Source organism: Solanum verrucosum, unplaced genomic scaffold (genome assembly GCF_900185275.1).
Source record: "Solanum verrucosum unplaced genomic scaffold, falcon-dt-bn FXZP01000150.1, whole genome shotgun sequence".
NCBI classification, from domain to species: domain Eukaryota; kingdom Viridiplantae; phylum Streptophyta; class Magnoliopsida; order Solanales; family Solanaceae; genus Solanum; species Solanum verrucosum.
Window position 1 is genome coordinate 2,148,401 of NW_026020371.1, and position 72,089 is coordinate 2,220,489.

Below are 72,089 nucleotides of genomic sequence, written 5' to 3' on the forward strand. Positions count from 1 at the left end.
CACCAGAAATAATGTGGACCAAGAATGCCACTGACTCAAGCCAAAACTCACACTTAGAGAATTTAGCATTCAACTCTCTATCCTTGAGAGTTTGGAGAACTACTCTGAGATGATTAGCATGATCCTCTTCATTCCTCGAATAAATCAGAATGTCATCGATAAACACGATAACAAACATGTCAATATAAGGCTTAAATACTCTGTTCATAAGGTCCATGAACACTGCAGGAGCATTAGTCAAACCAAAAGACATGACTAGAAACTCATAATGACCATAGCGGGTCCTGAATGATGTCTTAGGGATATCACTTTCTCTTACTCTCAACTGATGATAGCCTGATCTAAGGTTTATCTTAGAAAAACAAGTGGCACCCTGAAGTTGATCGAAGAGATCATCAATTCTCGGAAGGGGATACTTATTCTTTATGGTAAACTTGTTCAACTGGTGGTAATCAATACACATCCTAAGAAAACAATCTTTCTTCCTCACAAATAAGACCAGAGCGCCCCAAGTTGAGACACTTGGTCGAATAAAGCCCTTATCAATGAGATCTTTCAACAACTTTTTTAACTCTTTCAACTCAGCTGGAGCTATTTTATATAGAGGAATAGAGATAGGATGAGTATCAGGAAGAATATCTATATCAAAGTCTATTTCTCGAGGGACTCCGGGAAGATCATCTAGAAAGACCTCTGGAAACTCACTCACAACTAGAACTAACTGAATAGGTGGTGTCTCAACACTAGAGTCATTAACTCGGACAAAGTGACAGACATACCCCTTGGAAACTAAATTTCTCGCCTTAAGGTACGAAATAAAACGACCCTTAGGCATTGCTAAACTACTCCTCCACTCAATAACTAGCTCATTAGGAAATTGGGACTAACTACTCGAGTTCTAAAATCAATTGAGGCATAACAAACATGAACACAGTCCATACCTAGAATAACACCAAAATCTACCATGTCTAACTCGACTAAGTCAGCCATGGTGTCCTTTTGATTGACGGAAATGGTAAAATCATGATAAATTCACTCAGCTAGAATAGACTCACCAAGGGGTGTGGAAACACTAAAGGGCTCAAAAAGTTGTTCAGGAAGAATATCAAAATTCATAGCAATATAAGGAGTCACAAAAGATAGACTCACTCCTGGATCTAGCAAAGCATATACATCAAAAGTAAAGACTTTGATCATACCTGTGACAACATCTGATGAAATCTCTTGCTCTTGGCGACTGGTGATAGCATATAAACGGTTTGCTCCTCCGACTGCCCCTGAAGTAGCTCTTCTAGGTGCAGTTCTATCTGGTGGAGCTATTGAAGAAGATTGGAATCTATTACCCCCATTACCACCACCTTGCATGTTCTTAGGGCACTCTCTCATGAAGTGACCATTCTGACCACACTTGAAGCAACCAGTGGAGCCATCACGACACGTTCCTGACTGGTTCCTTCCACACTTAGCATATGCAAGAGTCCCATTACCTCCTTATGCCACACTACCTTGAGACTGTGCAGGTCTAGCTCTAAATTTCTGCGAGCTCTGATTCTTGAAGTCACCCTTGTTCCTTGGTGTAGGTGCACTAGAAGATGATGGAGCAGGTCTATTTTGCTTGTGTTGAAATGATGACCAATTTACATTACTCTTATGCTGCCAGAATCATTTCCTGTTGTCTTAGTCTTCTTGTTTCTGAACTCCTCCCTATCTCGCAATTTATCTTCCTCAACCTATTGCACATGGATTATCAACCTTGCTATGTCAATAACCCCTGTCAACATCGCAGTATTACCATCTTTGCTCGATAAACAAAGCAACCCAGATACAAATAAGCTCATCCTACTATTCATATAAGCAACCATCTCCGGAGCATAGCGGAACAGTTGGGTGAACTTGAGGCAGTACTCATGCACACTCATGGATTTCTGCTTAAGACTGACGAATTCTCTTACCTTTTCCTCTCTTAGTTCACAAGGATATAAACACCCCATGAAGGCACATTCGAACACAGCCCAGCTTACAATTGGTGCTCCTACAGCTTTACTCTTCTTCCATTGGTCAAACCAGATTCTAGCGACACCCTTCAATTGGTATGCAACTAGTTCCACTCGCTCAGCATCAGCAACATGCATCACCTCAAAAACTTTATGTAGCTCTTCCACAAAGTTTTCTAGATTCTCAGTGACACTTGAACCAGTGAAGTCTGGAGGATTCATCCTTAAGAAATCACGGATTTTGGATATATCAGCCACATCATGTATATCCCCTCTCTGCTAACCAGCTTGGTTGTCCACCACTTGACTCAACATCTGGATAGCATCCCAGAACTCAGTATTAGTGACCTCTCCTTAGGGTTGCACTTCTGGTGCATTAGGTACCCCTTGATCCTGAGGTTCAACATTCCTCCTAGCGGGATGACCTCGAACAACTCTTCGTAGAGGCATGATCTGAAAGATACGCGCAAGCATGAATTAGAAAGAAACTTCTATAGAGTTAACCTCTGTCGTACGAAAAGAGTATGAAAGGAGTGAGATAGTTCATAAATGTTGCAGCCTCCTAATTATAGATGTGGCTCTCTTCACATCGATAACTAGGACTCTACGGACACAGCTTCATAAACACCCAAAGACTCTTGAACTCTGTGCTCTGATACCAATTTTGTCACCCCCCGAGCCTACACTCTGGACGCGACTAGCACTCGAGAACCATTGTTTGCCCCAAGCGAACCCTTGGCCTGACTTAACTCTTAGCGGAAGACTTACTCGACAAGTCTTTAAAACAAATAACTCAAAAGCAAACTTTACTCAAGTTTTTAAAACAAATAACTCATAATGTTTAAAAACATTCACTGGCCAAAAGAGGCAACTCAAGACTAGAACATTAACATTTGAAATGAAAGAGATTCATGAACTACTACTGTCTATCTATCTATGATGCCTCTAATACTATGAGGGATGTCGGGACAAGACCCCGATCATCCTAACAAAATTAAAATAACATGACATAATAGAAATACTAAGGGATCCTCTGAAAGCAAGAAGGCTCACCAAACAACTTTGGAACTACAAATGGTATCAACGAATCACCTGTTGATGACCCTGATCTCTTGTATCTGTATCATGAAATGATGCAGGCAAAATGGCATCAGTACATTAAATATACAACCATGAAAGGGGAAAATTGAACATAACATCAAAGCTTGAACTTTGGAAAGAAGGAAACATACTTACCTCGACTCTACTCAACTCAACCTCGAATCATGGATACTTAACTCAAAGCAGTATAAAAACAACAATAAAGATGCAATTTATATAAAACATTTAAATAGTAGATAACAACTCAATGTATTCAAAAATGCAATAATAACTCAGTTTGTATGTAAAAATACAAAATAACTCTATCTGTATGTAAAAAAAATACAAAATAACTTTGTTTGAGAGATTCTCTAACCGACAACCATCACTATGAGCTATGTGATGATACATTGTCTTGCCCACGCTGCCAGAACTGTCCTATACTTTTTCGGGGTATAGGACTACTCACTCAGTGGATCCACTAAGCTATACTTAAAAAGCAATAAGGAATCATCTAAAAAGTATGACCCTTTCTACACATGTTGGCTACATATGGGGGCTGTGAGTTGTTTGAACTCTCCCCCATATCGATGCTCAATACTACTCCCAAAATATAACTTAGCTCATATGTGTTTTTTTTTAAAAAAACATTTCCTCATCCTCAACTTTGAGATTATTACTCAAAAGATTTCTCTAAAAAGAGATAGTATTCAATATTTCTCATGAACTCTTTTGGAAATCGGTGTTTTCTCTTATCTTAAATGTAAAAATATTTACTCTTGGGAATATTTAGTTCTCATATATCATTTTGAAAAAAAAATGAACTCAACTCTCCTCATCCTCAAACTCAAGTACTCAAGTTTTAAAAACAAGTTTTAAAAGATTGTAAACGACTTCTTAAAATGACTCAAAAAAACTTTCAAGACTTGACCCTTAACTCTACCTTGAATTTGAATTATGAATTCAAGGTTATGAATAATTTCTCGATGTTTAGATGTAGTTTAGAGTAGTTAGAATCAATAGGGAGTAAATGTACACTTTAAAAGATCTTATACGGAGCAAACGATGGAAAACGGTAGGGGTAGGCGATCCTGGCGCACTGCGCCATCCCCTGAACTTTAGAGACACTAATCTGGCGCACTGGTCGCCGCCCCAGAACTTTCCAACGAATTTTCTTCTCGTTTTCAGACTCTAACTAGTCTAGAATTGATTTCTTTTCTCAAATTTTCCTTAGATTCAATTACCTAATGCAAGTACACGAGAATCCACTCAAAAACAACTCTTAAACTCAATACAATTACCTCAAGAACTCATCAAACCCAACCTAATTCAAGAACGAAAGCAACATTTCTATTACACTATCAAGAACTTAAATCCTTTAACATTTATGGATAAATTCAAATATGTAAATCATGATTGCCGTATGGGTGAAGGAACCCAACACTATGAAAACTTACATACCTCGATTTGGCGAACAAATTCTTGAATCGCTAGAAACCTCGATCGTTCTTTCTTTTCTCCTCTTTTCTCTTCTTGAACTCCCTTCTAAAACCCCAAGCGTATTTGGGATTATGAAAACTGGCCCAAATCAGATTTGACCTAAAAAATATCACTAAATTCGTTTTAAGTTGATGGGGTAAGGAAAAGACCAAAATACCCCTCACTAATTTGGGTAACTTTCCTTAACCGGACAAGCTAACTTCAAACGAGCATATCTCTCTCATCCGAAATCAAAACTTAGCAAACTCGGTGACGTTGGAAATAGGATTCCAAGACCTTTCATTTGATATCTTATAGGCTACCTAACTAATCATGTACTGAAATTCATGGTCGTTTGAAGTTGACCCAAAACTCATAACTTAGCATAACTTGCAAAAATTTTCAATATGGCTCTTTCCAAAATGTTTCTTTTTAGATCTACTTCTTTCTAAGACGGGATGTTACATATTCCACGTTAAACTTTGGTGTCTCGTGTGTTGAAATATTTTGCTTACTTGGTTGATTTGTTTGCTGCCCAAATAGTTTTGTTCTTGCATTATTATGTCTTCTCGTGGTTAAAATAAAAGGGAAAGTTTTGACTTGGGTTTTCTTCCGCTATTGCCATGTCGTGCACATTTATTTGAGCTTGCATTTCCCAACACAATTATCACTTTTGTTTCATTTAGGACATAATTATCACTCAATTATCACCATTTTCCTCAAGAAATACTAAACACTTCAAAAAGCCTCCACAAATGGACACGTGGAAAATACATATATTCCAAGTCTTGGCATCCAAAGGTATTTTGACATGAATTGATATATCTTTTTTTAAAATAAAAAAAAATTTAAGATGAGTTTGAAAATATTTTTTTATAAGTTGAAATTATGTTTTAGATGTGTAAACACAGTTAAAATTTTGTGAGTGAAAATGTGATACTATTATAACTTATTCGAGATAATCTTCAAATAGAAACATTTCATCTTTAACAATAAAATTCCCTAAGATGATCACAATTAAGTGTGGCAAACGAGTGGATTAAATCGAATATGAGTCGATCCAAAATGAGTCCATCGAAAAATGAGTTCAAGAAAAATGGATAAAGTACCCGACTCAACTCATGTTTTAAATGAGTAAAAACGAGTTACCCAATGGATAAATATGGCGGTACCCATATTATAGTAGGGATCTTATTAAAAACTTTAAAATTTTAAAAAGAAATTAATTACCCCACCCCCTTGCCCCTCTATCCCAAAAAAAATGTAAAAAAATTAATTAATTTGTTTTTTTTTTATACAAAAAAACTTATTTTTAAAAAATATTTTTTTATCACCACACCCCCTTACCAAGCCCCCTTCCCCCCTCTTAAAAAAACGTAAAATTATTTAAATATTTTTTCTTAAAAATGAAAAAAGGGTCAAAAATTCCCTTAACCTATGTGAAAGGAGCAAAAATGCACTATGTTTGTAGTTTGGTCCAAAAATGCCCTTATTGTTATTTAATGGGTCAAAAATGCTTATTTTCCAAATTAAATATATTATTTATTTTCTTTTTTAATACATTCTTGTTCTAATGATATTTTTTAAATTAGCAAATATTTATCTTACTTCAATTCAGAAAAAAATAAAAATAAAAATATTTCTTATTTTATTATAATTATTTTTTATGATGGTTATACTATGATTTCTTATATATATGACATATATTATATGTCGAAGGGTACATGAAGTTATTCTATTTTAATTGATAAAATGAGATTGAGAATAAAAAAAATCTCCTACATTTTTATTTGTTAAAGTGATTTTAAAAGAAAGAAAACAAGAACAATGTTCTTTAATAATATGTTACTTAGGAAGAAGATATGTTTAAAAAAATATACATATATATTTATTTGGAAAAGGGCATTTTGACCCATTTAGTAACTATAGGGGCATTTCTGGATCAAAGTATTGACTGCAAGGGCATTTTTGAACCAAATATTGACGGCAAGGACAATTTTGAGCCAAACTATAAACGGATGACATTTTTGTTCCTTTCACATACTTTAAGGACATTTTTGACCTTTTTCCCTAAAAAAAATTAATATATTTTTTAAAGTTCTTTTTCCACTCAACCCCATACCACTTTTTTTTTCTTTTTTTTATGAATGAACATGCTTTACCCATTTTATCTATTTAACTATTCACTTATAAATAAATAATATGGGTATTATTCGGTTTTTATCCAATTATAATGAGTTGAATATTCAACTCATTCAAAATAAATAAATATGAATGGATAGCCATATAAATTACTCATTTTGGTACTCCTAATCACAATTCAAACCTAAGCAAAATCATTGGACAAAGGGAATAAGGAGTTGAAATAATTAATTTAGAAAGAGAGTGGGGCCCTTTTGGCTATAATTAGTGGGTGGTCACAACTCTCAAAATTTGATGTCAAACTCAAGTAGTAGTGGAAGAGTACCACTAGCTCTTTGTTTGCTTCACAGAGTGGGCACCATGTATATACTGAAGTTTGCATTTCAATTCAACACTATGCAGTGTACTTACTAGTTTCATTTCTTCTCTATTGCTTGAGAATAAGTCCAAATGCCAGTCTTCAAATATTCTTGATGTCTTCTCACATAACTTACTATATTTTTCTTTCTTTCTGAAAGAGTTTGACTAGGTACAAAATTTATAGAATATTAAGTAAGATATTAGAGAGGTGATAGGACACAACTCTTTGGTCAAAAATGCTAGTATCTCGATTCTTGAGTAGTAACTAGTAAGTTACAAGATATTCCAATGATCTTGACTCTTGAGTAATACGCTACAAGTTATTAGATGTTTTTCTTCTCTTATAATTTAAATTTCTCTTGTTGGATACTTAATTTAATAGACTCTCATACTCAATTCTTGAGTTTCATCTCAATTGATTTGTTCCTTCTAAATCAGTTTTTTTTTTTTCGGTCTTTGCTTAATATTATTTTATACTATCATAAAATAATGGGATAAATCTCTCTCTTTTTAATATATTTTCATGTCTAGAGAATTTTTGTTAAAGTCATACAAATACCGAAGAGAAATTGAGATGATGGACAATTATAAAACGTCTAGTTTTTGGTAAGTAGAGGAGTGTATTACTAACATATGTATATTCATGGTATTAATAATGCAAGAGAATTTAACGCGTGCACTAGCATGGTTAAAGATACAATTGGCCCTAAAAATCTTTTTTACATCTTTCCTACCATATTTGTGGAGGGTATCATTATAAATAAATTATGCAATGCACATTCTATTTTTAGTACACCATACCAAAAAAATACATTAGAAAAAATCTTTACATAATTATCGCAAGCATAACTAATACAAGCATTAGTAATAAATTCTATTTTAAATTATTCTTATACAACCTACTAATCAACCACTTAATAAATACTTCCTCCATTTAAAAAAGAATGGCATACTTTTCTTTTTTTGCATGATACATAAATGTGCCATTTAACTTGGCCTCATTTTCCATATATGCCCTCCAACTTTGGGTGTGTGCAAGTAGACACTTAAACATGTATAAAATTGATCAAGTAGACACATGAACCCTACGTGACATAATACACGTAGGACACCACATAGGACACAAATTGCCATGTAGGATGCCACATAGGACGTGTGTGTCTATTTATTCAACTTTATACAAGTTTAAATGACTACTTGTGCACATCAAAAGTTAGAGAGCATAAATGTGAGCTGAAGTCAAATTTATAAAAAGGAAAAGACTCAAATATGTCATCGAACTTTGAGAAAAGGCTCATCTTTGTCATCCGTTAAAATTTTGGCCCATTTATGTCATTTCCATTTGAGAAAAGAATCTATGTCATTATTTATTAACTGAAATGACATAGATGAGCCAAACTTTTAACGAATTGTATAGATGAGTCTTTTCTCAAAGTTCAATGGCATATTTGAGTATTTTCCTTTTTTAAAAAATAATTTAATTAGTGACGTGACCGAATCATAATTGACCACGTATAAAAAATAATTTTGCAAAATCAAAAATATTTTTAGTTTACAAATAATGGCATGGATGAGCATTTTTTCAAACGGAAATGACATAGACAATCTAAACTTTTAAGGGATGACATAAATGGACCTTTTCTCAAAATTTGATGACATATTTGAGCATTTCCCCTTTACAAACAAACAATAATAAGTAACAATTTGCATCTTAAAAGTGTACGAAAAAATAAATTTTAAATAGGTACATATAAAATTTATTTAGATATTAGGCCTCTAATTAAAATTTCACTTTTAAGCCTCCAATTACGTTGATCCAGCATGGCCAACCACCTACTAAAAAGTTGTTTTGTCTGAAAGTGTAACTTTGGGAGAAGGCAAAGGTAACAATAAAGGTGAAGACAACAAAGACAGGGGAGGGGTCTGCCTATAAAGACCTCTCTGACTGTTACAGCAAAGCATGATGTCCATTTGTTGGTTGGGTTGTTGCACCATTTTAATACTCCACCACTTAATGTGTGGGTAGGGGGTGATGATTTGGCTAATCCAGATTGGATAATGCAAATTTCAGTTAGGATTTTTAATTTTTGAATTGAAGAAATTACAATATATATTCAATCTTAATAAACTTGGATTGGATTAGATTTTGTGTGTTTTCAGATTAATGGGCTTGGATATTTTAGATTTTTTGTTTTGAACCTATGACTTGAGCTTAATTCCAATCAAATATGTTAATAGTTCTTCATTTTCACCACCATCATCCAAATAGAATATTCATGTTGGTCGCAATGACACCATATTATCAAGAAAATGAAACAGAAAAGCATTAACAAAGCGTCAAAAAAAATAATAAGTACAACATAGTGAAATCGTGTCGAAATAAAATGTATTTTGGCATTTAACTTAATAATTAGTATTGGATATATGAGTTAATATCAAATTACTAGGGTATTGGATTTATTAGTAATCTTCATACGAATTATACGCTAATTTCTAATGGGTAGAATTAAATATAAGGTATAAAGGTATTGGGTCTTCGTATATTCAAAACTTCAAATCTGAAATTTGATTTTTTTTTTTTTTAAATGACTTGGAAATCCAAACAAAAAATCTAAAAAAAAAATTGAATTTCGAATTTGCACAAACTATGTTTCTCATATATTTGGGTTAGATATCTTTTCTCTAAGTTCGATCTCGTCACATAAGTGATAAGATTGCATCCAAGTTCACGTGTGAAGTCCAAAAATAGAATAACACATACAAAAGTAGGTGTGTGAAAATTTCGATATGACCAATAAATCAAATTGAAAAGAGTGTTATTAACTTATTGGTGTTGGATTATCAGTTTAACAGTCTGAAAATGATTTTGTATCTTATGTTATTGCCTTTTCGGTTTGGTTAGCAGTTCTTTACATCTCCTTAATGATTTAGTCGAAGCTTGACAAGGTTTGTTAAACTTACCCTTTTTACCTCAAGAAATTACTATTTTTATCATGTCATGTCATGCCAAAACCTGATCTTGGCGCAACAAATAATCGATGTTAAGGAATTTCACCGAAAGCACCTTATAAAGATGACAAACAACAACCATGTGTAATGACCTAAACCGTCGTTATTCAAAAGACACCTCGTGTGGAATTTCTATTTTTTTTGGAAATATGTTGCCAATTTATAAATGGAGGTACACAATGATTTTTGTTAAAATTGAATTGATCTGGGCTGACGTCAGCCCACTATACGCTATGGTGGCACCGCTGTAGCGCATACATGACCACTATTGCAAGGCTGGCGGAATCAAACACTAGATACAATGATGTCTTTTATTTTTCCTTCCACTTTTCATGAAGAAAATACACAAGTGTTACTCCCAAAATTCTCCGCAGCTCCAAACTGGAAAGGAGAGATTTCAGTGTAAGGGACTTCATATCCCACGAAAGTCTGATATGTAACATCTCGCTAATCGAAAGAACTAGAAAGGGCTAGAATTAGAAAGAGTCATTTTTGGAAAGAATGAAAAATCTGGAAAATTGGCCAAGTTATGTTAAGTTTGAGTTGTTGGTCAACTTCAAATGACCATAACCCCTAGCTCAGGATGATTTAGGTGTGTTTCCAGATACAGTAGGAAAGATCTTTGAATTATATTTCAAACGCCGCTGAGTTTGCTCAATTCCGAGTTCGTATGAGTGAGATACGCCCATTTGAAGTTGGGATGTTTAGATAAGGAAAGTCTAATCCAGATTTTAGAAGGGTATTATAGTCTTTTCCATACCCTATTAGTTTTATTTCATTTTTGGTAATTAAGATGGGGTCTAAATTTATAGGATTCAGTTTACGCTATTGAAAAAGAGTTAGGGTTTTGAGAGAAAAGAAAAGAAGAGGAGAAGAAGCAAGAATCATCAAATTCTCGAAGCTAAGATCGTGGATTTCATCAAGGGGTGATCCCTACGAGGTATGTGAGATCACATAGCGTTGGTTTAGTTCACCCACGCGCCAATCATGATTCAATTTAGCGAAGTTGTGTAGTTTTGAAAACAAATATTGTGAGTTCTTGATGATAGTTCGTTTGAATTCTTGTGGGTTCTTGTTGTTGAAGTTTCTTGAGTTTGATTCATACAATTAGGTGTGATTTCAAGTAGAATCTATTGTATTTTGAGCATATAGTCGATTCTAAGTGTTTGGGGAAAGAATCAAGTGAAATTAGAGGGTTCAGAGTTGAAAAACGAAGAAGAAAAGTCAGAATTCACCTGGGCAGGGGCCTGGGGCGCCACCCCAGCCAGAGCGCCCCAACAGGGACTCTGAAGTTTGACTGGGCGCCGCGCCTGCCAGAGCGCCTTAAGTCTTTCTCTAAAATTTTAAGACTGGAGCCCCGCGCCTCTCAGCGCGCCAGGGATGCCAGTTATTCGACCTTTTCCCACTTCTTTTCGTACTAGTTCCTTAACAACTACCTATGTTTTCTAGTCGATTTCTATACTCTAAGGTACGTCTAAACATCATGAAATCATCCATAAACATGGGATCATGAACCTTGAATCCATAATTCAATTCAAGGAAAGTTAAGAGTCAAGTCAAGAGGTTAAGAGTCAAATCAAGAGAAGTTCATAGAGTTTTCCAAAAGTCATTTACAAACGTTTTAAATTGTTTTAAGGTTTAAGCTTTGAGTTGAGTAAAGAGTAAGAGTAAATTTCATTTCTTCAAAGATTATACGAGAACTAAGTATTCCCAAGAGTTAAAATATTTTCACATTTGAGCAAGAAAGAAAACACCAATTTTCAAGATTGCCTTTGGGCTAGTTTTTGAGTAATTATCTCAAATCAAAGAAAGAGTTTTATTTTTAAAACATATGAGCTGAGTATATTTTGGGAGTAGTATTGAGAACCGATATGGGGACGCGAGTTCATGATAACTCAAGTCTCCATAAACCATGTAGCCATCATGAGTAGAAAGGATCATACTTTTTAGATGATTCATTAGTGCTTTTAGCATAGACTAGTGAATCCACTTAGTTGAGGTGTTCTATATGATGGCAAAGTATATGACAGTTCTGACAGCATGGGCGAGACGTTATATCATCACTTAGGCTCATAGTGATGGTTGTCGGTTAAAGAAACTCCCACAGTATTATATTACTTTATATGTAATTGAGTTGCTATTGTATTTTCTTTAATACATTGAGTTGTCACCTACTGTTTTAAATGATTTACATAAACTACACTATTATTGTTGTTTGTACCTTGAATTTGAGTTGAGTTATTCATGAGTTGAGTAAAGCCAAGATAAGTGTTCCTTTCATATTCATCTCAAGCTTAATTATGTCATGTTTATTTTTCCTATCGCATACTTGTACATTTAATGTACTGATGCAATTTGGCATGCATCTTTCAATGATGCAGATACAGGTAACCAGGATCAACATTCAGCGCCCCGTTGATCCAGTTGGGCACTCAGAGTCAGTTGGTGAGCCTCCTTGCTTTCCGGAGGACTCCTTTTACATTGCTTTCTAGTATTTCAGTTGTTAGGATGATCGGGGGTCTTGTCCCGACATCCCTCTTAGTATTTAGAGGCCTCATAGACAATTAGTTATGAGTCATTTAGTCTTGTATTTCAGATGTTTTGCTCTAAGACTTGTGTTGCCATCTTGGCTAGTTTGAATGTTTCTTTTAAGACATTCTAAGTTATTTCATTAGTTCCTTATTTGAGATTATTTCTTGTGTTTAAGTCTTTCGCTGAGTAAGTAAGCCAGGCCAAGGGTTCTCTTAGGGTCAACAATGGTTCCCGAGTGCCAGTCCCGCCTAGGGTGTAGGCTCGGGGCGTGACACGATCTACGTCTGTCAGGATTCGCCCCATGGATCCAAAAGTTTGTATCCAAAGTTCTTCAGCAATTACTTGGCGTCTATGTATGCTATGTTTTATTAATTGAGTAGTTAGACATGTATTTACTTACATAATATTTTGGATGATTGTTGGGAGGCTTCATGCATAGGCCTTCGGGTACAAAGTTTGATTGGTTGAATATGTAGCTAGCTGTGGATCGGATACCACACTGGTACATACCAGTGGATCAGGTACCACGCTGATACACTAACAATTTGGGTGTGGATTCCATGAGAGAACCGTTTACTCCTTGTAATATTGTTGTTACCTGTTGGTCTTTGAGTGACCAAAATTTGTGTTTAAATATTGGTATGGTTCTTGTATAGACCGAAATTGCATGTTAAACGTTGTAGATAATGATTAGGGATCCTTGGCGGTCTGGATTACTGAAACGGTGTGATGACTCATGTATGACTGGTTGTGATGTTTGCAATCATGTGGGACATGCTTCATGTGAATGTAAGTTTGGGCGAGGATTGAGAGTCCGTGCTATTTTATAATTGTGATTATAATTATATATATATGCTAAATTACTGTTACTTGTTCATATTTTTGTATAAATGGAGTGTTGTTAAGGCAAGGTGTTGGCATGAGAATTGGTGGGAGAATAGCAGACTAGTTAACAGAGTGGTAGTGACCTTCTTTAAGGAAATTCTTAATGTGATAGAAAGGGTTAGGTTATGATCTAATATGAGGATGGAATGACCTAGATGGTGTGGTTGGCGTGGAAAGGAGGTGGGTGACTTGAGATAGAGTGTTTGGATTCTAGGGTAATACTTCTTGTGGTAAGAGTGGTGATTAAGGGGGTCAACGTCCTAATTTTATCTTCAAGTTGCATGTTTTATTAAATTCTTGATATTATGTAGTGAATTTGGGTCGGTCGACGATGCCTACCGGTATGTGTTGTTTGTATACTGATACTATTCTTGCGATGCCACTTGACATATTCTGGTTGTAGGATTCAATGATGTTTCATAGGTGAAGACGATAACGATCTTCGAAAGCTTCTACTCTTCTTTCCTTGTGGTGGGAGGTGTGTCGTATTTCTCTTATGAATTGTACTCTTAGAAACTCTTATACATGTTTAGACTAGTTTCATGGAAGGGTTTAGTGCATTTTATTTACAAATATTCTTGTTTTAATTTAAGTTAAGAGTATTCTTATATTGAAATAGGGCGATTAGCTTATATATGTACAATTCCACATTTCATTTTTTTTTTAATTATCACCAGGGTTGTGAGCCCTTAGTGTGGGGGGTTAGGCTTGACCCCGACCATGTATATTCATCCAAAAAGGTACAAAGTTATAGGGGACATGGACCTAATTCCAGCTACACAAAAAATTTCCGAAGAAATAAAGAAAAGATTAGCCTATACAATATCCTTTCCTATAAAGAAAAAGTTTTTTAGCTAACAAAAAAGTTGCATTTCTCATATCTTGTTCTTATGGACGGAAATTGCCATTTATCTAGTTGAATTAAGCGATTAACCTCTCTAGGAAGTTGATGATGAGAGGAGAAAAATGTTTTTTTTTTCACTAGAGGATGCCAATTTTGCAAGAAAGTTGGCTAAATTGTTTAAGTAACACCATACCACACTTCATAATTTAAAATTTCTTGATTCTCCTATCTAAGTGTTTAAGTAACACCATACCCCATTCTCACTCAATGATTCAATTGTGCATAATTAAGATCAAGGCACAACTAAATGAAACACTCTAACTTTAGATTCAATATAATTGATTCATTCCAGATTGAATAGAAACTTGTGTATGTTTGGCTTTCCCCACAGAGGTTGTAAGTTGTTTATACCTATTGCTATCCCTCGCCTCTCTCACTTTATACAAACACAAATGCATAAATTATGTTTGTGTTTGTATAAAGCGTGAGAGAACTATACATACAAATATATCTTTCTCCGTTCTATACACTTATAATTATACAAATACAAGTCTTCCCCTGCCCAGTTCTCTTTTGCCTTTCTCTCTCTCGCTTTATACAAACACAAATTATACAAAATACAATGTATAATTTGTGTTTGTATTAAGCGAGAGAGAGATTTGATATACAAATACAAATGTTTTAACTCAATTCAATTGTATACGAATTTTATGCAGATATACAAACACAATCATTAATACATATACATAGTAGTTACATATATACAATTATCTAACCAATATACATATACAATTCTCCTCTTTCCACTTTCTGCCCTCTCTCACTCGCCTCTATCCTCTCTCTCCCAATCTCTCTCACCACTCTAGCCTAACAGAGAATATATTCATATACAAACACAATTTTCATACAAATCGCCGCAAATTTTATACAAATCAAATGCTCCATAGAAAACATATTTTTTCTATGGAGCGCAAATAACAAAACTATAGTTATAGAACGCTAATATGATTTTTTATCTTTGTCATTCCTAAAATTTACCCAAAGAGCTTGCTCAACATTGGAACAACTGGCTTGAACTCTTTGAACAGCTTTTCTGTTCACACTAGCTTCAATATCAAGAAATCTTATATCTCATTTATTTCATTGTGGCATCGTTGGGTTTGGTATAGAGTTTGATTAAAAAAAAGGGGAAAGTTTTTTAAAATTTATAATGTAAAATAAGTTTTAGATATTTACGTGATCAAAGGCAAAATAAAAATTAAACTAACAGTCATAATCAACTTTTAATTTATCTCGTTAAAGTAATACGACAAATTTATATGTAATAAAAATAACTTAATATGCATATATATAAAAAAAAAATAGAGATAAAATGTCAAAACATGGTAAATTAATCCGAAAAAGAAACACATGTAGGGTCTCACTTATAAATAACTTACCTTACACAATATCTATGTGGTATCACTTACAACCATGATGTGTCATGGTGACATACACCATGTGTGTATTGTATAAGAACAATTTTAATATATGGTGTGAGATATAAAAGTTGGATTTATTATCATATAAGGTGAATAGTTGACATGACTATTTAGGGTCTGTTAGGCCATATAAGATGAAATTATTATACGAAGTTATGTGAGATAAAGTTAAAATTTTATTTGGACATGTAATTTGAGTTTTAAGTTGTATTTTTTGGTCATAAATATAAAATTTCTTAAGTTATGAAAACTATCAAAATATTCTAATTCTTATACAATTTTATCAAATAAGCAAAAGTTTGATAAAAAAAAAAGAAAAATTGAACATGAGTTATAATGTATTGTTCTTTAATGTAATTCTTGCATATAGTACAAACAATCTGCTCACATTGAGCATGCATTTTGGAAAGATACAACATCTATGAGATGCAAATCGCATATCATACGCATACAAAATTGATCTAGACTATTTAAACATTGTGGCAATTTGCCTGTATTATGCCTATTAATATTACCTTTCGTAATATACAAGTATAGTCTAGCTATTTTTTCGTTCTAAAAGTTAATTTTCTAACTATAAAACAAAATAAATCAAAGTCGTAGTTTTTTTTCAATCAAGCAAAAAATTCGATGATCGTCCATAAATTTTATCCTGTAAATTATCGAGAAAATGGGACAAAAGTAAGTTTTGCTTTTTTATTCTTTAATTTTTTGAAGAACCGTGAAGGGCTGAAGGGGGTTATGTTTTATTTACCAAAAATAAAATAAAATGATACACCGAACATGTGTGGATAAGAATGAAAATAGTAAAAACAACCCACTTTTATAAAAAATGAAACGTTCTCAATTAATTTTCATCAATTAAGTAACTATCAATTAATTAATTTGACTGTTAGGATTTGCAAAAAGCCATAATAACTGAAAGACAAGCCAAGTTGGTTGGTTGTCTACAGTTACTAAAAATAAAATAAAAAATGTGATTCTAAGTTTGAGAGTATACAGAAAGAGTAGATATACCAACAAAGATTATGGTAGCGGTAGATAGATCTTTATCCTTAAATAAGAGGTCTCGAGTTCAAGTCCCTTTGAATATATAGTCATTTTATTAGGGATCGTTTTTACTTATCAATATGAATTCAAATATGGTCAAGTTTTAATATGAATACCGGATACCGAATCAGATACAAAACAATGATATATCCACGTTGTGTGCCCTAACTTCAAAGCCTGTCTTTGGGTCCCACACAAACACAGAAACATTTATTCCTCCAAAAAAATAAATACCGAAAGTAGCCCTTTCCGTTATTCTTGTCTTCATCAACTTCCTCAACCTTTGAACTTTTCATTGTCCAGGTCCCCCCAAACAAATTTAATAATTTTCTTTTACAAATTCTTAAAAAATTATCTTTTGAGTCATATTCTTGAAGGCGTGCTCACAAGTTTCTTGATTTTGCTATATACATATTGTTCTTGTTCCTGTTTCATTTTATGGTGGGGACTTGGTGATTGATTTCATTAATTACAACAAACTTTCTTCTCATATTTATCAAGATTCAGTTTTAGGTACATGACAAATAAACCAACCTGTCTTTTTTTTTGTTTTACGTTTCATTGTGTTTTGTTTTGTGATCATGAACTGTCAATTATGAGATTTTTTTTTTCTGTTTTAATGATGATCTTGCATTTTTCGCATTTGGGTTATGCATATTATTTTTGTTGATTAATTAGAAATGTTTGTTGATTTGCATTTTCTAAATAATTTTTTTGGGAAAATTATTATCTCGAGTGCTGATTTGTGTTGTTTTCTTTTTTTGATAGATTGCTGTTGGAGTCTGTTATATCCTTTTGGTAAGATTTCTGGCATTTGACATTTGGGGGTTTCTAAAATAATTTTTTAAATTTTGCGAGTAAATTTGTTATGTTGTGAGGGGACATTATGTTTTGATTAATGATGATCTAATAATGTGTGTTAGTTTCGAGTTTCAACAAAACAGAGACTTTAGATCTCTTTGTTGTCATGTCTTAGTTTTTGTATGATAGTGAAATGTTATCTTTAACTTTTGGATCTTCTTATGGTATAGATGCTTTGAAATGGGGAAGAAAGGAAATTGGTTTTCATCGGTGAAAAAGGCGCTTGGTTCGGGTAACAAAAAGAAAGATAAGGTAGTGGATGATTGCAATGACTTTTTTTTATTTTATGTATGTGTCATATTCTGTATTTTCTTGAGTAATTGTTTAATGCTTTTTTTTTTGTTTTTACTAGAAGAAACAGAAATCTGAAAAATGGTCCGAAAAGCAACAGAGCAACGAGATGGATTCTTCGAATGCAGAAACTGCATTAGTGAGTCCTGCACCCCCTACTCCTCTGCCGGTAGAGCAGATGAAATTGATGGAAGCGGAGAATGAGCAGAACAAGCACGCGTATTCAGTAGCTATTGCCACTGCTGTTGCTGCAGAAGCAGCAGTTGCTGCTGCTCAAGCTGCTGCTGAGGTTGTTCGGCTCACAGCAGCAGCCTGTAGCTCGGGTAAATCAAAGGAAGAGATTGCAGCTATAAGAATACAAACAGCTTTTCGAGGATACTTGGTAGGATGTCTAACATCTGGTGTGATTTAAGCTTTGCATAATATGATCATACATTTGAACTTCTTTTGAATGAGGTTGTTTTTGCTCGGTGATTAGTTTTAGCGTAGTCCCAAAATAGCGAAAAATGCTCAGTATAGTGTCATTTCTGAAGGGGAACATCCAAATTGCAAAATTATCAGTATAGAGTCGTCATGATTTAGCTAGGAGAGCATTGAAGGCCTATTTTATACTGCAAACAGTTTCTGATATTCCTATTTTATACAGGCAAGGAGAGCATTGAAGGCGTTGAGAGGATTAGTGAGGTTGAAGACAATGATTCAAGGGCAATCTGTGAAGAGACAAGCCACATCCACCTTAAGGTGCATGCAGACTCTAGCTCGTGTTCAATCTCAGGTTCGTGCCAGAAGAATTAGGATGTCAGAGGAGAATCAGACACTCCAGAGACAGCTCCAACAGAAGCATGAGAAAGAGCAGGAGAAGCTGAAAGCATCTTCCGTAAGTACCTTTCATATATACACTAGATGGTTTGTGTGTGTGTCATTTGTTTCCGATAATATTCTGAGTTCGACATCATGTTTCAGCATCATCTGCTTTGGGTTATCCCCTTGGTTTTTCTTTTTCTTCCACTTAAAGGTGGTTTTTACTTTTTATCTTGGTTTCCCCGCAAAGAAATATGTACTCTTTGGTCATGGTTTGCGCCTTTTGGCTGAATTTTCTTGCATTTTGCAGCAGTCTGGAGATGATTGGAATGACAGTACACGGTCTAAGGAACAAGTTGATGCACACCTCCAGATGAAGCAGGAGGCTGCCACGAGAAGGGAAAGGGCTTTGGCTTATGCATACACACATCAGGTACACACATTCTTTTCTTAAGTCCTTTCTTATCTATCTACAAATTGAATGCTGAAATGCTACATACTTTTTCCATAAGCTTTATGTTAAGACCAAAGCTTTGTCTGGAACTACAAAAGATAGCTGCAAAGATCTTATTATATAATATGTAGCTTCATTCCTGTAAAACTCATGTTGTCCTCCATCTTTTATTTCCATCAAAGTAAAGCCGATAAGTTGTTTGGAAATTATAGTTTGTTCTAGCACTCTAGTTCTTTCTTACTTAGGTGGTATATCTAACTTGGATCATAGATCTAACTTGTCTTGACATGTCAAATCTGTAAAATAGAGATGTTTCAGACTTGTTCTGATGAAACGTTGCTTCATTTGATCTTTACGTATAAATAAAATCTCTGGAACTAGTCACCAATAGGATTTACGGACGAAGATATTGCTGACATTTTCCTTCCTGAAAACAATCTAGAATGTAGCAGTTATTTATACTAAAGATTACTAGAGTTCTTTGATATTTAATTTCTTGTTACATGATTTAAATTATTGAAGAATGTAATATGGAATCATATACTTTTACAACAGTCAACACGGAGGAATCCTTCAAAATCTACAAATCAAACATTCATGGACCCAAATAATCCCCACTGGGGCTGGAGCTGGTTGGAACGTTGGATGGCAGCACGGCCATGGGAAGATAAATGTGCAATGGATAAAGAACCTAACAGTGACGAGGTCGCTGCAGAGAGCCCAGCAAGCCATTCCACTGCTGTGGCTGCTATCACTCATCGTGATTTCCACCTTGACAATAGGCCTTCTCCAACAGCTCATAAGCAAAGCCGTCCTCCTAGCCGCCAATCACCGTCAACACCTAGATCAAAGACCGGACGAATAAGGCCAGCAAGCCCCAGGGTGAGTAATGTGGATGATGACTCTAGAAGCATGACGAGTGCACAGTCAGAACGCTGCAGGAGGCATAGTATTGCTGGTTCATCAATTAGAGATGATGAAAGCCTGGCAAGTTCCCCATCTGTTCCAAGTTACATGGCAGCAACAGAATCAGCACGAGCAAGGTCCCGCTTACCAAGTCCTTTGGGTTTCGAAAAGATAGGGACACCAGAGAAGGGAAGTGTTAGTTCTACGAAGAAGCGATTGTCATTCTCAGCATCCCCTGGTGGTGTACCAAGGAGACACTCTGGTCCACCAAAGGTAGAGATATAAAGTACCTAAAGCATCCTAGTGCCGTTAGGAGCACTTGAGATAGCAGGAAAATCAAGAAGTTAGACCATTTATTTGACTTGTCATTCCTAAAACTATTCTCATGAGTGTGCATATTGAATAACGGTGAGCTGTAACTACAGAGGAACGGAGGATAAAATGGAGGATTGTGGCATTGTATTTGAGTCTTTTTTTCATCTACTCACCAACATGTTTCTAACCTTATGCATAACTACAACAAAAGTTTGTGTGCTACACTGCTAGTGATCATATTTAGTGTCATTTGCTTTATAGTGATGGCGTTCTTGGGTGTGCTCTTCTTTCGTGTTATTTTTCTTCTCTTTTTGAGTGCAATATTGAAATATTTAGATGTTGGTAATCTCCAGCCATTCTGGTGTTACTGTATACATTGTAATTCTGATTTCTGAGTCATCTATGGGTTGCTGTTACTGTATGAAGCTTATTTGTCATGCCACTTCTGTTGATTTAAAATTTCGATATGTAGTTTTTTAATATGGAGAGTTGTTGACAATAAGAAAAGGAGAAGTTTCAAGCATGTTTAGTGAATAGTGGATATTCATAATGCTTTAGGTAGGTTGCTGGATTATTTTGTCTCCTCAAAACCTCTTTAATTGGAAGCTTACTTGTCCTAATGGTAACATAACAATACCTATTTGGGTTGTCTGGTCTTTTAATGCAATAAACCCGTGAAAATTTTTCTAGAAAAATATGACAAGGATTATTAAGTATATTTTCCCAATTTCTATATTTTGAAATTTTTGATAGATGAATGTTAATATGGGAGCGGGAGTATCAGATTAACATTACAAATACAATGATACAACAATATATATAATAAAGGAAATTAGAGGAAACCAACTACTAGCGGAAAGATGTAAAAGAGCTCCGAAAATTCTCCTAAGCCACTCTAAGCTCGAACGGCTAACCGGAAAAGATGCAACTTGCCTAGCCACAAACTTATATCATAATAGGATGCATCGAAGAGAAAAGTATATGGTCAATACGTGAAATAATATTCTGAGTATATAAGATGACACTCAACATAATCATTTCGGGTGGCAACCTGTAGTATGGCAGTTTAGTATGTTTGATCCCTTCCCGTTTTGGCCTTTTAACTTTAAAAGACAATGTTACTTGTATGAATTTGAAAGCTAGTTTTAATTTTTGATACGTTGATCCTTCCACTTATATGTTTTAATCATATTTTCTCCAGAGTCATTTTTCATTGAAAAAAAAACCCGAAGTAAGAACTGATAAGTATGTTAATAATTATAAATGTAGTGACATAATGAAAGACAGTTTAAAATGAGTGTATGAAGATCATTTGAGAACTTGCTTTCAATTATATAATGGTTAGATTTGAACTGTCATGACTGAGAAGAATCATGATGACTATTCAAGTATATGAAAATAATGATACTTTTACCGGGGAGTTTCTTACAGTCGACATACACCATGAAACATCTCCGGTAGATTGATTATAATGTTTTACTCTTGTCTCAAATTTATGAACAGTTGGTGCCGTTGGAAAGAGGACCCAAATACCTTTAATTTGATAGGTAATAGAGCACATAAGTCTTTATATTCTAAGAGATGTGCTCGTTTGAAGTTGATCCTTACATGATCTCATGTAAAAACTTAATTGGTAGGAAACCTTTGAACTTGATTTAGTGCTAGAGGTTCTTTATGACCCTAATTCACATCCAATACACTTCCCTAACTTAAGAATTATATCTTAACATCTAAGTTCATAGAAATTGCCGAGTTTGGGCCTAAATGCATATGGAGAATGGTTTGGATTTTTACATAGAAGTTATGGGGTGTTGCCCTATCTCTCTTCGTATGTTGACACATCCATTGCACCATTCTTATTTCCACAACTTTTATCTTTTGAATGTGAGATGTCTTGACTGGTCAATATTCTACCCATACAACATAGTTGGTCAAAGCACCATTCTATAGAACTTGTCTTTAAGTTTTGGTGACATCTTCTTATTACACAAGACTCAAGATGCAAACCTCTATTTCATCCACCCTGCACCAATACGATGAGTGACATCCTTGTCAATATCCCTATTCTCTTTGATAAGAAACCCAAGATACATGACACTTCCTCTCTTTAGCATGAATTGTGTATTAAGCCTCACTTTCAAGCCAATCTCATGTGTGTACGTCACTAAACTTACATTCCAAGTATTATATCTTATCCTGCTCAACTTGAACCCTTTAGACTCTAGGGTTTATCTCCAACCCTCTAGCTTAACGTTAACTCCACTGCGAGTCTCATCAATTAGAACTTTGTCACCTGCAAATAACACATACCATGGAATCTCACCTTAGATTTGCCGCGTAAATTCATCAAACACCAAAAAAAATAAAAATAAGCTAAAGGTTGTTCCATAATGCAACTCCATTAAAAAACTGAAAAGTACTCTGAGTCTCCTCCTATTGTCCTTACCAATTCTAAGCTCCATCGTACATGTCCTTGATCAACTTTGCATACACCATATGCACACCTAAGCCTTCAAGCATCTCCATAGAGCCTCCCTTGGAATGTTGTCGTAATCTTTTCTAGGTCGATGAACACCATGTGTAAGTCCATTTTCCTCTCCCTATGCTGCTCCACTAGTCTCTTTACAAGATGACTGACTTTTGTAGTTGAGCATCCTAACATAAATCCGAATGTCGCAAGTCTCCATTGACGTTAATATTTTTTTTTCAATTTTATCCTTATTTAAATAAAGAAAATTTTACTTAACCAAGAAACTACTGTAGAGCTACGTCTTTTTCAAGGTAAGAGTAAGTTATTAAAAATACAGTAAAACCTCTATAAATTAATACTGGGTAAATTAATAATCTCTCTAAAATAATATTTTCCTCTGATCCCGACTTGGGCCAATGGAAAAAATCACCAATTTCAATAAGATAATAAGATAATATATTTTATAAAGACCTCTATATAAATATATGGTCCCATTAATATCATAAATCAATAATTCTTTAAAAGTACAAATATATCTAAGACAATTTAGTGAAATATGATTCTATTGTGTTCTGTTTTTTCTTAAAATTTAAATCTAGTTGAAGCTCAACTCTAACTTTTCTTATTGCATCTAAGAGCTCTGGTGTTGTCTTTTCGAACTGCACCATAAAATTGTGAAGAGTTTTAGATGCAATATGTGCTTCTTTATGCGTAATTGGTTCCAAAGGTATAGTATCATCTTCAACTTCATCATCAACATTACTTTTTTCGATGGTATCCACAATTTCTTCTAAGCTCTGAACCTCTGAACATGTATCACTTTCACCCGAATAATCCAATAGGTTATTGACATCCATTTTATTATGGTAACCGAGATCATTAATCATGACCTCAAGTTCATGAATGACGTTATCACAAGTGGCTTCATTCAAATTCTTTGAGATTGCATCCCCCAACGAATTTACAGTGCTGAAATGTCACTCTTTGAGCCTACACCCCTGACGTGGCTGACACTCGAGAACCATGGCTGGCCCCAAGTGAATCCTTGGTCTGGCTTACTTACTCAGCGGAAGACTCTAAGCATTATTACAATGATCAAATGCACTTACTCAAATTGTTAAATAAAATAACTTAGAATGTTTAACAGTCAACATTCAACTTGGCCAAAATGGCAACTCAAGTCTTAACATATGAAATGATAATGTAAAGACAATTGAACTACAAATTGTCTGACTGTCTATGAAGCCTCTAAAACAAAGAGGAATGTCGGGACAAGACCCCTGATCATCCTAACAATGAAATACTAAAAACAAAGTAAAAGGAGTCCTCCGAAATGCAATGAGGCTCACCAACTGACTCTGAGTGCTCAACTAGATCAACGAGGCGCTGGATGATGATCCTGGTCACCTGCGTCTGCATCATAATAAAATGCAGACCAATTGGCATCAGTACATTGAATGTATGAGTATGCGAGTTGGAATGCTAAACAAAACTTAAGCTTGAAAAGAATCTAAAAGAAACATTTACCTCGGCTTTACTCAACTCCTGAACAACTTAACTCAATATAAATCAATAAAACACATGCAATATATATAAAACTTGTAAAACATTGGGAAAACAACTTAGTTCGTTAAAGAAAATGCAATAACGAACTTAACTTTACTCATGTAATAAAGTAATATAGTTTATGTGGGATTTTCTCTAACCAAAAACCACCACTATGAGTCTAAGTGGTGATACAACGTCTTGCCCACGTTGCCAGAACTGTCCAATACTTTGTCGTCATATAGAACGGTTAACTAAGTGGATCCACTAGTCTATGCTAAAAGCATCTTAAGGAGTCACCTAAAAAGTATGATCCTTTACTACCATGATGGCTACATGGTTTATGGACACTTGAGTTAATATGAACTCGCATCCCCATATCAGTCCCAAAACTACTCCTAAAATATACTTAGCTCAATGATTTAAAATGAAAACTTCTTTCTTTGGTTTGAGATCATTACTAAAAACTTTAGCTTAAAAGCTCTCTTGGAAATCAGTGTTTCCCTTTCTTGTTCAAATGTGAAATCATTTTAAACTCTTGGGAATACTTAGTTCCCTTATAGCTTTTTGAGAAAATGAACTCTAACTCTTTACTCTTTACTTAACTTGAAACTTAAGTCTTAAAACAAAGTTAAAACGTTTGTGAAAGACTTTTCAAAACTTTATAAACTTCTCTCAACCTGACTCTTAACTTCACTTGACTTGACTTTTACCTTTACTTGACTTGACTCTTAACTTTCCTTGAATTGAATTATGGATTCAAGGATAGTGATTGGTGATAGGAAAGATCTCATGATGTTTAAGAGTGTTTGTACATAGCTAAACATGAGAAAAGATCAAGAAATCACCGTCTTGGAACAAGTCCGCAATGCGAAGTTTCATTTAAATATTTGATCGCGAAATTAAATTTTGAGACAGAGGAGTTCGCGTCCCAACCGCGACGCGGTGCTGGTTTTTGTTCACTGGGAGAGCAAGTCCGCGATGCGGTGCTGGTTTTTGTTCACTGGGAGAGCAAGTCCGCGACGCGGACTTGCGTGCCAAAACCCGCTCGACTTTTCCCTTCTTCATTTTCCGCCCCAATTCACCTAAACTCGACTATCTTTCTTAAATTCTTTTTAGATTCCAATACCCAGCATATGTACCCAAGAACCTAACTCAAAGTAACTCTAAAACTCGACGTAAAGATCTCAGAAACATCTCAATTCAGCCCAATTCAAGAACGATATCAAATTCCAGAATACAAATCAAGAACATAAACTTTCAAACTCTTTTAGGACGATTTCACGCTGAAATAAAAATATTGTGGGTGAACAAACTCAACGTTATGAAAGCCTCACATACCTTGTAGGATTGAATCCTTGGCGAATTCCACAACCAAAATCGCAAGAACTTGACGAATCTTGAGTTTCTCTTCTCCTTTCTCCTCCTTTTTCTTCTCTCCAAGGCCTAGCGTATTTCTTAAGTGTGTAAACTGAACTAACTCAGTTTAGACTCCAAATAATTACTAAAAAACGGATTTAATAAATTGGATAAGGAAAAGACTAAACTACCCTTCAAAAATCCGGATTGGACATTTCCTTATTCGAACATTCCAACTTCAAATGGGCATATCTCACTCATACAAACTCGGAATCGCACAAACTCGGCGGCGTTGCAAAGATTTTTCCAAGATCTTTCCTACGATATCTGGAACCACACCTAACTCATTCTGAGCTAGGAGTTATGGTCGTTTGAAGTTGACCAAAAACTCAACTTAACATACTTAACAAATTTTCAGATTTTTATATTCGTTCCAAAAATTGTTATTTCCAATTCCTAACTTCTTCCTAGTTATTTCAAATTGGCGAGATGTTACATGAAAACAATTTGCTATTGTCTCTTGCTGAACATTTGTTGTCCAAGCAATGATTGCAAAATTGATAGAATCCAAAACATTAATCTTTGCTGGATCAGTTTGTCCCACTTCATAGCCTTCTAATATCCTACGATAATATCTGTTATGCTAATACATCTTGAAAGTTCTTATTATCCCAGCATCCCAAGGTTGAATTTTGGATGTCGTGTTGGGTGGCAAGAAAAACAATTCAACATTTTGTAGTCCTTCAATATTTCTATTATGGGCTGGACAATTATCTACCATAAGCAAAACTCGTCTACCATGCATTTTGTGGTCAAATCAACGAATATATTCATCAAAAAGAACAGTTGTCATCCATGCTCTTTTATTTGCACGATAGTGACAATTCAATAAATGTGATACATAAATTAGTAAGATATAATGATTTTGATGTATTCGTTGTACTTTATATATAATATTTTTTTAATGTGAAATCAATAAATATGATACATAAATTAGTAAGATATAATGATTTTGATGTATTCATTGTACTTTATATCTAATATTTTTTTTTATGTGAAATCAATAAATATGATACATAAATTAGTAAAATACAATGATTTTGATATAATCAAAATTAACCTTCATTAAATCTCAAACCATTCTTTAAATTAATAAATATTAATTTATCGATTAAATAATATGTCTATAAAATAATAAAATTTCATGGTCCCACCTATATTAATTTATAGATGTTTTACTGTAAGTCTTACTTTCTAGAAATTAGTATTTTTTTAAGGGGTATACCCAAGCTAAAAATACTAGTATTTTGAAACAGAGAGAATAAATAATATTTTCTTTAAGAAAGCATAAAAAATGACAAATTAAATGAATCGGAGAGTAAATATGAATTATACAAGGATTGCATGAGAATTAAATTCCATAAACCACCTTGAGCTAATGCCTAAAATGCGTCTAAACAAGTACACAAACGGACATATAATGCCAAAAATTGTCCCATTTCCCACTAGACGCTGCGTCACTCAATATTATCCACACTCACCTCTCAACCCCAGTCATTATCCAAATCCTCACCTACAAATATATAAACAATTTGCCAGTGAACAAGTGATCTTATTTCTTTGAAACATAATAATACCCTTTCCGTTCTTTATAGTTGTCATGGTTTTCTTTTTTCAAATCAAACGATAAGAATTTTGATTAATATTTTACGATGTATTTTTTCATTATATTGATATGCAAAAATTGCAATCTATATTACTTTTTGTATAGTTTTTAAATACTATTTTTTTTAAATTTAAAGTATCGAACTAATGTAATCTAATTTAACTTTGAAAATTAATCAAATTGACTTTCGAAAAGCACAACATCACAATTAAAAAGAAAACGAGGGGGAGAATTTTTTCAACATATATTCCAAATATTGTTAACCGTCCAATAAACTCCAGCCACTCCATTGACCCTATGCAAATGACAAATTTATCAATCATCTATAGTTTTTTATAAACTAAAAACCTCCTTGTAGTAGGGCTATTACTGTCATTTAATAAGAATCATGACTCACTAGTGCAATTTCTAATTTCTAAGATTATCTTATGTCCAATGATTTTATGTAAATCAAAAGAGGAAAAAAAAAAGAGCAAGAAATATGAGCCTCTTTTTCTGTTTATTCTCTTAAAAAAAACAAGAAAAAAAAACCGTTCACAGATCACATCTTTGGAATTTTAGTGGCTTCTAAAATCTTGTTGGATAACATTTTCAGGCAAAACAACATAAGAAAACCCAATTCTCCATTTTCAAAGAATCTGTAATTTCTGTGTAAATAACAGTTGTACAGACAGCTCTCACTTTTGGCACCATTACCTTATCTGTGGATGGGGTTAAATTGATTTTTTGTGCTTGAATTGTACTGCGCAATTGTTTTGCTGTGTTCTCGTACAGTTAGGGTTTATATGTGGATCTGTTTCTTATTTTGAATTTTGTGGGTTTCTTTTTGTGAATAAGAGGAGCCGTTCGTTACTGGGTTTGATTGATTTTTGTGGTTGTGTGACAAGGTGTTGAGTGATGGTGGCATCTGGGACTGGAGACCCTGTTGAGTCATTTCTGAATTCAGTACAATTGGTTAAGAATGCGTTTTCGCCTATAGAGTCAGGTATTAAGAAAGTAGCAAAGGATTTTGAGCATTGTTGGCCTGGGAAAGCTGAGAGTTGTACTAGTAGTGGTTCTGGATTAGATGTCAAGAAAATTAGTGCAAGTAAGCAAGGGTTGGGTAGTGATGAGAAAAAGAAGGGCTTGTTGATAAAGTTACCGATTAAGATGTTTGTTGGAATGTTTGGGAATAATGGGCAGGTTGATAAAGGGGGTAATGTGGCCAGGAAAGGGTTGAAGGAGAAGTATGGTGGTGGCAAAGGGGATGGGAGCTGTGTCAACTGTCTGCAGTTTAATGTTGCTTGGTCATTGTTAATGAATGGCTTTGTTCAGGCTGTTCCTATCCCGTTTAAGACTGTGAAAAAGCGGTTTCAGAAGGTGAATCAGGATAGTGTTTGTGATGACCTGAAAGGTAATCTGAGGGTAAATGATGTGAAGGAAAAGAAGTCAAGTGATCAGGTTGTTATGGATAACTGTGATGGAGTGAAGCACAAAGAGGAAAAGAATTTATCTTTTGAGTGCTTTGTAGGTTTTCTTTTTGATCAAGTAGCTTTGAATCTTCAAAAATTTGACTTAGGAGTCCCACAACAGGAATGCCAGAGTACCGAGTTTAATCAAATTCCTCCGCCTGCCAATCAGTTTGATCATTTTAAGGTGCTAGTCAGTATTTTAGAGGGTAAAAGAGCTGATGTCAATGGATTTCTGGGGAATCTGAATTTTGCAAGAGTAGGAGGTATTCCTTCAAGTATTGTTGATGTAGATTCTTCTGCGAGAGAGGAGAGAGAAGATGGTGTTAATGATATTAGTGGTCAAGAAGAGAGCACTGGAAATTCCGCAAGAAGTTTAGCTAGTGGTTTGCTTAGTATTCCATTATCCAATGTCGAGCGTTTGAGATCAACATTGTCCACAGTTTCAATAACAGAATTAATTGAGCTCTTGCCTCAGTTAGGACGACCTAGTAAAGACCATCCTGACAAGAAAAAACTGATCTCCGTCCAGGACTTTTTCAGATACACAGAAGCTGAAGGTATGCTTCTCTCTTACTTCTTAAGTTGATCTAAAGTTTGTCCCATTCAAGTGAATTTGTTAAAATGACTTTTTCAGCTTTACATAGTTGTTTCTTTTGGTCCAGAATCAAACAAATAGTGAGATTTCTTCATGTCTGTGTGCCATTGTGTTACCGTAGACTGATTATTACTTCAAGTAAGTTTGAGACTTTGAGATTGCTGACTTTGTCAGGATGTCTCAACAGGAAGATATGGTCTTTAGTACTGTACACTAATCTGTGTTAGGTTAGGTAGTTATTCTTTCAGACAATGTTGACCGCTTGCACTGTGATTGCCATTCAAGCTCAAACCAGTATTTGGCAAGTTAGTCTGCCCATGTTTTACACATTTATCAAACCCATGAGAAGTTGTCTAGTTTTTTTGATTGAAAATAGTGACCATTTTAGCAATCTATACTAACCTGTCAGTTTATGACTTTGATAGTCATTGGGATGCAATTGTTCGCATTCTGCGATATATAAAGCCAGCTTTAGGTAAAGGACTACTCTTCGAGATCGAGGCCATGAGCATATCATTGGATATACAGATGCTAATTGGGCAGGATCACCCTCTTATAGACGTTCTACATTTGGATATTGTGTTTTAGTAGGAGGTAATTTGATGTCTTGGAAAAAATAAGAAACAGAGTGTGGTTGCTCGATCAAGTGCAGAAGCATAATATCGAGCAGTGGCTATAGCAACTTGTGATCTAGTTTGGATCAAACAGTTGCTGGGAGAACTAATGATTAAGACAACAATTAGGGAAGACTAGTTAAGAGGATTTGAGGTTGCTAGAGCTGGAAAGGATAGGTTGAAGATAATTCACCTTCACTATGCAAATGACACACTTATATTCTGTGATTCTGAAGAGGAGCATCTCAAAATACTGTGACTGATCTTGGTAATATTTGAAGAAATGTTAGATTTACATGTTAACGCGAGGAAAAGCTTCTTGTACGCAGTTAATGAAGTGCCAAACATGAAAATCTTAAAAGACAATCTTAGGGGGTGAAGTGGGTGCTCTACCAACTATCTACCTTGGGTTGCCTTTGGGGGCCAAGTCTAAATCAATGGAAATCTGAAATGGGGTGATTGAAAAATGTGAGAAGTTAGCAATGCGGAAGTCCCAATATCTCTCACTGGGTGGAAGATTGACTTTGATAAACTTTGCGCTTGATGCACTTCCAACATACATGATGTCATTATGTCTTGTCCCAACAAGAATCGTTGATAAGTTGGATGCTTATCGGATAGCATCAGGAGGAAATTTCTATGGAAATGGCAAAAAGACAAGAAGGGTTACCATCTAGTCAAATGGAAGGTCAGTGAGAAGAGATTTTGGGGATTAGGGATCAAGAATCAGAAGAATCAGAGTAAAGCTTTAAGAATTAAATGGCTATGGAAATATTCAAATGAAAATCAGAATCTATGGGGCACGATCATCAAAGTTAAATATGAGGAGAATGATAACTGGATGACAAAGGAGGTCACGACTTCTTATGTTGTTAGCTTATAGAAATCTACCATAATTTTGTGGAATGAATTCAAAGCTAATACCATAATCAAAGTGGCAGATGGAGTTAAAACTATATTTTGGAAGGATTATTGGCATGAAGCAGGCAACATGGAGACACTATTCTTAGATATTGACAACTTAGTTTACATCAGTTGAATTGTGGATACCCCGAGGGTGGAATTTTGTGTTCGGGAGACTCCTCAATGATCGGGAAATACCAAGAGTAACAAAATTCTTCAGCACCATTGAACAATTTAGTGGTTTGAAGGCAGGACAAGACATCCTATAGTGGCAGGGTAATAGTAATGGGACTTCTAAAATAAATGCAGCCTATAGGAAGATAAACCAACCAAACCAGCAAATACTCCAATGCCTTGGAAACACATGTGGAAAGCCAAAATGTCACACAAAGTAGTTTGCTTTGTTTGGTTATTGGCTAAGGAAGTTGCGCTGACACAAGATAACTTGATGAAGAAGGGGATCCCTTTATGTTTCAGATGTTTTATCTGTGGGAAAATTGCATCAACAATGGTCCATCTATTTATACATTGCAAGGTCACAAGTCAATTGTGGAGATTATTCCCAAGTCTCAACATATCTTGGTCCATGCCTGGGAAAATGATAGAAGCATTACTAGTTGGGAAGAAGCAGGAGTACAACTAAGAATTGGAACAACAAGAGAATTGTACCTGCAGCTATATGGTGCACAATATGGAAGGAGAAGAACCTTAGAGTTTTTGAGAATATGGAGAATACCATACAACTAGTCAAAATTAATTGTATTTTGACTTTATATTTTTGGTGCAAGTATATACTCTAATGATACTATCTCTATCATTGATGTCTTAGACTCATTATAGGGATAGGACAGTAGATTCATGAGATATTTTGTAAATATGGTTTCAGTACAGCTGATGTGTTGTGTTAAAGAAATAGAAGCAATTACCAATGTCGAAAAAAAAAACAGTGAGACGTGGAACATGTCTGATAGATAACTGCATAATATATTATGATTGTCTATCTGGCTGTATTTTGCAATGAGATTGTGCTAGAAGATGCGGGTGGACAAGAAAACTCAAATTCAAGATATACAAAAGTGAGAACACAAGAAATGAATGAAACTTAGCTTGTACCAGATTTTGATTTGTAATAATAAGAATAACTAACAATTTCTCTAGAAGATTTTTTTTGGTTATGTGGAGTTGGATGAGATTGCAAGTTTAAGGAAACAAAGAAGTAACTGGAGCATTTTTCCAGTATCTGAACAACTATCGATGTGATTGAAGTAATGATTCCCTCTATTATGTGCACCTTTTATTTTTACTTTATTATTGTTACTATCATCATTATTACTTTTATTGTTATTGGGCCAAATACATAGACAAATACTCAAACTTGACTGAGGTTTTCAAATGGATACTTAAACTAGGTGTACGACCTATTAAACTTACTATGTTGTCAAAAGTCTGCCTATAGGATACTTATATTTTACAATTCTAAACAACTGAAAGTGTGTGAATGTCGCTCGCAGTGGCATATATTATTATTGTTATTGTTATTGGGCCAAATACATAGACAAACACTTAAACTTGTCTGAATTCTTAATATACACTTGAACTAGATGTCCTACATGTTGAACACCTTATGTTATCAAAAGTATGCCTATTTAATACATATTTGGCAACTCTGAACAACCTTAAGTTTGTGAATGTCACTCGCTGGGACGTGGCAAATGATACAAATGAAATTAACACACATCAGTAAGGAAAAAAAAGGACACGGGACAATAAAGACATTGCTTTTCTTTGTTTCTCCTCTACTGCTGTCTGCTGGAGCTTACCAGCCATATGCTATTGAAGTATCCACTGTCTCAATTCACCCTTCATGTTCAGCTCATTAGGCAGCATTAGTTGTGCTCCTCTTTGTGGTCATGCTGAAGCATTTCTCCTTAGACTTTCTTGCCTAACATGGAGGTAAGGTTTGACCATGGGGAGTAGAGCTTCATTGGTATTGGCCAGTGAGAGCGAGTTCCTCCTAATGAGAACAAGACTGCAAATAATTTTATGCTCTGAAGTACATTGTGATTTCTTCACTTTCTTGCTCTGATAACCAAAGTAACTTGATCAATAGTTGTGGGACCATACAAATAACCTGATGAAATTAATATAGAAAAGTAAGTCTTTTATGGCCTAATTTCAGTAGCTGTTTTATCGAATTTGACTTTGCCTGGGGAAATACGGCAAGTTGAGCTTGGAGTCATAATTGCCAATTTGAAAAAGTTGGTCGAGATTGGACGATTCTGATATCTCCCGAAGAGGCTTTTATTGAGGACCATATTTTAAAAAGATAGGACTACTTTTTAAAAGGAGGATGCAATGGCCTGATCTAAAAATTAAAAGGAGAGAAGATGATGACCACTAACCAGATCGAACATAGTTTTTTGAAGGAAAAATAAAAGATAATGGCCGGCAATCATTTTTTAAAGTGAAGTTTCATAGTTTCCAGAGAGCATATACCTTGTTATGTAACTTGGAACAATTGCATGCTTCCAAATTGGTTACTGCGCCATGTTAACAGTATGTGTTTAGTAGGCACAATATTTTCCAGCTTTAGGTGTTGAATAGTTTAGACCCTAAGATAAGGTGTCTATATGAATTACTTGCTTGGATTGTCTATATGAATTTACTTACTTGGAAAAGTTTAGGGGGCCTCTATACATTGGTCTTTGTTATTATTATTAGGGAAAAGGGTCAAAAATACCCTTAAACTATTGGCAATGGAGCAAATATACCCTCCGTTTGAGTTTGGGTGCAAAACTACCCTCACCGTTACCTAATAGGCTCAAAAGTACCCTTCACTAATGGAAGAGTGGAAAAAAGGAATTTAGAAAACTTTTAAAATAAGAAAAGGTTGACTTTTTCTTTTGTTGCCTCCTCTCTCATTCTGCTCGCTGCCCCCAAGTTCCATCCACCAGCAACACCTGTTTTATAAAAAAAAAAGTTTTTTATTCCCTCAAGGCAAATATATCAAGAACTTGCATGATTTTTCCATATACGAGCTAAAATGCTAAATTCAAGTTATGCCATCTCATTGCCAAGTAGAGCAAATATATATCAAGCAAAGGATATGTAGAAATCTTGAGTACTCTGGTCAAAAAGTCTAAATCTATTACTCATTTTTCTATCATTACTGCACAAAATTGAGTTAGAATTTCAGTGTACGCAAATTAAACTGAACAATTCAACATATACACTGGCACTAATTGTTCTAGTAAGAAAATTTTGCTCTTTGTATCATTCCTACATGCTAGTTTTCTCCGTTCAATATCCTACAATATGCAATTAGTTCATGTTTACTTTTAAGTAACTTATATGCATACAAGAGAAATATTAAAAGGTTGCAATTTATCTTGATTGCTATATATGTTGCCACTTATTGAAGAATAATACTTGAAGGTTGAAGTTTTTTGTTTTGCAATATTGATCAGAAATGACTTCAGTACAATAAAAACAACTTTTAACGGCAATAAATATACATATTAATAAAGAGGTCTTTACCACATTAGTTAATTATCATTGGATCCAATATCGTTATAGGTTTTAGACACATTTACGAAGAGTGTTAATTGTTGTTCAAAATTCATACATACATACATATATATATATATATATATTTAACAGTAATTAAGCTATTGTCGTTAATTAATTGTCACTAAAGATATTTTTGATGTGGTGCATATATACAAATTTGTTTACTTAACATCATAAAATTTCATCATCGCACTCCAAACATTAGTTAATGGCTGTTTTTTTCTTTTTTCGAATACAAGCCATGGTCGTGGGTGAAAGTAACTTGAGTGTAGATTAGTCAAACTGGGTTCAGTTTTGTGTAATGAAAGATGGATTTAAAATAGTTTTTTTGTTTGGGTTTTGGTTCGATCTGATTTAAGAGGTAAGGAAGGAACAAAGAAGAAGAAGTCCGTTATCCAGGGGTATTTTTGAGCCTATTGAGTAACGGTGAGGGTAGTTTTGCACCCAAACTCAAACGGAGGGTATATTTGCTCTATTTGCAATAGTTTGAGGGTATTTTTTACCCTTTTCCCTTATTATTATTATTTTCTTTAGGTCCGGATGATGCTGCCAGCAACGTACAAGAACTCCACAATAAGTAAATTTCAGCAACTAAATTTCCATATTGTCAGACATGCCCTTAGTTTTGTGTTGTAACCTTGCAGGGAAGAGATTCTTTGAGGAATTGGATAGAGATGGTGATGGTCAAGTCACGTTGGAAGATCTTGAAATTGCTATGAGAAAAAGAAAGTTGCCAAAGAGATATGCCCATGAACTCATGCGTCGTGCTAGAAGTCACTTGTTCTCAAAATCTTTTGGGTGGAAACAATTTCTTTCGTTGATGGAACAGAAGGAGCCTACCATCCTGCGGGCTTATACCAGTCTTTGTTTGAGCAAGTCAGGCACATTGCAGAAGAGTGAGATACTTGCCTCACTAAACAATGCAGGACTTCCAGCAAATGAAGACAATGCTATTGCCATGATGCGATTTCTAAGTGCGGATGCAGAGGAGTCTATTTCCTATGGACATTTCCGGAACTTTATGCTGCTGCTGCCATCAGATCGGCTTCAAGAAGATCCTCGGTAGAATATCTTTACCTTTTCAAAATGATATGATATATCATGGCATTTGAGAATTTGTTAGTACATAAAACAGAAAGATGGCAGAATAGAAAAGAAAGTTACAATGATGAGCTTCTTGTTTAGGTTTGCGTTGGTGGAACGCGAGCTTTTGGCTTCCATTACATAGCACATCCCACATTTTGGTAGGGGAAACTAGATTTTTCGTCTGAGTTAACCTGGAGAAATGAGTTGATTAGAAACTTTTCTGTGGCATTCTTTTTAAGACAATATTCAACTGTTAATCATGTCTCCTATTGCCTGATCATCCGAAGATCAATTGCTAGTAGTAGTGGCACTACTGCACGAGATTAATCACTGTTCATGTTTATGCTGGTGGAAATGCAACTAGAAAAGATGTTGTAGGGGCATAACTTGGAAAAACAAGTTACTCAGATGGGATATGTTGAGTTTTATAATGTCTACCCCTTTAGATGCCCTTGTGTGTCTGATATGGGACATTGTATAACTCAACTGGATAAATGGTTGTTGAGAACGGCAGTTGTCTTATTGTAAAAAGGAAGAGATGGATATCAAAGTCTTGGGCTTACAAAATTTGCCTTTATTTATTAAGACCAGCAATGAACATGGCTATTTACAGCTATGCTATACTATTGAAGATGGTATTCTTGCATTCTTCCCTAAGATGTAGCAAAACATGGAAAACATAACCGGACTTTTGGATATCTGATTAAGATATTTATATATCATCAAAGTTCATGTAATAAAGGGACTTCCCCAAAGATAGAATTGAGGATACAAAAGTTGCTGGGTTGGTTCTTCTATATTTTGTCAATTTTGAGACATTTTGATCTTAATTATATTTTGGCCTCATCACAGAAGTAGTAGCAAGACACACAACAGTTGTGAGAAACATCCAGCAATTCTATATCAGAGAGTTTAGGTTTTAATTTGAGGGCATTTAATATTTCCCCCTTTTGAAAATATATTTTGGTATGAGAAGTCTTGTGCTTTGTGAAGACGATGGAGTTAGTTCTTTATAATTTGGTACTTCTGGGACTTCCCTTTTTCAGTATGAGTCAATTTAATCGGCAATTGATGGTAAGATCCTCTATAATATAGTTACATAACTACAGATCCCTATACAAAGGAGTTCCTCCCTAGCCTCTAGGGCTTTAGCTCAATGGTAAGAGGGAACGCGTGATATGTGGGTTCGGCGCATGTCATGAGTTTTAATCATTCTGCGTACAAACCATGGTATTTAGGTGGGAAGGGTAGAGGTGCAGTTCCATTATCCACTGAGGTTCAAATCGTGCACCAGTTGGCTCTTGGGGATGTCTTGGTTATCATTTATCAAAGAAAAAGAGTGTTTTCCAGGTTGCACATGGAGTATAGTGTGTGCACCACTAAATATACCTGGAGTGATTAGATCATCTGCACTTGAAGAACTTGATTTTCTTTCCTTTTGAAAGCTGTACAGTTCAGTATGTTGTTGCTACCTGCTTTAAGGGATTACATGCAATGCTCATTCATGTTCCGACCTCCGCTTTTGCTTCAAAGTCTGTTGATGGTTTTATTGCATTTGGAAGTATCCACATTAGCAACATTACCAGTTTCAACAACAACAAAAGAAAAGTATCCACATTAGCAAAGTAAATGCAGTATCTGCACATAGCAAATAAATTAGCAAAGTAAAGGCAGTATCTGCACATAGCAAATAAATTAGCAAAGTAAAGGCAGTATCTGCACATAGCAAATAAATTAAGCATCGAGTTTAATAAAAATTGCTGTTCATGTAAAGACGATCTACATCTCTCCCCTTTTATTAACTTAAAAGAAAGGAAGCAAATTGATGCATGTGGGCCCCTTTTGCCGTTAGTATAGCAATTAGCAGCTGTCTACAGATGAAAGGGACCTTGATATTTGTGACACATTTTGTACTTAAAGAGTGTTGAAGCACAAAATTAGCGAAAAGAAAAGAGATGTTAGATAGCAAATAGTATGATGGGATAGACTTTGTAAGTGGAATGTTTTAATAGTCGATTAGAAAGCGGCGGAAGATGCGTGTTAATAAATTTCAGATCAAAATTTGTTATATTCTTGATATCCATTTTTCATTTTTGGATGTAGATGCATGTGACAAGTTCAGTTGCCATTTTTTGTGTGTCTTAACCATTATTTTGTTGATGGTACATGCAATTGTTAGTATTGCAAAGCCTGACAGTTACTATCTCTTTAATTGATAATATGGAGCCTTACTTCAAGGCATAAGTCTGTTTCTAAACCTTTTTGCATATGTTGGTGTCTTGGTGGTGTACAACATACAGAAATATCTGGTTTGAGGCTGCTACAGTGGTTGCTGTTCCTCCACCTGTAGAGATTCCTGCTGGGAATGTCCTGAAATCAGCATTAGCAGGAGGACTCTCCTGTGCATTGTCTACAGCGTTAATGCACCCTGTGGATACGGTTAAGGTATTTTTTGTTTTCCAGAAGCATTTACTTCTTGGAATTTCTATCATACTCTAGAGCAGTTAGTTACTTATTGCCTTCTTGTGTAACTGATAAATGGTGTTATTGTTTGGATTTCCAGTAAAAAAAAGATACCTAGAAAGGTAAAATATGAGTAGATAATCTTGGGTAAACAATTTAGAAGCAGCTACTTTGTGCCAAAGAAAATTTACTTCCTTTTTGGTTTGTGCCAAAAATATCACTCTTTTTTTCGGCAAATGAAAAATCTTCCTCCAAAATCTTCAAACTAACATAAAATTGATACCACTTCTGATAGTTGCACGGACTCATCACTTTTGATGCCACACCTGTGTCGGATTCTCCAAAGATACACTACTTTTGGCGAATCCGACACACCCATTGAAATTTTTGAAGAGTCCGAGCAACATAACGTTCATGATACTTCAGACTTGATATAGCATCTTACTAACTAATGATTCCACTTCATCACATTTCCGACCATTATATTACACATAGTCAATGTAATATATTTTGAGCTTAGTAATTGGTAAAATTAGGTGTAGTTTATTGGAAACGAGGTAGTACTCGGCTGTATTTATTGTTTTATATGATAGTAAGCATAATTTTTTGCTTTAATTTTGTCTTCCTTTACCACAAGCACGCCATATAGAGGTTAGGTAGTTGAACTATACATTTTTTTGAGATAAGGGTAACTTTGTATTCACAAAAAATTCATGATGAAATGGAAACTTACATCCCACAGGGTGGTGGGCACACCCTCAAAAAGCCATACAAAATTACAAGTTTCCTTTAAAATCGACCATCTCTATGCTTTCCCCTACCAACTCTTTCTTACACCAAAAAAATAAATGACTTAAGCATTTCATTTCTGAAAACTATCATTTTGTCCTTCAAAACACCTAGCATTCCTTTCTTTCCATAGAGTCCACCATATACAGGCTGGAATAGTCTTCGACCAATCTTCACTTTTCCCTCTGTTGCCAATTCTTGTCCAGCTATTAAGGAGCTCCATGGTTGTCTTTGGCATCACCCAGCTAACCCCTAGTATACACAAAAACATATTTCACAATTTTGAAGCGGCTTTACAGTGAATGAACAAATGATTATTTACTTCTGCTTTCTGCTCACACATAAAGCATCTTGAGCAAAACTGCATCCCCCTTTTTTGTAATGCCTCATGTGTAAGGCAAGCTTTTCTTATGACCAACCAGACAAAACATGCTACTTTTAATGGGCTTCTTGTCTTCCACACTAGCTTCCAAGGCCATTTTTTAGTCACTGACGGATTGACATTGATTTCTTTGAGATATGGCTGGAGGGGTGTTTAGCACCTCTAGTAGCCTGGCCACATCCTCAATTTCCCAGTCATTCAAAGCCCTCCTGGACACTAAGTTCCACCCTTGTTGGCTCCATACTTGAGCAACAATAACAGATCTTTGTAAGCTCAAGGTGTAGAGGTTTGGGAATAAGTTCCTCAGGCTATCATCCCCTTTCCAGATTTCATTCCAGAAATCTGTTTTCAGACCATTGGCCACACTAATATAAATATTGTTATTGAACTGTTGCCACAACCTTCTGATGGTCTTCCACACACAGCATCCAAATGACCCCATCACCTCCTCAGTAGCCCATTGGCTAAACAAGCCATATTTCCCTGCTATGAATCTTCTCCATAGGGCTCCATCTTCAGTACAAAATCTCCATAGCCATTTTTGTAGTAAGCAATTATTCTGGATGCTAAGATTTCTCATGCCAAGGCCACCTTGTTTTCTGCTCAAAGTGAGTCTCCCATTTCATCAAGTTGTAGCCTTTCTTTTCTTTGTTCCCTAGCCAAATGAAGGATCTTCTCATTCTGTTGATTTTCTTCACAATGCTCTTGGGTATTGGAAATAGACTCATCATGTAGGTAGGTAACCCATCTAAAACTGATTTGATGAGAGTCAACCTACCCCTCAGTGATAGGTACTGACTTTTCCATCTTGAGAGTCTTTTCTCACATCTCTCCATCACCTCATTCCATACCCCTCCAACTCCTTGTTTTTGGCCCCCAGAGGCAAACCCAGGTACTTCGTGGGCAGAGAGGCTATCTGACATCCCAGATTCTCAGCTAGACTTTGTAAGATTGTCTGCCTGATTAATTGGGAAGAGGAAACATTTCGACCAGTTAACATGAAGCCCTAAAATGCCCTCAAATATTGTAAGGATTGCTCTCAAGTGTCTGATTTGTGCCACTTCTGCTTCACAAAAAACCAGGGCATCATCTGCATAGAAAAGATGTGTGATTTCCAGATCATCACCTCTCCCTATTTGAGCACTGAACCCTTTTATCCAGCCATTTACCTTTGCTGTTCTGAACATGTGGTTCAGACCCTCCATAGTTAGTAGGAACAAAAAAGGTGACATAGGGTCTCCCTGTCTAAGACCTCTATGCGATTGAAAAAATCCTTCAGGCTTACCATTTATAATGAGTGAGAATCTTACATTTGAGATGCAATACTGTATCCAGCCAATTCATTTCTCTCCAAAACCCATGTCTTTTTGAATTTTTAGCAAGAAATTCCAATTAACATGATCATAAGCCTTTCCAATATCTAGCTTGCATAGGATGCCTGGTTTCTTCTGTTTTACCCTAGAGCCAACCATTTCATTAGCCAGCAGAGCAGCATCCATGATTTGCCTTCCTTTCAAGAATGCCATTTGATGTCCATCAACCAACTTCCCTATAACTATTTTCAATCTTTCGGTGATTAGCTTAGAAATGATCTTGTACACCACTCCAATTAAGCTGATCGGTCTGAAATCCTTTAATTCCATTGCCTCAGGTTTCTTTGGGATCAAAGCTATGAAAGTAGCATTAAAGGATTTCTCAAAGAAGCTCCTCATGTGGAAATTGTGGATAATATGCATGAGATCTTCCTTAAGAATATCCCAACACTCTTTGAAGAAAGATATGGTGAAACCATCAGGACCTGGAGCTTTGTCACCATCACACTGCTTAATGGTCTGTAGTACTTCTTCTTCTGTGAAAGGCCTTTGCAACCACTCATTTTCTTCAGCTGAGACTGTTGGGCATCCTCTAAATTCAAAGGAAGGTCTCCATGATTCAAGTTCTGTGTAGAGCTTGGAGTAAAATTCAATCATGGCTTCCTTAATTTCTTTAGGATCCTGGGTTTCCTCACCTCTCACCAATAGCTTGTTCTGATTGCAAGCCTGTATCTACACCGTTTAAGATTAAGAACTTCTGTTTTTTTTTTTTTTTTTTTTTTTTGCGTAGACAATTTACCCTTCCTGGTCATGAAGTCTAATAATGGAGAAATACAGAGTGAATAGGAAGGTCTCTATAAAGGGTGTTATAGCAAAACATCTGACATCTTTGCTCTGTTAATACTTCAGAAGCTTGATTACTGGGTTATGTTTTTGTTATACTAATATTTAAAATTATTATACGTTCTTAAGAAGTATGAGGGAAGATGTTGTAAGAGTATATAATTTCCTATTCTTGATGACGTTTTTCCTACGAAGATGTTTAATTTCTTCTTACTAGTTTCTTGACAGGTAATTAAATTTGTGCAAGGTTGTACTTTTCATCTGATCTTTTGCCTGTTTGGTGTTACATATGTTATGTCTGGAAAGTATCTTATTGTATTATTTGTGATTTATATTATGGTATTCAATGAAGCATAAGTAGCTCTGAATCAAGGTGATAAGTTTGTCATTTATCGTGGCATTATTCTTATGGTTTAGTTGGGTACAATGAAGTTGATTTAGAAAATTAATAAGCAATCATTCAGAGTGAAAATGACATTCTAAATTTCTGGCTGGTTCCTCAGACACAAGTCCAAGCATCAACACTAACCTTTCCACAAATAATATCAAAGCTTCCTGAACTTGGAGCAAGGGGATTGTACAGAGGTTCGATTCCTGCTATTCTAGGGCAGTTTTCAAGGTTAGTTGTTTTGTATTTTGTTCCTCTATCTTGGAAAAAATTTCCTTGTCTGTATCTGAATTGTCAATTTGATTGATTATTGCAGCCATGGATTGCGGACTGGAATTTTTGAAGCAAGCAAGGTTGTGCTGATTAATATTGCTCCTACACTTCCAGAGCTACAGGTAACAGCTTAGCAGTGAAGCCTTCCTAGGAATTTTTCATCTCTTCTAGATAATGCTGTTCAGTTTTCGTCAGATAAATTTAAAGCAATTCAATAGTACCACACCAAGATGGTGTCATCTTTACAAAATGTGTTGTGGTTATTCATGCAAGCAGGTATTCCCACCACTTTGCACCAAAAATACAAAATGAAATGAAAGAAAACTTTGGACGCTTGACATCAGGTTCTCAACTGTATCAAAGGTTCTCAGTTCTCCTATTTCTTTCTCTCTAAAATAACCAAAAATACGATAAGGCAAGGTCTTCCTTTGTTTCTTCCTACAACTACAAGGCAAGTTACTTTGGAATCATATCCATCTCTATTCTAGGAGCACTCGATGAATGTCAAAACATGAAAGCTGCATATGTCAAAGCCCACAACTCTGAGACGCAATGAAGTATGAGGTGGTTGACGTCCCCTAGTTTCTTGCACAGGCAAGTCAACTAACCACTATGTATGTCCTCTTCCTTGGGTTATCGGTGGTCAACACAACCCGTAAGACTTAAATTGAGAAGCGCTGCGTGGATGCTTCTCCTCACTCACTTTATCCAATTCTCTAAACAGTGTAGCTATAAAATCTCAACAAGAAGAGTACGTTGTCAAGCATTTCCACATATTTCATGTCTTTGTTACACGCCCCAGTCAATGTTACAAAAATGTTGGAAAAGCTTCAGAGATATTTTTTGTGGGATAGCTCAAGTCTGGAAAGAAAGTTTCACTTGGTAAATCGGGCGATTGTCATTACCTAAGTGTTGGGGTGGGCTTGGGGTTAAAGATCTTAGGGTCTTTGACAAGGCGCTTTTGGGAAGTGGTTATGGAGATTCGGGGGAGAGGTGAATGCTTTGTGTAGAGGAGTTACTGGTGAGAAGTATGAAATTTTGGAAAGGGGTTGGAGGACAAAATGTTTCACTCCCATATGGATGTGGCTTATGGAGAAACATTTTAAAGGAGTGGGAAGAGTTCAATGAGTATAGATTTCAGGGTGGGTGATGGGAACAGGGTGAGATTTTGGGAACATAGGTGGTGTGGAAATAACATTTTGAGAATTACATTTCCTAACATGTACAGTATTCCCCCCCCCCCCACCCAAAAGATGTGATTCAATGGTTTTGGAGTATGCAAAAGGAGAATTTGGGATTTTTTAGGTTTTGGCGAAATTTGCAAGATAGGGAGTTTGAAGAATTTAAGAACTTACTTGATTTGCTTCACCAACAAAAAGCTACTATTGATAGCTACGATGTATGGAGATGGAGGGCGAGGGGCATGGTATTTGTTTAGTGAAGTCATATTATTATGTGAAGCTTCTAATTAGGGAAGAGAGTGATTTTGCACATGATCGGTATATAGAGATCCCTATGGTACCGAGAAAGGTATGTATTTTCACTTGGCTAGCTACGAGAGGAGTGATCCAAACAGTGGAGAATTTGAGGAAGAACAAATAATGTGTTAGTTGATGTTTCATGTGCAAATAATAAGGTGAAGATGTGAATCATCTTCTTCTACATTGTCCGATAGCTTCTTGTTTATGGTGGGAAATTCTGAGATGGTTCAGACCGAGTGGGTGATGTCAAGCATAGTGAAAGAAATAATGTTTAGTTGAGCACTAAGTTGCTCGAACTCTTCACTTTTGGTGCCGCACCCGTGTCAACACGACATGGGCGTGGGTGTGGGATCCCTACACGATCTGGTCAACCGATTTTGGGTATTTTGACGGACCAAATTCGAGGTTGAAATTCTGGACAGATTGAATGAGTTTGTAATCAAAACAAAAATTAAGGTGAGATTGAAGAAAATGGAATACCTTGTGTATATAAATTTCTATTGTCACTCCCTTTCCTTTTATCTCCTTTCAAGAGTGTCCTCTTGATCAATAATTTCTTCTCAATCTTCCACATAATATCTCATAATTTAGGTTTTATAACTCTATTTTTAGACATTTGAATTATTTTAGCCGAATCCCTACACTCGTATCCTTGTATCTTAAAATTTAGATCATAGAGTATTCAACCTCTAGATCTGCACCCGTATCGGACACCTGCACCCGAGTCTGAGCAACTTAGTGGGCATTTAGTAGGAGGAGGAGAAGATGCAGGGAATGAGATGTTGCTCCTTTTGCACTTACATGGATCATATGGTGAGAGAGGAATTGAAGAACTTTTGAGGAAGTAGAGAAAGACTTTGTACACTTGAGGAATGGCCTATTTTCCCTTATTTCTGTTAGGTGCACCCATAGGATTCCTACATGTATAGATGAGTGGTGTTATTGTAGAAAACCATGTCTTCTTGTAAAGTTTTCTAGTTTTGGTATACTTCTTGTATATTGGCAAGCTTTTTCCCTTTTCGAATGTAATTTATTACTTTATCCAAAAAAACAAACAAGAATGACTTCACGTCGTCATATGCCCAAACTTGAAGGGGTTAGGACTTTTGAAAGATATCTCCTGTGATAGGTGAGGACTGTCTCAAATTCTAGCTACTTGCCATCTTTGTCTCTTGCTGGTGAAAATAATGGTAGTAAATCATTTTTCTGTGTATATTTGATAAGAATCGGGTTACTTGAATAAACAATAAAATAACGAAAAAGGGTCAAATATACCCTTGTACTATTAGAAATAATTTAAATATACCCCTCATACTTTCGGGCCAAATATACCCCTCCCGTTATACTTTCGGTTCTAATATACCCCTCCCGTTATACTTTCGGTTCTAATATACCCCTCCCATCATACTTTGACACAAATTTGCCCTTAATTGTAATGGAAGTACACATGTCAAGCTCAAAATGAAATGACCCGTACCAATTCTAAATACCTAATTTTTTTTGTTGAAACCCACCCGTTTAACTGGATACAATCCATTTTATTTTCATTTCTTCTTTTTTCAATACCCAAACCTTCAAAGAGGGCGTTTATTTTCATTAGCTAGATTCATTCCTTCATAGTTTGATCTTGCCATGAGTAGGACATTAACCTTAAACGACAGCAAAGTCAATTTTTAAGGAAAAGGAGCAGATATCATGGGTAAGCAAACCAGTAGAGCTCTTTCAGAGCTTCTCAATAGTAAACTTTATTTGTGTACAATATTTTCACATTCAAATTCAGTGATTATATGAATAACAATATGACAATCTCCAAATTCAGGATCGTCTTTGTTACTGTCCAACAAACAAATAATCAAATGAAAAAAGTAGTGCAAAATTTGAAAAAGAAAATGAAACCCACTGTAAATTGTAAAAGTACAAGCTTTAGAAGTTTTGAGTATTGAAATAAGAAGAAGAAGATGAAAATAAAATGGATTGGATCCAGTTAAACGGGTGAGTTTCTACAAAATTTTTTTAGGTATTTAGAAGTGGAGCGGGTCATTTCATTTTGAGCTTGACATGTGTTCTTCCGTTAAAATTAAGGGCAAATTTGTGTCGAAGTATTATGAGAGGGGTATATTTGAACCAAAAGTATAACGGGAGGGGTATATTTGACTCAAAAGTATAACGAGGGGTATATTTAAACTATTTCTAATAGTACAGGGGCATGCTTAACCCTTCTCCGATAAATAGTGTGGAAGCAAAAAATACTAGGATTAAAGACAAGAAATCAAAGATAGGTGAAATTTAAGAATAAAATCTCCAAATTTCAAAATAAGTACTATAAGAACCCTAATTGATCTTAGTATTCAAAAACAAAGGAATTAAGCTAATAACTGATACTAATAGAGTCAATTCAAGAATTTAGATGAAAAAGTAATCTAAGAGACGAAGACCCCTATTTTGAAGAAATTAGAAACAATAATTAGTACAAGACTAATTACCTTCTTTAATTTACGAATAAGAACCAAAGATATCAAGTTGAAGAATTAGTCTTACCTCTTAAAGAATCTTATGAAGTTTGTAAGATAAATTCCAAGTAGCCACACACAAAGGTGTAAAAGAAGAGAAACTCCCAATTAATAATTATGTTGTCTTCTAAAGTATAACAGAACCCCCCCCCCCCCCCCCCCCCCCCCTTATATATGGGGGAAACACTATCCCAAATAACATGGGACTAGAATCTACTTTTATGAAAATAATGAATAAAATCTAACTAGGAAACTTCAAACAAGGGTAACATGTAAAAATAATACCAAAAATTCTTCCCTAAGGAAAAAAGGAGAAGTTTCCAAATTTGACCAAAACTGTCCTCTCTTTTGGCAGAATTTTCAGCCCCATTTGGGCCCCAATATTCTTTCATTTGGGTTTGGACTTGAACCATAAAATATGTGCAGCACTTAGCCCATTTTTATCCACAATTTGTGGACTCGTTCTTGGGCTTTTCTTCCATGATAAGCATCTTCTTGATTTCCCATTGAATCTCAACAATCTTGGTTTGCAACTCCTTAGCTTAAGACCTTTACGATGGTCTTCTTAGGGCTTCTATAGCATCACCCTTGCCCATGGAGCCATCAATATTACCATACTAAGAGCCTGTTTGGCATTGCTGTTGGGAGGCCAGAAACACTTATTTTGAGAAAAAAACACTTATTTGAGAAAAATTAAGTGTTTGGCAAATCAGTAAAAGTGATTTTAAATGGAAGCAGAAGCAGTTTTTCTGCTGTTGGGAAGAAGCTAAAAATTTCTGCTTTTTAATAAAAGCAGAAGCAGAAACAAAAAATAATTTTTCTCAAGACGAAAATATCCTTTTCATATATACATATTTACCAATATATTTCTTATTAATTAATTAGCATATTTCATAAGTTTGGCTAAATTTCATTTAAGAATTTTTTTTTATTTTTATATAATAAATTTTATAATTTATTTTACGTTTATATATTATTATTTTATATATTATATACTATTTTTTTTGAGAAAATATATTATATACTATTTTATGTATTATTTTGTAGAATTAGAAAAAAGGTAACAACAATATTTTTATAAGATTAGAAAAAAGAAGAAAAAAAATAACAATTAAAGATTTCAGCCTCCCCAAAAAAGGTGTAATATTGATTGAATATTTAAACATGTAAATTTTAATTTTAAAAAATAAAATTTAATTAATTTTTTAATAATAGATATTTAAAATAGGTTCTCTTTATAAAATAATTTTAATATTAGAAGTACATTAATAGTTGTCCTATTTTGTAATTTGACTCTTAAAAGCACTTTTTAAAAAAGATTAGCCAAACGCGATTTGCTTATGAAAAACACTTTTCAAATGAATTAGCCAAACACAAATTACTATTTCTCAAAAGCACTTTTCTAAAAAGCCATTTTAAAAAAGTGCTTCTAGAAATAAATTATTTTTAGCAGCAATGCCAAACATGCTCTAATTCTCAAAAGCACACCGGACTCTATTTCCATTTTTCAGCAAGAACCAGAAGGACTTTGAAAAGTCCGATCTTCCCTTTGGTATACCGTTTACCTTTACAGAATTGTCCTTTAGGAAGAGTCATGTCTTCTTGTAACCAATCGAGTACTTCACATTAATCAACATCTTTCACATAGTCTTGTCTTTATTGGCGTACCTCTAGCTGCTTTCATTACAAAGCACGTCTACGCATCCCTAAATTCTGTATGCCTTCCATGCCTATTCTCTGCACGCTTATTGAGACTGAAGGTAGTTGTAGTTTGCAACCAAATACTGGTTTTACAAAAGTATATAGTAGGAGGGCTGTGAAGTTAAATTTGGTAGGTCTTGAGAAAGTTGGCAATCGGTTTAATTAGGGTAATCTTTTAAAAAAGGTTGGACCTTAAATTTTGCAGAATGGAAGACATATCAGCTTTGTGCTGACAACATTTCAAAAGTCCTGTCGTAAACAATTTGATATATCAACTCTTCAACGTCGATGTCTTAGATATGCCCATAGTACGGAAGTTTTGTTCTCTGGTGAATGATCTTTTCCCAAAGGGGTTTTATCAAACCAATGCGTATGTCTGAAGCCAACATCTTTGGTATATGGGGGAAGAAAGAGCATTAGTTGGGCTAGGAGTCAATTAGATTGTTTAAATTTAATTCCCAAGCTACCTACACAACGACTAGAGATTTTTTTTTGCTATTCCAAAGGAAGTATGATGTTTCCTTATTAGAAAAGAAGTTTGTTTTTCTCATCAATCTTCTTTCCTATTGCTCTACTTTAGTTCTATCCATTTACATTATGCCTAGTTGAGGCCTTCTTATTACCACCTTTTTTAATGACCAAGAAATCCTTGAGGATAAGTGTTGCATGGTTTGAAATTCGGTGGATTATAGGCTTGCCCCTCTACCTTTCTCGACTTAAATATCTGGCTTTTGTCTGTGGAAGGGTCTGAACTCATGAACTGCTCTTAGCCCACACATTACCTTCTTCTCTCTTACCACTAGACCAAAACCCCGGGAGCTTCTTCTTATTACAACCATTTTGTTTGTTCCTTCGATTATTGTTTTTCAGCCTATGAAACTTTAATTGTGGTTTATCTGGTTCTCATTTAGAATCAAGGTGGCACCCAGTTGATTCTGCCTTCTGATGGTTCCATTTCATTGGAGGGCCCAATTTGTTGAATAATTTCTGTCGGCATATGTCCTCGATTTTTAAGCATCCTAGGGACGAAACACAATTGTTGACTTAAAAGGACTACTCATATTAGGTTGGATTTTGAAGGACACTTCTTATGCTTTTAGATTATCCAAGTGTCCATGGGATCTGCTCATCTTTCAATGGGACTAAAGAACTTTTCCTAGAAGCTAGGTGAGCTGCTATGATATGTAGGAAAGACAAACAAAAATGAGACAATATTTTTCTTTCACATTTTTCAGTGTGCTTGTTCTCTCTACCCCCATCTTCCTGATTTTGATGCTCTAATCAAATTGATGTTCTTGGATGCCATCTGCTATGCTGTTTCATTTACCCCATAGTAGTATCTACATAAGAAGGCTTGAACGTATCAAAGTAATAAGGGAAGTGGGATCAATTAGTTGAGCACTATCATGTTACACATGATCATTTGCTGACCGAGCTTCCTTATTTATTTGGATTCATAAAGGAAGTTACTTATCAATTTTTTTGTTATTGGAATGTTTCTAGGTTCAATCTGTGGCATCATTCTGCAGCACTTTCTTAGGCACTGCTGTGAGAATACCCTGTGAGGTGCTCAAGCAAAGATTGCAAGCTGGTCTTTTTGACAATGTTGGGGCAGCAATCATTGGTACCTGGCAGCAAGATGGTCTTAAGGGTTTTTTCCGTGGAACTGGTGCCACTCTCTGCCGTGAGATTCCATTTTATGTTGTAGGCATGGGCCTATATGCCGAGTCCAAAAAGGTGATTTTGCACTTATTTTAAGTTTGCACTATCCTTAATATATATGAGTTTTTCCCCCAAGTTTATTTTATTAACTATAAAAGCTGATATATTAATAACAAAGATATGACTGAATATCAGAAAAACAAGATATTGAAGGAACAGAGCAAGACCTACCCCATGGATATAGAATTCATAAATTCCAGAATTTTTCCTCCTTGCATGCCTTTATTCTGCGGCATAACTCAAGGAACCATAAGCATCTACACTCTTGTGTATATCAGCCTTATAATCTGTGAATCATCTGCGATTCTCCTCTATTTAGATTAAGTACTAAGTGTGATATGCAGAAGTACCTCACCATATATTTTTTGGGGATCTTAGTACCATTCCAGGCAGCAATTAGTTCTTTACAAGAGCTGGCATTAACTCGTGAACACTGCTAGGAAAATGAATAGTAAGTCTAACATAAATCCAAAGGTAAGCTCATGAGCGAGGATTTCCCCAGACCTTATAAGGAGACAATAACCCCTTTCCTCAAATGATGTGGTACTCTAATAAGTAATACCACCCTCATGAGCGAGGATTGCCCTAGACCTTATAAGGAGACAACAACCCCTTTCCTCAAATGATGTGGTACTCTAATACCACCCTCCTGCACGCCCAAGGCTGGATGTCTACAGTGTGGACATTATAACAAGGGAGGCCCAACATTGTGTAAACTAGGAAAAAGAATGAGTCTAAGGTCTATTACCAAGTTAAGAAAATTGATATCAGGCCTAATTCAACTTCATCATCAGCTGAGGATTGCCCAATATCGTATAAGGAGACAACAACTCATTCTCTCAACCAATGTGGGACTCTAGCAAATACCAACTAAAAAGAAGGTTGCCCAGTAGTGATAACACTGTGGAGCATCTAACTATTGACCAATTCTGTAGTTTCATGATCTGTTATTTGTTACAAAGCAACAGATGTACATTCTGTATCATAGAAACAGCAAAAAAAAAAAAGAAAAAAAGACGGGAACAAAAGAGTAATAGTACTTTTAAGTAAAAAAATAATAATTTTTTTTTACAAGGAGTAATTTAAATGGACAGTGAATCTTGTCCCATTATGGAGTGGTAGAAGTGGCTTTTGTTGGTTTAGCTTCATCTGTTTAGGCGTGCACTACCTGGAGCAATGTTAATTGCATATGCTATTCCAACTTTCTATATTATTTTTCCTTTTAGCACTACAGTATGACATTTCTTCCACTTGGGTACGTTCCAAAATATTAGATACCATTCCACTTCTGATATTATTTTGTGCAATTCTTTAGCTTTCAATCATTTCATATTTTAAACTTTAATTTGATGTTTTCATTATCGACTTCCCAACTTTCGCTTATTAAAATTCAAATTTTAATTTTGATGTGATGTTTATCTATCAATTAACTTTTCAGCTTTTTTTAAATATTTTCTTTCACCATCAATAATATTACATATTTTCAGAAAAATATGTTGGTAATCATGAAAAGCAAATGCAGTTATATGGTAAATATTTGTCGATTCACAATATCTCTATAATCACTGGATTTGCATAGCTGAATATTATAAAATATATTATATGCTATTTCTTCTTCTTTTAGGATAATAATTACTTACCTTTTTATAGGTAGAGAGTAGTTATTTGCCTTACTGTAGTAGATTAAGATTCTTATATAAGGAGCCCCAGTTGAGAAATGTCCACAAACATGTATTCAATACATCTCATCTATATTTTGTTTCATTACCTAATACATTTGTCAAATTAACATTCTGATATGTGCCCAATCCAATTAAAACACCTATAAAATGGGAGAAAGAGGGAATATGAAGTATTTCAGAATCCTCTGGATTTATTCAGCTTTGACATAGGAAACCCATCATGAGGATGCTGTCTGCTATATAAATTTGTGCAATTTTCTGAGATGCAGTTGGCTGGATCAACGGCTTCTTAATAAAGTCTGTTGTATGGGTTTGTTGATGCATGAAAGTAAACAAATTTGTTGAATGTTATAAACTCATTCCCTCGAGTTTAAAATGTGTATATTGAGAATTATTATGGTGTCGCTGTCTGTTGATAAACCTTCTGTATTTACTTTTCAAGAAAGGCCATTTGACATTCCTCAAGGTCATAATCAACCACTAAATTACTTGTTTGACACAGCTGTGTTACAGTCAATTCTTGTTGATAAAAATCATTTGTGTTTATTCTAGGCTGTGCAACAGCTTCTGGGGAGAGAATTGGAGCCTTGGGAAACAGTTGCAGTTGGAGCTTTATCTGGTGGGTTGACAGCTGTTTCAACGACTCCATTTGATGTGATAAAGACCAGAATGATGACTGCTCCACAGGGAATGGCTGTGACGTCAACGATGGTTGCATTATCAATTCTCCGTCATGAAGGACCCCTCGGATTGTTTAAAGGGGCCATTCCTAGATTTTTCTGGATTGCACCTCTGGGTGCGATGAATTTTGCTGGCTATGAGTTAGCAAGGAAAGCCATGGACAAGGATGCCACCGAGCCGCTTGCTCAGAAAAGTGGCTAGCAGAACAAATGTACCTCGACTGAGATTTTGTTTACTGATCGTACCTATCAAAGCTGCTCGGAAATTTTGAACCTTTTCCAAGTGGTAGCATCACATTTAAATTTGTCAAAATCCCTGCTTTTTCTTATTGGAGGCAAAAACCTTTTAGATTTGGTCTGAACAATTGTAAATTTCCATTAGCAGCATGTTCATCTTTTGCTTTGTAACATCATTTGTGCAGTTTTTTTTTTTTTGACAAAGGTAACAGTAACATCATTTGTGCAGTTTCTAACCTTGATACATGAAGCTATAGATCTAATTAGGTATCAAGACTACAAAAAGAACACACAATACTGAAAAACTTTTTTGAAATTCTTGTTAGCAGAATAGCCAAAGTTCTCAATTAGCTGGTGAGTATATTGTCAAGAGTATGCCTTGTAAAATTTCTTTTCTAGTGTGTTATTGTGTGATCGACAAGTCTTGTTTAAGATTTGCATACAGGAAAAGGACAAATATACCCATGAAGTATTACAAATGGTATGCGTATATCCTTCAATACTTTGAGTTTGAGGTTAAATATGCTCTTATCATCATACTTTTGGCAATCATATCATATATATATAAAAGAGAACCCTAGGCCCGCCTACGTGGCGCCACCACAAACAAGGATTTTCTTTTAATTTTTTTTTTTTTCCAATTCTAGCCTTCCCCTTTCATGAAAAATTGCGACTTTAATGAAAAGTTGCGATTTTATGAAAAATTGCGACTTTTATGAAGAGTTGCGACTTTATGAAAAGTTGTGACTTTTATGAAGAGTTGCGATTTTAATAAAGAGTTGAGACTTTTATGAAGAATTGCGACTTTAATGAAGAGTTGAGACTTTTATGAAAAGTTGTGACTTTTATTAAGAGTTGCGACATTTATGAAGAGTTGTGACTTTTATGAAAAGTTGAGATTTTAATGAAGAGTTGTGACTTTTATGAAAAGTTGTGACTTTTATGAAAGGTTGTGACCTTTACGAAGGGTTGCATCTTTTCCAAATAGTTGTAACCTTTCCGATAAGGCACAAGAAACATTTGTTCACACTACCATTTGTCGTCTATAAATAGAGGGATTTCCTCTCATTTTAAAACAATGAAAATTTTGAACCTCTTCTTCTTCTTTTGCTTAATTAAATATTCGTGTACTTTGCTCACTGACACCATTGCTTATGTTACAGATCCTGGTATGTATTTTTACAGTCATTAATTTATGTTTATGTTATTAAGGATAAATGATAATATGCTATAATATTTATTTTCATTTACATTATTAATGTTTGTTACTACGTAATCTTGTATGTAAGATAATATAGTGTTTTAGTTTTAATGGCTGATAGATTTTAAGTATTATTTTATAAATTCCGTGATATTAAATTTCCGCGCGACGTAATTGCTCTAGTATATATATAAAACAGAACCTTAGGCCCACCTACGTGGCGCCACCACAAACCAGAATTCCCTTTTAATTTATTTATTTAGAAAATTAGCCTTCCATTTTATGAAAAGTTGTGATTTTAATGAAAAGTTGCGACTTTAATAAAGAGTTGTGACTTTTATGAAAAGTTATGACTTTTATGAAAGGTTGTGACCTTTCCGAAGGATTGCAACTTTTCCAAATAGTTGTAACATTTATAATAAGACACAATAAACATTTGTTCATACTATCCTTTGTTGTCTATAAATAGAAGGATTTCCTCTCATTTTAACATAACGAAAATTTTGAACCTCCTCCTCCTTCTTCTTCTTCTCTTCTTCCTAATTAAATATTTGTATACTCTGCTCATGTTGAGTGACTCACTGACACTATTGCTTATGTTACAGATCCTGGTATGTATTTTTACAATCATTAATTCATAATTTATGTTTATGTTATTAAGGCTAAATGATAAGATGTAATAATATTTATTTTCCTTTCCCTTATTAGTGTTTGTTACTACGTAATCTTGTATGTAAGATAATATAGTGTTTTAGTTTTAATGTCGGATAGGTTTTAAGTATTATTTTATAAACTCCGTGATATTAAATTCCCGCGCAAAGCGCGGATAATTTTACTAGGATATATATATCCCTAAGCCAAGCTGAAAGACATGTACAATGACGTGTGGCACCATCTAATTTACCCAAATATATTTGATTTTTACCCAAAGTCCATCAAAAGAAAAAAAATACTTAACTACACATTATTTATTATCATATTTTCTTATTTTTCCTACCATTTAAAAAAATATCAAAAATCCCTTCTTTTCCTCCATCATCCCCTTTTTCGAATACATTAATTTGAAATCTCATACCCATGATTTTCCTTCCTTTTTTCACGCCACAAATCTCTCCATAATTACATCAATTAATCTATTTTTGAATTTCAAATCTTTTCTATTTCCAATTAATGATTTCAAATTATTCAAGAGGTAGATTTCTTTCCATCACTTCAATTTCCGATTTCTTTTATTATTAATTATTAATTTTTTCATCTTAAAAAATAAAAATAAAATTACCTCCGACCCTTGCCCCCATTGAAATCTTATTGAACCTTTGCAATTTTAGTTAATCATATCGTCGTTGAAATTTTTTCTTGAAAAATATTTATTTTCTTTTAATGTATCTACTGTTGAAAAACGTCCAAAAAAAGAAGAAAAAAGTTTGATCTGCCATTACATGGCCATCACTATCAAAGATACAATTTTTAATGGATCTCGTTTATTTTGAGTCTTAAATTAGTCTTTGTTAGTGTTATCATTGATCTGATACATCACTACTACAATAACCTTTGTTTTATGCAATGTATCATGTTCATATTTAAGTTATTGATACATAACTCTAATGATGTTGAATCTTCGATTAATGTTTGTCATGTTCAATTACATGTATAATGTATTTTTAAATTTTAAATTATAGTATTTCTCAAACAAAATAAGATACATAAATAATAATGTATCATGTACTAATTTTTTAGTTATGATATGTAAATTCGAATTTATACTAAATGTATTTGATACATAACAATTACCAAACAAATGTATCGATCTCAAACCTAAAATCTTATGGGCAACACTTTCTTATTTAATGTATCTAGTAGAAATACAACACTTGTTAATTTAAATTGAAAGGATCTTCATGATGTATCTTCTCAAAATTTTCGATAATTTTGAATCAAAATTGAAAGGATTTTCAATGAACTAGGAGAATAATTTTGAAACTCAAAATTTTCAACAATTTTGAATCGAAATTGAAAGGATCTTCAATGAGCTGGGAAAATAATTTTGAATCTCAAAATTTTCGACAATTTTGAATCAAAATCGAAAGGATATTCGATGAACTTGATGATTCACAAAAGAAATCGTTTGTCCAACAACAATTCCATCACTTTTGTATCCTTTATAACTCACATCGCTTATCCAAAATTTCGACAATTTTTTTTATGAAATAGAGAGAATGATGAACAAGAAGAAGAAATTTAATTTTTAATTTTTTGGTTAGTTACACTATATGATTGAATTCTTGACAATAATTTGGAATGGAATAGCGCAATTTATGGGATCTTAATTTGATTTTCAGTTTTTTTCCCCTTAATTAGTGTAACAGATGGATACTATGAGATCTTAATTTGATTTTTCAGCTTTTTTTTCCTTAATAAGTGCAACAGATTGATACATAATGTATCAACAATAATGTATCCGGATCCTTAATTATGTATCCAAAATGCCTAAAAAATATGGGATTTGTGTAATTAGATAAATAATAGGGATAAAAGGTAATTTAGATTTTACACAATGAGATTTATGTAAGTTGTCCACTCATCTTTCACAATTTAGCCCACCCATGGCCAGTTTAAAAACAAACATAGCATACATAATCTATTTTACCCTCATCACCGGTTAGCTCCTCCCATGGGACACATTCAATACCGCTTATGGTAGATCATATTTTCGCCATTGTTTACATGATGGTCAGATTGATTTACTTGCTCTTCATTGTCGCTTTTGTGAACAAGACTAGTGCTTTTGTGAGGATTAATGTTGGAATGGTTTCATTTGTGGTTGCACTTGTTATGGTGTCATCAATTGATGTGTTTTATGTGGATGGGAGAGTTGGAGTGTATGTTGGTTTGGTTGGACTTTAAGGGATTGCCTCAAAATTGTTGCTTTTGATATTGAATGTTTTTCAGTTTGCTCTTTGATTTTCAGTATTTGAAATATAAGCCTCTTGACTAAAAAGTCTATTGTATCATGCACTTGAGTGCATTAAAAGCCGTCCTTCATTCCTTATTGTTGCAATTCCATGCCAGCAAGTTGGTTTCATGTCGACTTGCGGAACAATCACATCAATATACACAAAAATCTAAATTGACGAATCAAGAGATGCCTTCTTAAACATTCGCGAATGGAAAAAAGTTGCTTTAGGCGCCTGACTGTGAGACCAACTGGTTGAACAGAGTGGCGAGGCGGACATTGAGCAAAAAGACTGTCTTAAGACTATCATTCACACTGACCTGTTTTCATAAGCACTTGGATAATGGGATATAGAAGTCAGGTACGACAGTCAGCTGGAGAGAAATAGTCCGTCGACCCATAGTAGTGTGTTTGCATGTATCACTAGTAGTCTTCCGTTGTTCCCCGGAGATTCCATATACATACGATAGCTTGGGAGGATAAAAGGAATGAGAAAGAACAAGTTAGCCATGTTACTTGATGAATTTTCATGAATTCATCCCATAGGAAGACAACCAAACAAGGCGCTTACCTCTCTTAAGGATAAAATAATAATAGCTAGTATCTTCCTTTTCTACCTAGTATAAGTAATAGTTTCTTATTATTTTAGAAGGTAGATTTTGATGAATGTTTTTACTAAGGGTCTGTTTGAAAAGCCACCTGGTAATTGGAATTGGTGTAATTACTAGGGTAGTAATTACCAGCCTAGTAATTACACAGTCTAGTAATTACACTAACCTGTTTGATTGCCTATGTGTAATTACACTGTAATTACACATGTCCTGTTTGGATGCCACAATGTAATTACACATGTTCTGTTTGGATGCACAATTGCAATCATAAAATTATATTAAATTTTTTTAAAAATTAATTATTTAAAATTTATACTAGATAAATAAGAAACTTTATAAATGATATTAAATTACATTTTTAAGATATATATTATTTTCTGAAAATATATTAATTATTAAACATATGTTTTTAACTAATATTAAGAAAAGAATAATTGATTTATATTCTTTCAAATTAATATATTTCAATTGAATTGATCATATAAACTAAAAGTATGAAGTTTCTACGAACATCGTGAAATGCATGTTTGATAAAAAGATTAATATATAAATAAAATGTCATAAATTATTAAAATGTTTGACAAAAAGATAATCTAATTAGAAAATTACTTCCACTGTGAATTCAATATTACTAAAATAAATGAAACTAAAAATATAACATAAGTTATAAATTCAAAACAAAAAATTTAATATAATACTCTTATCACAATTTCAACATAGCATACATAAATATGATTTATTTAAAAAAAAGAAAAGAAAACGCAAGTCTATAACCTTACTTAACAATAAATTCTATTTTAATTTAAAAATTAGAATACTAATACAATCATGCTAATGAGAAAATAAGCATGGCATAAAGAAATAGATAATACGAAAAAATTGCATAGAATCACGTGAAGTAAGGTTGAGAATGAGAAGAAAATGAAATATAATAAAATAAAAAATAAACTTTTAGAAATTTTTAGAATAATAAAATTAAAAAAAGAACTTAAAATAATAGAAATAAAAAAATTAAAACAAAAAATAAAAATAGAAATAAATAGAAAAGATTTAAAAGTAATCAGCTGGTAATTACCAACAATTTACAGCCTCTCCCTCTGAATTAGAGAGTGTAATTACTCCCTGTCAATTACACCAATCACGTGCTGGCCAAGTAATTCCCTGTCCAACCAAATAGGACAGACTATGTAATTACACCCAATTACACCAAATCCAATTACCAGGGTGGCTTTCCAAACAGGCCCTAAATACTCTTTTTAATTGTGTTTGATTTAGAAAGAAAGGTTGCTTGAGAATCTAATTACCTTGAGGTTTTTCTAATAATATAGGTACTTGATTCGGATCAATCAATTGAGGTCTTAGGATTTAGAAACTCTTTGGTTGCTTTTGATTTCCTTACTTGTGTCTTGTTTTATCCCTTTATACTTTATTTATCTTGTTTCTTTGTTCTTGCGAATTCAATATTCTATCAATCGGTATCAAGAGTTTTCATTAGATTTGTTTCTACAAATCTAGTCTTGGGAGTTTGATATTTTCACGAGATTTTTAAAAAAAAAATTCTTTGTTGTTTAATTCGTTGTTTTAGACAATAGATCGTTATTTCCTAGTGTCTTTTTGAGTCATAATTTAAAGTTTCATGTCATTTCGAGTTACAGAGAATATTCTATTATTAAAAGATGTTGAAACTTTGAAGAAATTGCAAATGAGTCTTGTTGATTTAGGTTGCAATTTGCAATTGAGGCTGAAAAGGTTTGGAGTTTATTATCTAGGTCGAGGGGAACTACTCCTCAAATTTGGGATGATTTGGTGAAGATTCGGAGTAGGTTTATTTTTGGTGTTCTTGAAGACCTTCATCAAGTGTTCTTGAAGAGGAAGAAGGAAAAAAAGGTTACATTTAATCCAAGTCCCCAATTTGTTTTTGTCAAAAAGTGTTTGTTCAGTCCACAAGTGGAAATTAGTTAGAAAAAAATTTAGAAAAAAAAATTGTCCACTCGCGCCACGTTTCGCATATTGGTCAACCACAGAGACCTAAAAGTGTGCATGTTTTAGGACCCTAAAAAAACAAAGTATGAACCATTTTTTTTCTCTGTGTAAAAGCTTTCTAGTTCTTTTTCTACACTCATTTCTTTTTCGATATCTCAACTACTTAACATCTAATTATTAATTTTAATTTACTAAACTCATTCCATAACCGACCCTACTCCTAAAGATCATCGATCATGAACAATCCAACCTATTTCAAATCCTCCAATATTTTTCTATGCCCTTTCCAAGAGCTACTATCAGCCAATAATCCTAGGAGTAATGTCCAAAACTACTCAACCAACTACGGTTCATTTTGCTAAATACTGCACGAGCTGAGTGACTATTCCCACTAATGGATACTCATCATTTCACCAATGCCCGGAAACTTGATTCCACCAAGCTCACAGTTCCTCATTAAACACACATCATCACTACAACGTAAGTATTTATCCAATCAAGGATACACATCACTACGTAAAATAAGGTCTAATTTTAGAATATATATAGGTTCCCTCAACCAAGCAATATCACCCACACCAAATCGATAACCTTTATGCCCAAGGCTACTATATCTACCTTTTCCTACCAAATTCTCTCATTCCCTATTTTCAATCTTAACACATGAAACCACATTATGAACTTTAACATAATATCAAGACCAAACCCAGCAATGCATAGACAACTCAGAATCACATTATCACAAAATAAATTTCAGCAGCATCGAAACACAATTCATATTGTCATATACCCTATATCATACCATAGTAGCTTTCATGATTCCCAACTATGCTGACTGTCTCAAAATCGGAGTTTACCACAATCATAACAAATTCTTTTTCCCTTGCCATCTTTACCAATGGTAAGCCCATGTAGTTTTAAAATCATCCCAAAATAGTTTCGAGACATGTATAATGCAGATTTTGCCTCATTGCCATAAAGGTTTAGAACTGGACTATACCAAAACACGCTCAATGAAACATACAGACATTTATCATTAGTTCATCACACATAATCAAGTCAAGAATTTTCCTTGTCCACAGTGTCACAAAAATACAAGGAATTACCTTTCAGACAACTTTATTCATTCATGAAAATACACTTCACACATTTGTATTTAATCAAGCAATAAAACACACAGTAAAAATAATTAAGCATTTGTCATCACTTTAATCAAGTTCATGGAAACCTTATCACATCGTAGATGACCACTAATTGACCACCCATGCGTTATACTAATTAGAACATTCTAGTTCCAATCTTCCCTTGCTTTTGTACCATCGGCTGCAACAACACCATCCAGACTACTTCATTAAGATACTAATTGGAATCTAGAGATACCAATTGGGATCAACCCATATCATAAGCGATAGATTGCACAAAAAGAGTAGAGAAGTGAGATAGATTCCTAGAATGCTTCAGGCCCCTCAAGATTAGATGTGGACATCAACACACCAATCCTCAAGACTCTATTCAACATTTCCTCTTGTACTGAGAGACTAGTAACCTAGGTTATGATACCAATTTGTCATGACCCAACCCACCGAGCAGTGCAATAACATGCTCTAACACATAGATATGAGAATCGTCAACCCTAAACTTTATTTGGGCCAGACAGAAAATAAATACAACATCATCTTACACCCTATATGGTTTTGAAATTACCATAAATTGATTTGAACCTCCAAGTGATTTAACAAGGAAACACACTAACACCCTTAAAGATTTAGTCTATATAGGTACAAGAGCTTATAAGAGTACAATTATAAAAGAAATAAGATCAGATCTCACCATAAGGAAATAGGAGTAGAAGCTGTCGAAGATTATCATCATAATCACATATGAAACATAAACTGAATTCCTGCAACCAGACTATGTTATGTGACATAGTAAGAGTAGTATCAGTGCAACCAACATATACTGGTAGGCATCATCGGTTGACCCAAACCTACCATATAATATAATTAATATAAAAAGAAAATTTATGCAATATGAAAGTTACACCTACCCAAGTATCTATCAACATGCTTTCACCTTCCTAAGTATAAACTAGTACACTTGAACCTACCCTCCTACCTCATTCTGCTACAAACTCGGATGCTTCCCAACCTTACCTTTTATGTCACTCTAAGGCTTTCCAAGCCTACTTTTGATGTCACCCTAAAGCTTCCCAAGCCTATATGTGATATCTTTCTAAGGCTTTCCAAGCCTACCTGTGATGTCACTCTTATATCAGATCATAACCTAACCTTGCTATCACATAGATATTCCCAAATACAAGACCACCACTAATGTCAAATCATAGCCTAAACCTTCCACCACATAATATTCATGAACACAAGGCCATAACTAGCGCTACCAACCAACTTACTTGCCCTTTTGGAACAATACATAAAACTAGCATCTTATACCAACTAATCCCTTTTGATTCACATCCCTATTGTCAAATAAGTTCTAAAAAATACTAAACAACCATGAACAGTCACACCACTTAACCATACACTAAACCCCCAGTCATTTGTCTAGCTTAAAACCACCATTTCAATAAACCAATAACATCATGATAAATAGAAATACTATGTAGAATTAATTAAAGCATTGAGTCCTCATAAATTCAACACAATAGTTTAAACAATTATAACCAAAAGTATAATAAAGCCCAAACTCCAAGTCCTCACCATGGATTCATATGCACAACCCCAATACCCATAAACACATGCCAATCACATATAACAACAATTATGAACACATAGACTCCCAGTCACAATGTCATGAAATAATAAAATACCTAGAATCAACCTGATGATTTATGAAGTTTTGATGATAGACACATCTTGATATGCAAACCGATTTCAAAAGGGTTTCAAAAAGAAGAGTCAAAAAGGAATTGAAGCAAGAAAGCAGAGCTAAAGAAAGAAACAAATAAAAGAAGAAGTTGTGTACTAACAGGATTTGTAATAAAAGGTCAAAAATAAATCCTTTCCTTTTCGTACACAACTTTATGTCGTTTCCTTGCATACATTGGACACCAATCTTTCAACTCTATAAAAGGATGTCAAAAGCAGACAAGACTGATTGTCTTTTGCAGCATCAAGAAATGAGAGGAAGAAAGAGTAAGAAAATACGCAAAAGCCTACTATATTGAGAGTTCTTAGGAATAGAATTCAAGAAGTTCTATAGTTAGAATTTCTTGTGTGAGAAAAGTGTTTTTGATTCATAGTTAGAATCATTGTCATAGATCGTTTGTACAAGAAGTGAGTTTGGCTTCTTGTAGAGTTGAGTTATTGAGAGGTTTGTAACAAGAGGTGGGTTTGGCCTCTTGGAGAGTAGAGTTAGTTGACTATAGTTAGTCAAGAGTTTTTGAGGTTATTGATTATTGAGTTATAATCGTGACATAGTTGTTAAATAATAAAACAAGGTTTTTCCTTCCTTGAGTGAGGAAGTTTTTAACAAAAAGTATTGTGTAGCTGTTAAAGTATTCTGTCATATGCAAATATACAAGAACCTGGTTCTTGTTCTAGGGGTAAGGTTTCTTCAATTGGTATCAGAACTGGTCTTTCTCGTTAAAAGATTAATATCTTGAAAAGAATCAATGGCAGCACCACCAACTCCACAAGAAGGAGCTTCACAAACTCGACCACCACTGTTCAATGGAAAGTACTACGGATGGTGGAAAAATCGCATGATAGATCACCTTATCGGAGAAAACCCTGATCTATGGGGAGTTATTCTGGACGGACCAACCATACCTATGAAAACTGGAACTGATAGAGTTACCAAGATACCAAAAGAAAGGAAGGAATGGGACGTTGCTGACAAACTAGCTATCCAGAACAATGCCAAGTCCAAGAAAATCTTGATATGCGGTATAGGTCCAGATGAATACAATCGAATCTCATCATGTCAGGATGCTAAAGCTATATGGGAAACTTTACAAACTGCTCACGAGGGAACAACTCAAGTAAAGAAGTCTAAAGTAGATAATCTAAACAGGCAATATAAATTGTTTCGAATGGCAGAAGGTGAAACTATACAAGAAATGCACACCAGGTTCACCTCAATCATTAACGAGATGTACTATTTGGGAGAAATAGTTCCGAATGGAAAGGCAGTAAGAAAACTCTTAAGTGTTCTCCCTGAATCATAGGAAAGCAAAGTTGAAGCAATCACTGAAGCTCGTGATTTGGATGCGCTAGCTATGGACGAATTAATTGGAAATCTCATCACATATGAACTCAAGAAAAATCAAGAAAAAGAAATCGGAGGGAAGAGAAAAGAAAGGAACCTGGTCCTAAAAGCTACTGTACCAGAAGACTTTGAGGATGAAAATATTGCACTAATGACCAAAAGATTTTCCAGAATGTTAAAGAGAGGGGAAGTATTTCAGAGAAGAAATCCTCAGAAAACAAATGAGAATACCAAAGAACAAGTGTGTCATAAGTGTGGAAGTCCAGATCACTTCATCAAGTTTTGCCCACTTTGGGCTTTGGAGCAGAAAAGAGGCACCTCGGAAATATTAAGGGAAGTCAAGAATGACAAATATATTCCCTCAAACAGACGAATGACGAATCAAGAGGCAGATCTGTCCATGAAGAAAGCTTTCGCAGCAATGGGAAATCTGTCTGAAGAAGAATCTGAGGATGAAGAACTGGAAAATAAGTCACTTCTTGCGATCGAGCAATCCGATGAATATGACTTTCTTGCTCTAGTCGCCATATCAGAATCAGAAGAAGAAGGGAGGAACATCTGTAAATCACAAGAAACAATCCAAGCACTTATGGCCGGATCAGATTCTGAAGAGGATGATGAAGAACACATACATGGCAAGGTAAGTCTTCATCACGTAAAAAATAATCTTAGCTCATATTCAAAAAGGGAATTAGAATCATTATTGTACACTCTCATTAATGCATATCAGTCTGTAGACTCAAGAAGGGAATAATGGAAGACTATGCATCACTAAGAGAAGAAAATGAAAATCTTGAAAAACAGAATCACCACCTTTTAAGCAAGATAACAGAGCTAAATAAAAACTTAGATTCCATGATTAAGAAGAATGAAGAACTGAACAAAGAACTTCATATGTCTAAAGCTGAAGCTGAAAATAGTATGAGATGGACTATGTCCTCCATATTACTCGATAATATTCACAAGAGTCAAACCTCTACAAAACATGGAATAGGTTTCGACAAAAATCCCGAGTAAAAAATCCCAACATAGATTGTCTATGCGTACATTGTGGATTTATTGGGCATAAAAGTTACGATTGTCATAGGAAATTAACTGCTTATAAAAATAATCTAACCTACTTAAGAAAGCCACATCCTAAGAGGGTTACAAAACAAATTCCTAACACCAAACCCCTCTCTAGATGGGCTAGGAAGAATCTCATTCATCTTTTTTGTAATAAACAGGGACCCAAGTGGATCTGGGTACCCAAAACTAACTCATAAATGTTAATTGAAAGGATTAGTGAGGAAAGAGCTGAAGCAATGGTACATGGACAGCGCGTGCTCGAGGCACATGACTGGGGACAAAAGTAACTTTCTCTCACTGAGAAACTTCAATGGCGGAAACGTGACCTTTGGAAACGGAAAAAATGGAGAAATACAAGGAATTGGACAGGTTGGATCAATGCATACTCATGCAATTGACAATGTGTACTATGTGAAGGGACTACAACATAATTTGCTTAGCGTATCTCAAATGTGTGACAAAGGAAACAGTGTGCTCTTCACAACTAAATAATGTAAGGTGACAAACTCAGCCTCCGGGAAACTGATTCTTCTAGGAAAAAGCCATAAGAATGTGTATAAGACAAATATCATGAATCCTAAGGAAAATACACTCAAGTGTCTCAGCGCAGCCACTGACTGGTCTATTCTCTGGCACAAAAGGATGGGACACATTAGTCTTTCGACAATAAACAAACTCATATCCAAGGATCTAGTTCGAGGGCTTCCAACCAAAAGCTTTAATGATGATAAGGTCTGTGGAACATGTATTCGAGGGAAACAAGTAAGATCCTCATTCAAACCTAAATTGATGGTTAGCACTACCAGGCCACTAGAACTACTTCACATGGATTTATGCGGGCCGATGCGCGTACAAAGTAGAGGAGGCAAAAGGTATGTATTCGTAATTGTAGACGACTACTCAAGATTCACATGGACATTATTTCTTGCAACAAAAGATGAGACATATACCATGTTCGAAATCTTCGCAAAACTGGTCCAGAAGAAATTCAACAAGGAAATCACTAGAGCATCCGCTCTGATCATGGACTAGAGTTTGAAAACTCAAAATTCTTGGAATTCTGTGCCACAAACGGCGTTGAGCATAACTTTTTAGCACCTAGAACACCACAACAAAACGGTGTAGTTGAACGCAAAAATAGAACACTCGAAGATATCGCAAGAACCATGCTGATCTCAAGCAATCTTCCAAAGACTTACTGGGCTGAGGCAGTAAACACGGCATGCTATCTTATAAATAGGTGTATGATCAGATCGGTGTTAAACAAGACCCCATATGAATTGCTGAAGGAAAGAAAGCCAAACTTGACACATCTTAGAGCCTTTGGGTGCACCTGCTATATACATAACAATGACAAAGATATCTTACGAAAATTCGATGCCAAAAGCGATGAAGGAATTTTTCTCGGATATTCATCACAAAGTAAAGCCTACAAAGTAATTAACAAAAGAACAAATGTGTGGAGGAAAGCGTCCATGTTATCTTTGATGAAGGAAATAACTCAACAGAAGAGAATTCAGAGGATGATCAAAACGAAATAGGAATGACAAACCCATCAGAATCAAAAATCAATGAGCCAGATTCCCACATTCCCTCAAAAAACACCTGCAACAGAAGATGAAAATACTATTGAATCAGGTCCCCCTTCCTCTGAAAACACCCATGAAAATCAACCTCACAGCTGGAAACACCAAAGCTCACACCCCATCCAAAATATTCTTACTCCTTTAGATTCAGGAATCCAAACAAGATCCAAATTATGAAACATGTGTGCATTTTCAGCTTATGTATCCTTAATTGAACCAAAGAATATAAAAAAGGCATTGTTGGATCCTGACTGGATTACTGCTATGCGGAAGAACTGAATTAGTTTGAACGAAGCAGAGTATGGAACCTGGTTCCACGACCTCAAAACAGAACAATGATAGGAACAAGGTGGGTTTTCAGAAATAAACTTGACGAACAAGGGCAGGTCACACGCAACAAAGCCAGACTAGTCGTGCAGGGATATAATCAAGAAGAAGGAATAGACTATGATGAAACTTTTGCTCCCGTAGCAAGAATGGAGGCAATTAGAATGTTGATAGCATATGCTGCTCACATGGAATTTAAGCTTTATCAGATGGATGTTAAAAGTGCCTTTTTAAACGGTTATCTGCAAGAAGAGGTATATGTGAAACAACCTCCTGGCTTTGAAGATCTTGAACACCCTGAATATGTATACAAACTGGATAAAGCACTGTATGGGTTGAAGCAAGCACCAAGAGCATGGTACGATCGATTGTCTACATTCCTTCTCACACACGGTTACTCTAGAGGAAAAATAGACAATACGCTGTTTCTTCGAAAGCAAGGTAAAGATCTATTTATAGTTCAGGTTTATGTCGACGGTATCATTTTTGGAGGAATGATGAAGTACTAGGAGTTGAATTTGCTCAACTAATGAACATCGAATTTGAGATGAGTATGATGGGTGAACTAAACTTCTTCCTAGGACTCCAAATTAAACAAACCCCAACAGGTACATCCATTCATCGACAGAAATACATCAAAGAATTGCTAAAGAAATATGATATGAATGAAGCCAAAACAAATGACACGCCCATTGGCACAACAAAAAAACTTGACAAAGATGAACCTGGTTCTCCAATAAATGATACAAAGTATAGAGGGATGATCGGATCACTCCTATACTTAACTGCTAGCAACCTGATATTGTATTCATCGTTGGTTTATGTGCACAATTTCAGTCTTGTCCTAAGGAATCTCATCTAAAGGCTGTAAAAAGAATTCTGCGATATCTTAAAGGCACAGTTAACCTGGTTCTATGGTATCCTCTGGAGACTCATTCGATTTAATCGGTTTCGCAGACGCAGACTATGCAGGTTATTTGGTAGACAGGAAAATACTTCTGGAATGGCACACTTCTTAGGACCATGTCTGATATCCTGGGCAACTAGAAAGCAGAACTCTGTAGCTCTTTCTACCGCTGAAGCAGAATACGTAGCTGTGCTTCTTGTTGTGCTCAACTCCTCTGGATAAAACAACAGCTTGAAGATTTGGTATCAAGATGGGTGCATTCCCATCAGATGTGACAATACCAGTGCTATGAACATGGCTAAGAACCGGTCCAACACAAACACCAAACATATAGACATTCGCATCACTTTCTTCGAGATAATGTTGAAAAAGGGTTCATTATGATGACATTCTGCAAGACTGAGACCAGATCGCTGATATCTTCACCAAAGCACTAGGAAGAGAATCATTCCAGAAAAATCGTCTTGCTCTAGGACTTGTATTTCAAGACTGATAAATTGTCTTTCTCCTTTTTTTTGATACAGGTTGTAAACTTTGAACCTGCTCTCCTTTACTCATCATGGTACCTTTTTTCGGTATACATCAAAAGGACACAACCTATGGACCTGTTTTAAATGACATTACCCATCATCTCTCATGACTATGAGCAAGAATGCTGACATGACTAGAACCGGGTTCTCAGAATTTCAGGTATGCATCTCATCCCACATAATAATTATCTATGCAATACACATTTATAGCTAACATTGTCAATTTTCAAAATGCATAAGACACCTGGTCCACCCTTCATTTTCATATTCTACGCGGGAAAGTTTCTACAAAAATTGTACTTATTTTTATCTTTTCCCATAAGTCACCTCTAAAGAAAACCCAACCGTCACTCATCAATGTCAGACCCTTATAATTACTTTCTCCTTCCCAATATTTCCTTTTAAAAGATTATTCCAACACTTCATCCCTCACAAATCAAAAAAAAAATTCAAGCAGTCTCCAAGAATTCCAATTTTTCTTTATGGCTAAACGCCTTGTTGCCTACTCCGACGATGAGAGCTCTTCTGAGTCGACGGGATCCCGGTCGATGCTACCATCCCCCAATGCACAGTCTCAGGGGGAAGAAAATCACTCCACAGACACCTCCATCACTTCACTACCCCATGACTCAACCCCCACTGATCCCGTCCCGCTTGCCACAGTCACCATTGCCGACATACGCCTCAGGCGAACCCTTCACTTCATCTCCATCATTCCCATTATCAGAAACCCCAACCCCAAATCGCCATCCTTCTCTACCACTGTCACCAATTGAAACCCCTATTTCCACCACCGGCACCACTTCTCCTCCGTCACTACCCACTCACCCACTCGAACAAAATCTTGATGATGTTCCCCTTAGTGTTTTACATCCTCAGAAACCAAAACGACCACGCAAGCATATTGCAGTCAAGCAGAAACCCTTTCGCAAGCCACTTACTCGTAGTGCGAGTCAGGCCCAACTGCAAGAGCGTCTAAAGTCAAGGGCTAAATGCCGTCGTCTGGGTAAGTCTTTGTTCCACCATCCTCATCGCCGATCATTCTTGATTCTGAGTCTGATGATATCTCTGCATCTATCCCTTCTGGATCCCATTCCCAGTCAAAAAAGGCAAGTAAAAACATGAAAAATTTCTTGGAAATGGGAAAATAAAAGTATTTCAGAACTAAATCTGTGCTTAGGGGTAGAATTTTTCACCTGGATATTCTTTCAATAGATGTGGTAAAACGGGTATGTGAGTTGCTTAACTTTCAGGGGTGGGGGGATTTATTTCTTGATACTATGTTGCTGGTACACGAAAAGGAAGTTGTGGAATTCTATACAAATCTAAAGGTTTTGGAAGAAAATGTGGTGACATCCACGGTGAACGGGGTGGAGTTGGTTTTTGATCGTCGTCGCCTTGGGGAGATTCTATGTATACCCTCTGTTGGACTTGCTGAATATGTTTGGGCTACAGATGAGCAGTGTATTCTCACAACCACATTTTCTCAAGGAAGGGTTACCTCCATGGCTAGGAAGGTATTGAAAGGTGAGATGGCATCTGTGCATAAATTGTTGTTCGAACTGGTTCATAAGGGGGTGTTACCTAGGGGTCATAGGCGACACATAACGTCTTTTTGTGACATGGGAATTGCCAATGCCTTAGAAAGAAAGGAGCCCGTCGATTGGCCGAGTCTTATGATCAAACATATGGCCAGAGTCGCTGATCCACAACCTGGTTCTCACCAGTTGGCATTTGGAAATCTTCTCACAAGAGTGTTCACTGCGTTTGATGTCCCATTGGGTGAGGGGCGAGCCTTAACGCGTGCTGATATGATCACTCCGTCTACTCTTGCTGAGTGTGGATTGATTGCTGACCCTGCACAAGTCCCTATTACCTATCCAAGGGCGTCTGGCCCTGTTACTCGTTTACTCCAGGATCTACAGGCTGCTAGGGACCAGTGTGAGACTTTACAGAATGAGAATATGTCCTTGCGTGCAGAACTAACTGCATCTAAAGAAGAGGTTGGGAGATTGAAAGATCAGTTGGTACAACAACAGCTTGACAACAACGCTCGAATGGACCGGGTCCTCCAGTTGTTTGTTTCTTCTTCATCCTGTCCTCCGAACCTCAACCAATCTTCCTCTTGACTCTTGTTGTCTGCTCCAGCTTCTTATGTGTCTTTGACCTAACGACCTTTGTTATGCTTGTTTTGTGTTTTTGCTTAGACTGAATATTTTTTTGTGGGGCTCTGCATGAGCTTAAAATCTTGATGTATCTTGGATTCTCTGTTTCCTGTGTTTCTGCATGCTGCTTTTCTTGTTTCCTATGTTTATAGATTGATGCTTTCATTTGCCTAGAGCCATCTGGTTGTGATCTGCGCGATGTTGCTCTTTCAGAGCTTTGAGTTTTGGTTAGCTTTGTTCATTCTGTTTACTTCTTTTTGATATGCCAAAAGGGGAAGATAGTATTATATATCAGTATTGTACATATAACAGTTGTGTGCATTATATTATAATGGATTTGTATAGGAAAATAGGAGTAGACGATTTGTCATCATCAAAAAGGGGGAAAATGATGATTTATGAAGTTTTGATGATAGACACATCTTGATATGCAAACCGATTTCAAAAGGGTTTCAAAAAGAAGAGTCAAAAAGGAATTGAAGCAAGAAAGCAGAGCTAAAGAAGGAAACAAATAAAAGAGGAAGTTGTGTACTAACAGGATTTGTAATAAAAGGTCAAAAATAAATCCTTTCCTTTTCGTACACAACTTTATGTCGTTTCCTTGCATACATTGGACACCAATCTTTCAACTCTATAAAAGGATGTCAAAAGCAGACAAGACTGATTATCTTTTGCAGCATCAAGAAACGAGAGGAAGAAAGAGTAAGAAAATACGCAAAATCCTACTATATTGAGAGTTCTTAGGAATAGAATTCAAGAAGTTCTATAGTTAGAATTTCTTGTGTGAGAAAAGTGTTTTTGATTCATAGTTAGAATCATTGTCATAGATCGTTTGTACAAGAAGTGAGTTTGGCTTCTTGTAGAGTTGAGTTATTGAGAGGTTTGTAACAAGAGGTGGGTTTGGCCTCTTGGAGAGTAGAGTTAGTTGACTATAGTTAGTCAAGAGTTTTTGAGGTTATTGATTATTGAGTTGTAATCGTGACATAGTTGTTAAATAATAAAACAAGGTTTTTCCTTCCTTGAGTGAGGAAGTTTTTAACAAAAAGTATTGTGTAGCTGTTAAAGTATTCTGTCATACACAAATATACAAGAACCCGGTTCTTGTTCTAGGGGTAAGGTTTCTTCACAACCAATGTATGAAACATGTCTAACATAATATCAAATGTAAATGCTCGGTCCTTTCATAGAACCATAAATATATATCTCGTCCTCTCGTGGAATCCAAACCACTAGTATACCAGTGTGGTACCCAACTCATTCATGGTTAGTGTTCCAGTGTTGTCCCGAGCCAACCAACAATCACAAATAATTATGCACAATCACATAGCACAATGAATAATACCACCTGGAAACCACAAGTCACCATAATAAGTTCATTGTATGAGATCATATACATGATGTCATTTCATATGTCTCTCTATCGTGCATTGCACAAATGAAACTACTATGTAGTAGACATGCATATATACATAAACTGAAAATATACAACCATCACCTATATGCATATACTAATAGCCTAACACTGGACCCTTTTTTATGAACATACATTTGTTCCCCCGATTACCACAAGTCCCAGAAATGGCTATAAACCATCAATTTCATAGCACTTGACCTTACAATTAACATTAAATCACCCCAATAAGGAAACTCAAGATTAACAATCATAAACTAGAGAACCACCCCTAGTCATTATCTTTTCCCATCCTAACATCAATAAATAACAACCTTTAACTATCCAGACTCCTTGCTCGAAGGCCTAGGCATGAAACCTCCTGTCAATCTACAAAATACCATGCAATAGAAAACTTATTTAACTACTCAATTAAGAAAGCATAGCCTACTTAGGCGCCAAACATCTACTGTAGAAGTCTGATCGCAAATCTTGAACCATTTGTGAAGCTTTAGCTTGTGCTTGGTCTACAATAACAAATAAAACACAACATTCAATCGAACAATGGCCTAATAAATCCCAAAATACAACCCAATCCTAACCCCAGGCCAATGTATGATCAACTTCCCCAACATAAGGCTTTTTTCACCATGGAATCATGTCAAAACCCTCAATAACCTAGATTATAAGGCTTAAAATCAATGTTAAAGACCGGGAAGTAATAATCTTACCTCTACCAATGATTTCCATGGAAAATTAAGTGCAAACAACCCAAAGTTGCCCGTCCCAAGTCTAAGAACACAAAGCGCAGAAAATAGGGGTTTGTCCTGCTTCTGCACTGAAACCCCTTTTGCCCGCTATAGCAGTCTGAGTGTCACTATAGCGGGATGCCTCCCGCTATAGTGGGATCGACAAAACATTAGACCCTCAAAAT

General features: G+C 35.2%; 3 protein-coding genes across 5 annotated transcripts in view; all 3 read left to right on the forward strand.

Moving 5' to 3' along the window:
- Nucleotides 1-17,594: 17,594 nt before the first annotated feature.
- Nucleotides 17,595-20,735, forward strand: LOC125838357 (protein IQ-DOMAIN 3-like). Of its 3 annotated transcripts, none has more exons than XM_049517425.1 (6): nucleotides 17,595-17,654; nucleotides 17,888-17,969; nucleotides 18,070-18,390; nucleotides 18,655-18,885; nucleotides 19,120-19,242; nucleotides 19,819-20,735. In XM_049517425.1, the coding sequence occupies exons 2-6, from the start codon at nucleotides 17,898-17,900 to the stop codon at nucleotides 20,452-20,454; spliced, it is 1,383 nt and encodes a 460-aa protein (XP_049373382.1). In that variant the 5' UTR covers nucleotides 17,595-17,654; nucleotides 17,888-17,897; the 3' UTR covers nucleotides 20,455-20,735. The 3 variants fall into 3 exon arrangements, with proteins under 3 accessions (XP_049373382.1, XP_049373384.1, XP_049373383.1); XM_049517427.1 differs by having other exon boundaries at nucleotides 19,123-19,242; XM_049517426.1 differs by having other exon boundaries at nucleotides 18,073-18,390.
- A 7,644-nt stretch (nucleotides 20,736-28,379) lies between these two features.
- On the forward strand, nucleotides 28,380-52,388 carry LOC125838352 (uncharacterized). Its single transcript, XM_049517418.1, has 7 exons — nucleotides 28,380-29,532; nucleotides 35,302-35,719; nucleotides 38,044-38,188; nucleotides 42,037-42,152; nucleotides 42,238-42,316; nucleotides 49,390-49,623; nucleotides 51,843-52,388. Exons 1-7 carry the CDS (start codon nucleotides 28,422-28,424, stop codon nucleotides 52,170-52,172), a joined length of 2,433 nt encoding a protein of 810 aa, XP_049373375.1. The 5' UTR covers nucleotides 28,380-28,421; the 3' UTR covers nucleotides 52,173-52,388.
- An 11,336-nt stretch (nucleotides 52,389-63,724) lies between these two features.
- LOC125838361 (protein TONNEAU 1a-like) overlaps nucleotides 63,725-72,089 on the forward strand; it is a 1,213,107-nt gene continuing 1,204,742 nt past the window's right edge. Inside the window, exon 1 of the mRNA XM_049517433.1 lies at nucleotides 63,725-63,728. The gene's annotated coding sequence lies outside the window, so the exon portion shown is untranslated. The remainder of the gene's footprint in view (nucleotides 63,729-72,089) is intronic.

Excerpts from the sequence above, each read along its gene's own strand:
- LOC125838357 (XM_049517425.1), top strand. The coding sequence starts at position 17,898 with ATGGGGAAGAAAGGAAATTGGTTTTCATCGGTGAAAAAGGCGCTTGGT. Across the intron at positions 17,970-18,069 it reads GTAACAAAAAGAAAGATAAG|AAGAAACAGAAATCTGAAAA; the intron begins GTAGTGGATGAT and ends TGTTTTTACTAG. Across the intron at positions 18,886-19,119 it reads AGAAGCTGAAAGCATCTTCC|CAGTCTGGAGATGATTGGAA; the intron begins GTAAGTACCTTT and ends TGCATTTTGCAG.
- LOC125838352 (XM_049517418.1), top strand. The coding sequence starts at position 28,422 with ATGGTGGCATCTGGGACTGGAGACCCTGTTGAGTCATTTCTGAATTCA. Across the intron at positions 42,153-42,237 it reads ATTCTAGGGCAGTTTTCAAG|CCATGGATTGCGGACTGGAA; the intron begins GTTAGTTGTTTT and ends TGATTATTGCAG. Across the intron at positions 42,317-49,389 it reads CTACACTTCCAGAGCTACAG|GTTCAATCTGTGGCATCATT; the intron begins GTAACAGCTTAG and ends GAATGTTTCTAG.